This window comes from Erpetoichthys calabaricus, chromosome 1, assembly GCF_900747795.2.
Source record: "Erpetoichthys calabaricus chromosome 1, fErpCal1.3, whole genome shotgun sequence".
Classification (NCBI taxonomy): domain Eukaryota; kingdom Metazoa; phylum Chordata; class Cladistia; order Polypteriformes; family Polypteridae; genus Erpetoichthys; species Erpetoichthys calabaricus.
In genome coordinates, this window is record NC_041394.2 from 137,424,260 (window position 1) to 137,496,348 (window position 72,089).

The 72,089-nt window shown below is 38.7% G+C and overlaps 2 long non-coding RNA genes across 2 annotated transcripts; one reads left to right on the plus strand and one right to left on the minus strand.

Moving 5' to 3' along the window:
• The first annotated feature begins 34,337 nt into the window (after window positions 1-34,337).
• On the plus strand, window positions 34,338-38,794 carry LOC127526890 (uncharacterized). Its single transcript, XR_007934309.1, has 2 exons — window positions 34,338-34,389; window positions 38,703-38,794. It is a non-coding gene; the product is annotated as an uncharacterized LOC127526890 (long non-coding RNA).
• LOC127526887 (uncharacterized) lies at window positions 34,361-42,411 on the minus strand. The gene is made up of 3 exons (XR_007934306.1): window positions 41,471-42,411; window positions 38,711-38,873; window positions 34,361-34,421 (listed from the first exon to the last, which is right to left on the minus strand). It is a non-coding gene; the product is annotated as an uncharacterized LOC127526887 (long non-coding RNA).
• Window positions 42,412-72,089: the final 29,678 nt, after the last annotated feature.

The following is a 72,089-nucleotide window of genomic DNA, read 5'->3' on the forward strand; positions in this document are numbered from 1 at the left end:
CCTTTTTCAATTTATAAATTTTTGATTTACAATTCCACATTAGTTTCGAATTATTTAACACAATTCAGATAATTTCCTTTTTCTTTAGTAAAATTTCTTTTAAACTTCTTCATCCATCAGAACAATGCTGTACTATGGCCCTGTAAACCACTACTCTGGTGTCAGACAAACTTTTCTTCTAGTTTTTTACAGTGATATGTTTGTTCGGATTTACTTAAATATGTTTAGTTTATGAGAGTTGTTTCAAGAGATCTTTCCAGCTCATGTCTTCAATATCTTAAAAATTAGTCTTAACAATGCAGATTCCAAGATGGAAGCATTGTTATTTTAAAAAATCTTCTCAATTTTTGTAAGAATCAAGTATATTTGCAAGTCCTTTGTTAGCTGTGTAAATGAGAAGGTGACCATTAAGATTGGGCACATTCTGACTATTTATTTAAGTCTGTCTTAATTTAAAGCTTGACAAATTAACCGAGGTATATGGCTTACAAAATTGTTGGAATTTTTGCACATGCTATATATACTTCAATTCACTACTTTGTTGATATCACATTTAGATTAACATAACCCAAAGTTGCGGTATCTTCTTTTTGTACCCCCAAGTTTTGTATACAAGTCCACAAACATTAAAAATGTTATCTCTTTATTAGGATACATATATCCTTTCTCCTAATAATTTCTTAATCTACTATTCTAAGTAGTAAACATATGTGCATGTCATACATCCAATCAAATCTCATTCTTTCTATTGAAATTCTTTCAAAGGAAACTAGACTGTTTTAAATTAGACAAAAACATAATAATAATATGCCTTTTATCAAATCTATTAACATGTTTGCTTTTTTACTTGTCATTTGGGAATCCTAACATTAAGAAACAATCTGTGTATACAACATTGTCAAAACAAGCAGTAAAATTATTGGTTGACAGCAGCTCTATCATAAACAGGTTAGAAAGATGTCCGAATAAGATTATGTCAGATAGCAGCCATCCTCTGATTTCAATTGTTCCCATCAGGGTGGAGAATTAGGTTACCAAGGGTCAAAAGCAACATATAAGGAAAAATCATCTATCCCTTATTTTTTTTAGAAATCTTATACGTGTGGGTACTGAGTACTGATTATAACAATTGTGCTGTTTGCTGTCTCTTTATTTGTTTCTGTCTTCAGTATGTAACAATACCCTGTGATTTGCAATTTCCTGCTTCAAACAACCTAAACTAAATTGTCATAAAAATGGGATAAGTGGTTCCAACACCACATTCTACCTTAGAGATAGCAAATTATGATTCACTCATTAATACAGAAATACAGTAAATGCCATAGAGAAACATAATGTAAACTGTGTCCACTAATTCAAATTTAATTTTGTTACCCTATTTTTTTTAATTGTGGTTTAATGAGAACTTAACCCAAAGGATAATGCACAACTGCCTACACCAGTGGTTCCCAAACATTTTGCATCCAAGGACCACTTTTCCAGCTACATGTAAGTTGTGGACCACCAGCGTATATGTAACTAGGGGGCTCCGCCCCCTGCTCGCTTCGCTCGCCAACCCCTGGTGTTGGGTAATTACAAATAGAGTGATGTATGTATGAGATATAGCATAGTGTGAAGGTGTAGATGACGTATATAGGAAGCAAAGAATAAACTGCATGGCAGAGTGTAAAGATTTATTGGAAAATTTCCTTGTACACAACATTAGTAGTAAAGATGGTGTCTTGTCCTTGAATGATTTTTCGTTGGCATGGATCATCTATAACCTTAACTATAACGTCAGATGAACGTCGAACTCGTGAGAAGGCCACATAAAGTTGTCCATGTCCAAAAACGGGCTCAGAGAGGTAGATGCCAACCTTGTACATGGTTTGTCCTTGTGATTTGTTGATGGTCATGGCAAATGCAGGTCTAATGGGGAACTGTCGCCGTTTAAGTGTAAAAGGTAATTCTAGGTCAGAACTTGTAAGGTCAATTCTAGGAATCAGAACAGTATTGTTAGCATGTGATCCTGTAAGAACTTTTGCTTCAATAACATTGTGTGTCATGGTGTTGACGACTAAACGTGTACCATTGCATAAACCTTGTTTAGTGTTAAGGTTTCTTAATAGCATGATTATTGTTCCGATATTAAGGTTAAGATTGTGTTGTGGTAATCTGGCTGGGTTAATAGTGTTCAAATATTGTAAGGGGAAATTAAGATGGTCATTGTCGTCATCAGAGTCAACTTTGTCAGAGCTTAGAAAGAGCCGTGCCTCTCCAGGAAGTAATGCAATGACTTGGTTATTTATGTGATCAACATTAATATTTTTTGGACATAATATAGTCCGTTGTGTTGAAAGGGGTATTTGGTCTAATGAGATTGTTGTTCCAAATATCTCCGTAACTAAGTCGTCGCAGATAAAGGCTTGAGGAATTGTAATAATATCTGGGTGAAGTCCATTTGTATTGGTGAGTGTCCCATCTCCCAGTTGTAATAACCAATTGTTATATTCTGGATCTGGACATCGCATGTTTTGTACCAATTGTATCTTTTGAAAGCAATGCCAAATGTCCGCGTATTTTAAGGTGGACTGAACAATAGCTGAGCGCATGGTATGTGGAACAATAGCTAAGCACTGTCTAAAATCTCCTCCTAATAAAAGTACCTTTCCCCAAAGGGAATATTATTATTCATCAACGTTTGTAGAAGTTTATCAATGGTGTTGAGTAAGTGACTGGATGCCATTGTACATTCATCTATAATTAACAGTTTTGCAAGACGGATGTCACGTGCATTGTTACTGTTCATTTTCATAGTGGATACCGATGTTTCTGTGATTGGGACCGGTATTTTGAATAAGAAGTGACATGTGTTTTTGGAGCCGAGACATTTTTTCTTCCGCGGTTTCAGAAGCGCGTTGTAGGCGCCGACGTGTATTGTTTTTTTTCATGCGGGTTCGTGTTTGTGGTCCCGTTACTCGAGCCGTATCGTTTTGTACCCGTGATCGTGAATTCATGACTTGTTTGTTCTTTATCGTTAGTAATATGGATAAGTAATAAGGAGGATCGCACTCACTGTTAATATGGAGCCTTTTCTGTGGTTGTACGGTTAATAGTGCATCATTGTAATGAGATTCACCTATGCTGTATAGTTTGAACGTGTTTAGATGACGTATGTTTAATACGGACTGTTCGTTTCTTCGTATTATTACCCATCAGGTGTCGCGCCTGTATATGTATTGTAGTCCGGTCTGTTGTTGTTTATGTATGTATGCGTCTTTTTAGAAGTGCGTGGAATGTGCTGTATAGTCTGTACGTTGATTTCAGATGGGAGTTTTAGGCGAATGCTTCTATCGTAGTATCTGCCGTTTTCCGAAACACAAATCTCTTTCTGTAATATGTTGGGTTTGATGTGTGACCCTTTGAGGACTCCGTAGTCTGTTCCGTTTAACTGTGGTGTGGGGGTGTGAGTCCTCTTTTTCAGTATCATCTCGGGCTTGATTTGTGAAGTTTTGTGGACTCCTTAGACTGTCCCGTTTCACTGTTAGGCGGGGATAATCTGATTCAAATATGTTGTGTTGTCCGTATGTGTGGGGTTTTTGTATGATCTCGAGTGTTCGTTTTTGGTTGCTCTTCCGTTTTTGAGCCTCAATCTCGGGCTCGATGGGTGACTGTGTGTGGAGTCCGTAGTCTGTCCCATTTCACTTTGGGGTGTGTGTCTAACTCCTTTTTTGTGTGATATGGGCGCGTTGCCTCATTTCTTATTTATGTTAGTGTGTGAAATCCGTAGTCTGTCCCGTTTCGTGTGCTATGGGCTTTGTGTGGCGCTCGCGTCTGACTCCTTTTTTTTTGTGTGCTAGGGGCGTGTTGCCTCATTTTTTATTTCTGTTAGTGGAGGGGGGCTTTATGTGTCGTGGGTCTGAATCCTCTTTTTTGTGTGCGTACCGTTTTGTGTGCTATGTGGCACTTGCGTCTGACTCCTTTGTTTTTGGTGTGCTAGGGGCCCGTTGCCTCATTTCTTATTTCTGTTAGTGGAGGGGGGCTTTGTGTGTCATGGGTCTGAATCCTCTTTTTTGTGTGTGTCCTGTTTCGTGTGCTATGGGCTTCGTGTGGCGCTGTGTGCCATGGGTTTGTGTGGCGCCTGCGTCTGACTCCTTTTTTTTGTGTGCTATGGGCGCGGCACCTCATTTCTTATTTTCCCGTGCTTGGAGGGGGGCTTTGTGTGGCGCCTGCACACTACGTCTTTTGTGCCCACAGCCCATGTCCCTGCGTCCATATCCGGTTTACCATTCTCGTTTAGTAATATGGATATCTCAATGCCATATATCCTTGTTTCTATCCGATAAACCAGGGGTTCTTAAACTTTTCAGTCTAAAGACCCAAATAAGAAAATCAGTTCAAAACTGGGATAAAAGCAGACAGTTATTACCATAATGGCAATGGAGTCATACATCAACAAACAACAATGACTATATAATAATAATAAAAAAGTGAGTGGTTTTGGTCTGTTCAAACATATTTCCTCCATGAATATCACTAAAGTAGAAAATTGGAAAGCAAACATATTAATAAAAAATAATAATTATAATTCAAAGCAGGGAAGAGAGTCCTGAGGTATATAAGTGCTAGTGTAAAAGCATAGTGTTAAGCTTTATTAAAAGTGAGAAAGATAAATTCTTCATAACAGGTGCAGCTCCAGGATGTAATGATTTTTGATCGGTACAAATTGCTATTTAACTTAATCACTTGACTCAAGGCTGCAGGATAAGAAATAAAGTAGTACAAGTAATTGTTCCATGCTGTTTATTTACTTTGTCTGAAATAACTTTTTTTAAATAATGTTTTTCAAAGGAGCTCCACCATTACAATACACTTTTCTAAATAAGTCTGCAAATATTTCAATATCCCAGTTTTAATTTAACAATTCAATAAAGTGTAAAATGGGCGGCACAGTGGCACAGTGGTAGCGCTGCTGCCTCGCAGTAAGGAGTTCGCTTCCCAGGTCCTCCCTGCGTGGAGTTTGCATGTTCTCCCCGTGTCTGCGTGGGTTTCCTCCCATAATCTAAAAACATGCAGGTTAGGTGCATTGGTGATCCTAAATTGTACCTAGTGTGTGCTTGGTGTGTGTGTGTCCTGCGGTGGGCTGGTGCCATGCCTGGGGATTTGTTCCTGCCTTGCACCCTGTGTTGGCTGGGACTGGCTCCAGCAGAACCCCGTGACTCTGTGTTGGGATAATAACTGACTGACTAAACTGTAAAATTTGAGTCACACAGCAAAAATATTACAAACAAATTTGTGCTGGTTATTCAAATTTTATACAGTGACAGGGTAAATCTTAATAATTTAGCAAGCAGTCTAGTTTAAAATGGTTAATTCTGAATAGTTGAGGGCTCTGATCTACAATTTGGCTCACCCTCTTGATATTTTCCGATGATTTTACAGGTCTCAGTTGTCCAACAAGTGTGTCCTTCACACCACCAGTAGTTTGAGATATATGAAACCAGTTTAAAATTGTGTTATGTGATGCATGATCCAAGACTTCTTTGTACCTCTGTTAGAGATTTACATTGCAGCAATGAACATGTGATAGTTGTCCATGGCAACTAAGTGCATTTAATCTAGATAGATAGATAGATAGATAGATACTTTATTAATCCCAATGGGAAATTCACATTCTTCAGCAGCAGCATACTGATACAATAAATAATATTAAATTAAAGAATGATAATAATACAGGTGAAAAAAACAGACAATAACTATGTATAATGTTAAATATTAATGTTTACCCCCCCTGGTGGAATTAAAGAGTCACATAGTTTGGGGGAGGAACGATCTCCTCAATCTGTCTGTGGAGCAGGACAGTGACAGCAGTCTGTCGCTGAAGCTGCTCTTCTGTCTGGAGATGACATTATTTAATGGATGCAGTGGATTCTCCATAATTGATAGGAGCCTGCTGAGCGCCCTTCGCTCTGCCACAGATGTTAAACTGTCCAGCTCCATGCCAACAATAGAGCCTGCCTTCCTCACCAGTTTGTCCAGGCGTGAGGCGTCTTTCCTCTTAATGCTGCCTCCCCAGCACACCACTGCGTAGAAGAGGGCGCTCGCCACAACTGTTTGATAGAACATCTGCAGCATCTTATTGCAGATGTTGAAGGACGCCAGCCTTCTAAGGAAGTATAACCGGTACAACCTTGCTACCAAGACCGGATTTTTGCATTGGCTGACCTGGACAAAACTAATCAAGATGTATGAAAACTTTTAGTTTTGTTTTTTTTTTTCAATAAATATTCCTGCTATTATACTGACAGATCCAATCCTCTTTAACACTAGAATTACCAGAGCCTACGAAAAAACTCATAGATCCGGCCTACCTTAAATCGCTTCTTAAAACCTTTCTCACCTCTCCGCCAGTGTCTTTTGTCATCTAAATGTACTGATAAAGACAAGCTGCCAGCAGCCGGCTATTCCATCCCCCCAACGACTTAGAACGTAAACAAGCTTTTCCCAGCTAATGCCTTGATTGATTATCTGGGAGTGAAGTGGAGTTTTAGAGTAGAAATAATAAGATTGTTATTTGGAAAACACGCATTTCATATGTGTTGCATTTCTACAGTAATCTGTGTAAACACATTGTTAAAACAGAAACGGTTTACAATATTCTAGTAGCAAATGACAAAATGTAGGCATAAACTATATAATGTATGAAGCCTGAAGTCCAAATATCAAAGAAACACTTTCACAAAAGATACAAAAAAAAGCCACCGCCAAAAAAACCCGTCTTAGTGTGAGACATTGACATGACTTAACTATCACTGCTTCCGTGGTGTAACAGTATCAGTCGCTGACTGGAAATCAGAAGGTCATGAGTTCGATCCTGCACAACTCCCATTTGAGAAGTGTTCTTATTTTCACTATTTTAGAATAAAATGATACATTTGATTTCAGTCTGTAACAGCCGGTGTAATTTATGATATTTGTAAAGGTTAGCTTTATTTTTTTAAAATTCACTTTTCATTGTCTCAGTCGCGTTCAGGATCCATCCCTACCGCCCCCCACCTGACACTGCGGTTTTTACATAAAGACGCGCTATAGTTCTGCAGTGTATCACGATACATACGACCGCGTGTTTTTTTCCCCCAGTATTGCCAGTCCCCACGTGTTGCTGTATGCTGTTTCTTTTGTACTCCAGGACATGCAGAGGAAAGCATAGTAAACAGCAGTAACTTCAGCGCTATATGCAATCATCAGACACTCCCCATCTGATGCTGTTTTCACATAAAGACGCGCTAAAGCTCTGCAGTGTACTTGTGACTGCATTGTCGTACCAATGCTTGCGAACTGAAGTGTCTGCATGCACTTTTCGTGGCATTATACGTGTATTTTTTGAGCATGCCCATGTAGCTCAAACACAGGAACATATGTTGATGTAAAAGTATAACAAAACAAGTGCACTTTTATTCAAGACTATAACCGAAGAAAAAAGAAAGCAAGTTACAGTAGGTGGAATACTAAGAACTGCTGATTTCCATTCTGTGCTATATAACTTGTTAACATTTGAATCTGATGATTGCATATAGCGCTGTCTGATTTAGTGTGCGCAAGAACATGCAGGTGGCCAGTTGCTGAGTGCTACAACGCACATTTTAAAAAAAGAAAGAGACAAATATATGTGACGCTTTGAAGAAATCATTTTATGACGCGAATAGTACCAATCAGAAAACATCGTCGAAGTAATGCAATATTATTTGAAAACGAACAGCGTCAGGTTGGGTGTGAAGTTATACTGGCGCTGTTTGAGTCAGATCAGAAGCTGAATATTAACAAAAAGAGCAGCTTACTACTGAAAACGGCAAATATAGGAGTGAGTGGGGATCGAACCAGGACTCTTGATTACACTTGGTTTGCGTCTGTACTTGCGCTGTTACTTAGAGAGTCAGATCGGGGGAGGGGTGATGTTAGAGCGGGTGAGCTCATTCAGTGCTGCAGAAACAACGCACGTTGATTTTTTTTTTCTTTCAGTACATGTGCCTTCCCTGTTTGTTTGTATATCTCTGCCTGTCTGTCTCTGTATTACTCAGTGCTCTGTCTGTCTGTGTGTTATGGATCTTGAAAAAAATAAGTTATAAGGACAGTTGTTCATGTTAATTGCAGTCACAATTGTTAAAAAAATATTTTAAAAGGAGCATCCCACATGAAAATATAACGATCTCATTAACTGACAGTGCATACCAATTTACAAATTTTATGTCCGTTTGAGGTTAAAAAGAAAAAAAAGAAGTAACACTTTATCCCCAGCGGGGAATTGAACTCATGTTTGTGAGAAAGAGAAAAGCTACTCGGTCTGAGAGGCAAATCTTAGCACGCTACACCACGAAAGCTGTTATATGGTGTGTGAAGCTTTTGTGGAAGTGTTTATTTGCTCTTAGGAACTCGGGCTTTACACATTCTATAGTTTATGCCTACATTGTGTAACATTTATTACTAAAATATGAAAAAGTTTCTGTTTTAGCAATGTGTTTACACAGATTACTGTAGAAACGGTACACACATGAATTCGAAATAGCGATCTATTATTTCTATTCTAAAACTCCAGCAGTTCAGTCACTCCCAGGTAATCAAACAAGGCATGAGCTGGGAAAACTTAGTGAACGTTCTGCGACGGTGGGGGATGGAATAGCCGGCTGCTCGCTGCTCCTCTTAATCGGCACATTTAGAAGACAAAAGAGAGGTGACAACGGTTTTAAGGTGGGCCGGATCTACGAGTTTTTTCGTAGACTCTGGTAATTCTAGTGTTAATGTATTCACCATTATTTCTTAGAAAACTTGTCCACTGCTAGTCTCACATACCGTGTTGCTCCCAAATTCAGGCATTTCCAGTGAATCACAGGTAGTGATGGAGGGTTGTTTTTGGACAGCATTTGCAGCAGCAGGATAGCTAAATATGGGCTGTTGGAATATAAAGTGCTACAACACTTGTGCTGACCCATCACTAACATGTCCTGGGCTGTGACTCATACTTCAAGAAACTCTGCCATAAGGCCGTTTATCTTTATATATAATACACTACCGTGGCTATTCGTTTGTCTGTCCAGGATTTTAAATCACCTGTAGCTCGCAAACCGTTTGACCTATCACATATACTACGTGACATTTACTATCTGCTTTCAGGGTGATGATTGACCTCCAAGGTTATTCCTCTTTTTATTTTCATTTTATTTTATTGTAGAATCAACTCTCAGCAGTGGCCACGACACATGTGTACGGGATCCATTCTCATCCCTACCACCTTCACCGTCACTTCCCCTACCTCTTCATATCTTAAATCATTCTTGAGGCAGATTGAAGACTTAAATGCCTGCCTAAGTGAAAAATGAAAGAAAATGTGCTAATTGCAACACAAACACTGACTTAATCAGTTTTAACGTGAAAAGAAACAGATGAAAGAAGAGAAATAGCGGACCGCTAGGGTGGAAAAAAGAAGAGCTGCTCAGGAAGCAGCAAGTGCGTCAACCTTTGAGCAAACAAATGCTAAACAGAGAAAGAGTATGAAAACTAGGAATGCTCAAGTGAAGTAACGTGCAGTGTGCCATTACTGGTCACATATAATATTTGATCACTAAAAACACAAAAGGGATCACTGCAAAATCGAAGCACTAAATACCAAATCAATAATGCATCTGCCGACCACATAACAATGTGCTGCGAACCACAGTTTGGGAACCACTGGCCTACGCAATAAGAATATAAATGTTTTTTTTTTTTTAGTGTGTGTAAAATGGCTGCATCATAAAGCGCCATACACACAACATTTACAGTAACAGGTAACTAGCTCTTAACAGTCCTAAAGAAATGTGCTAAGGGTTAACAGAAACGCAGCTGACATGCTTTTCTCTTCAGATTCTCAGTCGTCCACATTCATCTTTTCTTGGTTGTTGATAAAACCTATTCCCTCTCACTTGTTGTTTTTTTTTTTTGCCTGACTAGGGAACTCCACCCCCTACTTGCTTCACTCGCCCACCCCCGGGTTTAGTTTACCACATATACAATTTAAAGAGATTGTTATTTTCATGGGAATTGTTACATATGCATTATTTTCACTTTTACTTTCAAACTTTTGTAAAAACAATACTTGTCCTTTATTTTTGGCCCCGGGTGTGGTTAAATCTCTTTCTCGCAGTACATATAACGCTGTTCTTATTGTGAATTTGGCTGAACGCACGCTAAGGAGAAGTGGTCGGATCATCTGCTGGCTTGTTGCTGCTGCTGCTGGCGAGCTGCATGTTCAGCTTGTCACACTGCGAGTCGATCATTTAAAAGCTTGTACAGCAGCTGTCCTTATGCCACTTCACATCTCTGCCACTCGTGTTGTGAAGGGTGGGGAGGGGGGGGGGGGCACTGCTGCTGGCAAGCTGCATGTTCTGCTTGTCGCTTGTCATTGTTTTAAGAGCTGGGAGCACATGAAATGCGTCTGTCAAAAGCATTCCAACAACTGCTAGGTTAGATGTCCGTGAACTTGTTTTAAATGTTGTCTCACTGCCTTGTCTTGTGTGACGTTAAAGTATCTCTCGTGGGACGTCAAATTGTCTTCTGAGAAGATCATGTCTCATCTCCCTAGTCTGCCTCCCAAGATTTTTTTTTAGAATAGAGAGATATCTCCCACTTCACAGCAGGTCTTCAAGACACTGTGTGTTCCTTACATTAGTAGAGCAGGCCTTATGGATGCCCTTCAAATATTCAGTCAGTGCCATCTTCTGCCTGCACCAGCACTTACAACTACTTTATTGTGTCTTTCAGCAATTGCTAAGGCCAAATAAATTAATGAGCTGCAATTCTGGACATTAATGTGATGTCCCTTTATTTTCTCCTTGCATGATCCTTCCTCCTTTTTTTAATTTTTGCTCTTACAGTACAAGATTTCTGTCATGCTCTGTAAGCACCTTAGTGTGCCCCATGGTATGGATGTTAGTTGCAAATGTATGTTTTGGCTATTTTTTGTAGATATTTGAATCTTGTTTCTTGATAGTATGCTAATGTGCTGGTGGCATTGCCCACATGTACAACAAGTGCACATGTATGCTGATGCATGAAGTCATGAGGGCTATTTATATTAACACATGGGGGGCTGAGAATGCTTAATGGATCTTTGTGTAAGCATGAGGAGTGTGCACATGTATGGGCATATCTGGAAAATGGGCAAAGAAAAAGGAAAAAAATCAAAAATAGAAGACTGGCAAGAGCAATAGAGCTCTAGCTCCATACTGCAAAAATAAATCTAAGTAACTCAAAAATTTTAGCATCTTGTTTTCCTTATTTTATCATTTTATTGACATATCAAGAAATATTGTATTTAAGTTGCTTTGCTTTTACCTAGGTAAAAAAATCTGCTAATGGGTTAATCAAAATTTCTTACTATATCTTACAATAAGGAAAAAAGTTTTAATGGCTTGATATAAAAACTTTTTCACTTGCTAAGATTTCATTTTTTGTAATGCATGAGTTGGAAACAGACTAGCAGTGCCCAGCATGAAGATAATTTCACATTCTACAAAGAGCAGTATTTTCCTATATAAGAAATTTGAGCATATGATGGAAAATTGGAAAAACAAATATGACAAAGTTGAGGATTGTTATAAACATTTTAATAATAAGTTAAATTATTGAGAGTAGCTCCATTGACTTCATGTGCCACTGGTCCTTAATGCAGTAATGCAACTAGTCATAACAATATTAACACAATATGAAGACAAAGTGCTCTAACATGGGAAGAATAAAATTGGAAGCTTGTAACTAAATGTGATTTTTGATTTAAACTCAGATATAGTTCAGTGCTCCAATGAGAGAGTCATCAACCCAAAAATCTAAAATTGTTGGATTTACTCCTTATCTGTCAAAAAATAAAACCACTGAAACAGATGAAATAAAAATAATTGGCTTGCCGGCTTAATGTGCTTGTTTAGTGACAGTCACTTTATAAGCCACATTAAGGTCATTAAGAATTAATCAGTTGTTGCTATAACTACACTAATACAGGCAACAATTGAACAGTTAAGCTTTAATCAACTATTATGTTTGAAAAGTGGGGGGACCTTGTGGCAATCTTCGGTACCTGGATAATGACATGGAGCTCAGAGAGCATGAGAATAGTTCATTTATTATATTAGCGTACATGAGAGATATTTAAAGTAACACAGTAAAAAGCAGTAAAAACCCACATTTCTACTGCCATTTTATATCTTTACACATGTGTCTTGCCCACTCCTCAAATACTACTAAAGCCCGTCTTTCTCTCACCCTCTGTTTCTCATTTATGGCCTTTCTCATATATGCCAGTGCAGCCTTTCGCCCAACATCTATTAAGTTTAAAGAACACTTTGCAGTAAAGTAGCTTTAATTTCCCACACACCTCTCCCCTCAGGGTCTCTTTCAGTAAAGTCTAAAAACCTCCACATATTACTGTGTTGGTTCCTGAGATGATTGCTTCCCAGATCCCTCCATATTATTTTAAGTGCCAAGTCCCTTAAGATGATTATAGACTGCCTTTCTTAAAAGAGCCACAGGTCTCTTACTCCTTTGCTCAAAAACTATGTACTACCACCTAGAAACCTATGAAGATAATGATCAGGCTCTTGCGGCTTTCATCTTTAAGAGGATAACATGCGGCTACAGCTCCTGACCTGGGACCAGGCATTGGTCAGTTACCTTTTCTAACCATTTTTTTTGCCTTATTCTTTCTCTGTGTAGGGGGTAACGTATCTCTGACACCTTCTGTGCCCACTATTAAGTACTAGGTGCAGTATTAGCTGTATGCCATACATCCCCATCTTGCATTGACATTTCAACTCCTATCTTTTTCTATCTTCTCTTAAAGAACACTAAAGTACTCTAGATGAGGTTTGTAAATCTATTTGCAATCAATCAGCTTTTTTAAAAGGTAGTAAACGGAATGATCGTAAATTTATTGATAGTCCAATAGTTCAAATTAGTAGAAAAAAACTATCATAATGAATTACCAAAACATAAAAAGAAATCATAAATTACAGTAAAAAAATAACAGTTTTTCTGATTTCAGTTGAAGAGGCATCACCAATTAAATTAAGAAGATAATTCACAAGGATATTTATTAAATTTATTAGTTAAAAGAAAAAGGTGAAATGGATTTTACCACTTGTGATAAAGTTGAGCCACAGACATCATAAAGATTTGGGGCAGCCACTCATATATTGTTCCACGGCTGCTAAATAGGTTTTAGGTTTACAGAAATGTGTACTGTCCTGAGTCCAAAACAGAACTGACTCTGTGTAAAAAAGATGGCGGTTTAAAGGCCCGTGTAGGAAGTAATGTCATCTCTGGGGCAAAACCGGAAGGGATGTCATTGGGACTGGAAGTGACATCACCTCTGGGCCCGGAATTAGAAGTGATGTCATCGGGACCGGAAGTGACATTACCTTTGGTGCCGGAACCAGAAGAGATGTCATCGAGGGCGGAGGAAACTGGCAGGATTTCCCAAGAATGGTCGGCAAGGACCTGAGAAAGACAGTCAGCACACCCCACCACCCTCTGGTCGGTTGTGTTATTACAATTACTCAGGCCCTTTGGCTGCCTCCTACTTGCACGTGTGTGATACACTCTTGTTAATAAAGCAAACAAGACCTCATATTTGGAGAAGGTAAAAAAGTTCAAATTAATAGCAACATTCTGAAAATGATTTGAAATTTGATAGGAATCCAGTTAAGTTAGCTAGCTGAGTTGAAAAAGGATTACAGGTTTTGATTTGAATTAAGACTCTAAAAGCAGCAGTTTGAACTTGTTGAGACTTCATGAAGGAATAACATTAAAAATGGAATTGCATTAAGCTGAAACTAAAGCAAGAAATGCATTACAAAAATGTCTGTCATTTATACCTGTGAGGTTTCAGCTGGACTGTAGACAATGTTTCATAAATTGCAGAAAGAAATGCCGCCTGTAGTTGAGATATGAGGTTAAAAGATTATGTAACTGACAAGTACGATTACAAAGGTCGGTAAAAAAGTAGTATGTTTGGCAGGACCCACAATGAGCGAGGAAGAGCCTACATTTATGAGCTAAGCTAGGTGTTTAGCAAGAAGCAATTTCAAATTTTGATCTACAGGAAATTTATAAGCATTAAAGTCACTGAATAGGACATCACTAAGGAAGTGAAGCTTGGTTTGTTAACCTCAGCCAAGATTTAGTCTTGGAACATGATGTCATAGTAGACAACTGGAAATTACAGTGTTAGTGTCTATTATTACAATTTGTACATAGCCTGGGGGACATTACAGGATACAAGCTAAATTCCACATGTAAGAGGATATATTTCATGTAGGGAGAAAGACATTAAGAAATAACTATTCCTTTTGTTTAGATATTTAAAAAGGGGATGAGATAAAGCAAGAGCAGTACAAATAAAATTCAATTATTAGCATTTTGAAGGAGTAACCTTGCCCAGTCGTTATTATTGTAGAGCTGTATGTTTTATGTGTCTGCATTAGTTTTCTTCCAGGTACTGCAGTTTTCTTAGCAGATCCATAAAGACATGCAGGTATGTTAACTAGTGATTCAAAGTTGGCCATGTGTGACTGTGTACGTGAGTGAACTCTGTGATGGACTGGCATCCTGTCCTTGGCTATTATCTGTTTTATGCCCAGTTTTACCAGGATAGGCTGAACAGTGAAAAAGGGACATGATCTTGTTGCAAAGTGGAATAAGAACATTTGGTAAAAATGCAAAACTCAATGTTTAGCAAGCTCTGTGTTTTGCTCTTGACTATCAGCACTCTTAACACTAGAATTACCAGAGCCTACGAGAAAAGTTGTAAATCCGGCCCACCTTAAATCCGTTCGCACCTCTCTGTCAGCTTCTGTAAATGTGCCGATTAAGACAAGCAGCAAGCAGTCTGCTATTCCATACCCCCACCGTAGCAGACCATGCACGATGTTCTCCCGGCTCATGCTTTGATTGATTATCTGGGAGTGAAGTGCTGGAGTTTTAGAGTGGAAATAATAGATCGTTATTTGGAACACATGCATTTCATGTGTGATCCGTTTCTACAGTAATCTGTGTAAACACACTGTTAAAACAGAAACTTTGTCATATTTTAGTAATAAATGTTACAAAATGTAGGCATAAACTATAGAATGTGTGAAGCCTGAAGTCCAAAGATCAAATAAACACTTTCACAAAAGGTTCAAGGATGATACAACAGCTTCTGTTGTGTAGCGGTAAGATTTGCTGATTTGTAATCAAGAGTCCCCGGTTCAATCCCAACTGCCTCCTAATTTTGCCGGTTTCAATAGTAAGCTGCTCTTATTGTTAATATTATACAGCACACACATACATTTGGTTTGTGTCTGTAACAGCTGCTGTACATTTATAGGACTTGTAAAAGTTACCGTTTTTTTTTTTCACTTTTACTCTCTCAGTCATGACCACGATGCATACTACCCCCCACACTCAGGGATCTGACGCTGTTACTTTTTATCTGAAACTGGGAATAACTGTAGATGTGAGTGGTGTTTTGAGGCAATGGAACTGGAAATTCTCTGATCTGGATGGATAAAAGACATAGGTATATACTGTATGATATTTGGAATAACTCATTTTATGACCTGTATAGTACATTTCGGAAAACATCGTGGCACTGATGTAACATTATTTATATTATTCATATTCATTCGCATAACATCTTGTGGTAGTAATCACTGACCGCATGTTTTTTTTTTCCCCCGATCTTGCCAGTCTCCACGTTGCTGTATGGTGATTTTTCCTTTGTACTCCAGGACATGCAGAGGAAAGAATAGTACAGAGGTCAGTTCAGCACCATATGCAATCATCAGATTGAAATGTTAACAGTTTACACACACGCAAGAACCGTCCTTCCTACATTTACGACATGTGTACCTGTTGCAATGTGCAAACTTCTCTCTGTGCTGTGGTTACTATTACACACCTGAAAGAAAAATACAATATATGTGACATTTTGAAGAAATCATTTTATGACCTGAATAGTACCAATCAGTAAACATCATCGCACTAGTGCAATATTATTTGAAAACGAACAGCATCAGATCGGGTGTGAATTTATGCTGGCGCTGTTACTTAGAGTCAGATCAGGGGCCTCATGTATAAGGCCGTGCATAGAACTCACACTATAACATGGCGTAAGCACAAAAGCGGGAATGTGCGTACGCACAGAAAAATCCAGATGCAGGAATCTATGCGTACGCAAACTTTCTCATTCTTCCACTACATAAATCCCAATCAGTGTTAAAAGTAACGCACGTGCACGCGCCTTCTGTCCCGCACCAACTCCTCCCAGAATTACGCCTCTTTGAATATGCAAATCAATATAAATAGCCTTCTGTGAAAAGACAATGGGAAAAGCACGGGAGAAAACATAAGAATTTCAGCGAATACCAAGTGGAGGCAAAGGAAAAACGTACTATTTGTTGGTTTAAACAGTGGTATAATCAACAAAAGAAAGTTGATCGAGTGACATAGCATCGGAGAAACTCGAAAGCTCAAGTTCACAAAGTCGCACAGTGCCCGAAATAAAAAAGAAGTTGTCACATATCAAAGTTGCCGTGAAAAGGCGACTCGTAGTGGACCATCTGAGTGTCATATGAAAACTTATTAGGGTACAGAGAAAAAAAATAGGCAAACAGTGGGAAAAAAGCACGAAATGTCAACTTTAATCTCGAAATTTCCACTTTAATCACGTAGTTTATTTTGTCATTAAAGTAGAACATCATAAACTTCATCTTAAAATCGTTAATTTTACTAGTTTCTCAAATCCCATCGTAACTAAAGTAGAACGTTAAATGCTTTGTTCTGTGTTTGATCTTCTATGTGCTCTATGTGTGTGAATCACTATGTGCTTCCGTTCTTTCTCTTTCTCCGACAGGACACAGAATCCATTACATTCGTGATATTACAGCTCTCTGAATAATTTAAAAACTGAGATGTATACGTGATATCTTTTTCAAGATGATAGGAATGAAAGCATGTTATTAAACATGGGAACACAGTGGTGCAGTGATTGTTCATATCTCACGTAAGAGGCTTGCTGCGCCAAACGTACTAACCTCCAATTCCTGTCCTTACTTTTCTTTCTCCAAATACCCAATCGCCACACAATCAGCTCTGTAATAGACGTTAAGCCATCTGTAAGCTTAGAACGCAGATTCTTCAAAACTTTTAAGGAACATTGAAATATCTTCGTAGTACATGTTTAATTATTCTATCCGTCTGTCCTTCCAGTGTCGCATCAGCACCAGCAATAATACAGCGCAAGGCAGGAGCTATCCGTGAACTAGCTAGCGCTGCGGCACCGTGTCCTCACATGTTTAATTATTAACAATACAGATTATTTAAATAAAGTTAGTTTTATCTGTATACTATAAGCAACATATTTTGCTGCATTTCATCTCAAAAATGATATCGTCATCATAAGTGCTTTATAAAGTGGTGCAGGTTGTGCAATATTATAACTGTAGTGCAAGTTTACAGTGGGGTAATTGTACTTATAAGCACAAACAGTTCTACAAGGAGCACTTGATTGAGTGCGTTTATAGTTCTTGGGATGAAACTGTTTCTGAAATGCGAGGTCCGTACAGGAAAGGCTTTGACGCGTTTTGCCGTGGCTGAGGCAGCGTGTACTTGAAACTGTATACTGATAATTCTCTTTCCGATCAGCTGCTGCTGTGATTCCCCACTCAGATACAGTGATATAAATACTCTGAGTGGTGCAGTGCGAGTAATATGGAAAAAGATGATCCGCTGTGGCAACCCTTAACGGGAGCAGCTGAAAGATGAAGAAGATGCAGTGAGAGTAACAACGCTAAAGCAGTTATGGTATTTGGAATACTATGGCTATTCCTTGGACCATTATATTGCTGCAGGTTAATTACAATCAGATGCATTACACTAATAAACAATATGCAGTTAATTTCAGTGTGTTTATAAAGCCGCGTCAGGAATGTGGGTCTAAGAAAGAAAGGGTAACCACGCAGGAACAGTAGCACTGCTTTGACGCTGGGTGCCGCCAGTCTGCAAAACCGAGCGGAGAAATTGTGTACGCCAGGGTATGAGGTAACGTGGAAATGTGCGTGGCTTTACGCCAAGTTTAGGTTTTATATATCGCGTTTTGAGCGTGGAAACGTTCGTACGCAACATTTCTGTGCGTATGCACTGTTTATACATGAGGCCCCAGGAGAGGTGGGGGCGGGGTGTGGGTGGCTGGTTTTAGAGCGTGATCGAGATTGAGAGAATAAAACTGAAAAAAGCTATCTTTTACAAGTGCCATAAATTTATACCCAATGTCCCATATATATGTCTTTCTTTTTTTCTCCGTGCTGCAAGAACCGTCCTTCCTACATTTACGACATGTGTACCTGTTGCAATGCGCACACTTCTCTCTATGCTGTGGTTTCTATTACATTGAAAGGGCACCTGACACTGACTCAGTTTACTTTCCTGGGGAAGCGGCTGTTTTGGAACAGAAGCTTGTCGATGTTGCATCCTCCTTTTCTTTTTCCATCGCCTTTACTAGTAAGGTGAGCCATGAACACTCTTCTTTTTCTCAGTGGCCTCCATGCATGCCTTGCGCAGCATGGAGCTTAACTTACTATGTCTTACACACTTCTCTCTTAGGTGGTGTCTTAACCCCTGGTCATTTGCTGATGAGCACTGTACAGAATTCCTGTTCAAGCAAACTGATTATTGTCTGGAGACTAATGCATTTCCTGAGGTCTCTGAAGGTATACTCTGGGAAACTCTGAAGGCATTTTTAAGAGGACAGATTATTTCATATCTTTCTCACAAACATAAACTGGAAACCAAGAAGGTGTTACCAACCTCAGGCCTAGGGGAACCTGGGCCAGGTACAAGCCACTATTGCTACAGGGTGTAGCCACAGGGGTATGGTGAAAAGCATAAAAGAAACAGGCAGCAGTCCCGAGTCCCAGACCATACTGTTTTTTTTATTCTCATTTACCCAGAAATATATAAATGCTTCAATCTCTGCATAGATCAACATGACAATCAGTGAAACAATGGTGCAAGCCAATTTCCTCTGCAGAACAAATAGTGTAAACACATTTACTTTAGTTCAACAATAGTATTGTGGCCAACTATCAAAAAGTACTTGATTAGAAACCAATTTTCAAAGGAAGCAGACAGTTCTGTATCCCCACATTGTGTGTAGATGACATACTAAATCAAAGCAGTCTGACTATTCAAAGCAGGTGACTCTTTAACAAGACAGGAAAATATTTATGTCCTATAGATAGCCATCAACAATAACCTATAGCAGAATTTTCCAGAAATTCTGCCTTTTCTTTTAAACACTGGTTTATAGCCCATTACACTAAGCAACACACAGAAATGTCATTTTCTTTAGAATACTGAATTCTAGCCTATTACAAAGGCATCTGACTTAATCAGCAAAATTACCAGAATAGATCTAGAATACGCCAGGTCTCCAAATTAGGCACTTTATAAGAAAAGACAGGTTTTGCAATCAGAATTTAATCTCTGGACTACTAAAGAAATGTAACAGCTCATCTTTAAATCACAAAATCATTATTATGAACATAGAGAGAAGGTCAATAAGATTTCAACTCAACAAATCCACAAGCAGGAAGTCCACAATGCAATAACAGGCAATTACCAACAGACAGAGATAAAATCATAGACCATAAAAATATAACCCACACATTTAGAGAGTACTACAAGTCCTTATATTCCACTCAGTCTAAAGAAGATAAGAGACATTCTAATGAGTTCTTTGACTCTATACAGATACCACAGCTAGATACTCTTAGTGCTGTGGACCAGGATAAACCTCTGACACTCACAGAATTACTAGATGTTATAAATTCACTTCAAAGAGGGTAAGCAGCCGGCCCTGTCAGCTACCCAATGGAATTTTATTAAAAATTTTCACATTACTTAGCTCCACTATTATTAGCAACATTTACAGAAAGTAAGGACAACAAAATTCTACCTTAGACTTTTTGCCAAACATTAATTCCCATCTTTCCTAAGAAAAATAAGGACTTACTACAATGTGCATCATACAGACCAATCTCACTCCTGAATAACAGCATTAAGATACTCCATATTTCTAGCTAGAAGGATTGAGAAAGTACTTCCTTCTGTAATATTACAAGACCAAATTGGATTTATTAAAGGCACTTAGTTTCTATTCTTCAATGTTTGTTTAATATAATATATTCACCCATTAAATCTGACATCCTAGAGATCTTACTATCTTTGGATGCAGAAAAAGCTTTTGACATAGTTGAATGGGACTACTTATTCACCACATTGCGCAAATTTGGGTTTGGCCTAAACATATGTGCATGGATCAAACTAGTCCAGAAGCCTCAGTTCGTATTATTGCCATTGACTGTTTACTTTCGAAAATGCATCAGAGATAAAGGGGATTTTCAGAAAATTACTTGAACAGAAGAAATCACTATATGCAGATTATATGGTACTGTATATATCTGACCCATAAAATTCTATGCTTACAGACCTAAAAGCAGATTTTCAAACGATATTTGGACTCAAAATTAATTTGAATAAAAGTGTACTTTTTCCAGTGAACTCTCTAGCATATAATACTGGACACCTTCACATTTATCTTATCAGATCAGTTTAAATATCTAGGGGTAAATATCACAAATAAATATAAAGCTCTTTTTCAACAAAATGTTACTGTCTGCATGGAAAAAACTGAACAAGTTGAGAATAGATGGTCTACCCTCCCATCTCACATTAGCAGGTACATCCTTCCCAAGCTTCTTTTCCTATTTTTTTTTTTTTATATTTTTTTTCTTTTCCTATTTCAGACCATCCCCATATACATTATCAATTTTTTTAAGAAATTAGATTCAGTCATAACCTCATTTATTTGGAAATCAAATCATCCACGCATCCAAAGGGCGACTCTACAATGACATAAAGCAGGAGGGGGCATGGCACTACCTAACTTTTAATTTTATTACTGGACAGCATATACAGAGCAATAAAGACCTGGACCTCAACACAAATCAATGAATATACACGAGCCTGGTCTGCAATAGAATTAAAATCTTGCAGCACTTCTTTATATTCCCTGCTCTGTGCCCCAGTAAATACAAAATATTGTCAATACAGTAATAATCCAATTATCCTTCATTCACTCAGAACATGGAATTAATATAGGTAGCTTTTCAAGACAGAGAAGCTTGTATCTGTTGCACCTACACATGACAACCACTCTTTTCCAGTCTGTTAAACATACACAGTATTTAATGCTTGGAAAATGTCTGGGATTAAAACATTTACTTGTACATGTTTTTGCATCCTATGAGCAATTAAGTTTCCAAATTATCTTCTCATCAATACAATTTTCCACTACTTTCAAGCTAGAAACTTTGCTAAATTGAACCTGTCCAAATTTCCTCACCTTCCACCTATTTCTATTCCAGAAGAAATATTGATTAGTCTTGAAGACTCAGATAATATCTCCACAAGTTATAAAAACATTTTAAAGTTCCTTCCTTTCAAAGATCCCTGAGCACAATGGGGAAAGGATCTTTCACTTAATATTTCAGAAAAGAAGTAGGAGGCAGCCATGCACAGAATCCACTCTAGATCAATATGCAGAAAGTACTCATTCAACTTTAAAATTTCTGTTGAGTGCATTTATCTTGATTAAAACTATCCAAAATGTTTCAAGAGCAAGATTCAATCTGTGTACAATGCAATCTGACTTCAGCCTAACTGGGCCACATGTTTAAGGCAGCACCAAATTAACATCATTTTGGACAAACATTTTCGAATGCCTATTAGATAGCCTTGGTGTCACAGCCACTCCTAACCCATTAAAAGCTGTGTTCAGTGTACTCCCAGAAGGGCTTAAAATGGAGATGGACAAACAAATCTTAATTGCCTTTACCTCATTACTAGTACATAGACTTATCTTGCTCAACTTGAAGAATCCTAACCCACCACCCTTTAGTCAGTGGGTAACGAATGTCCTATACTATCTGAAATTGGAAAAAATCTAATTCTCCCTAAAAGGATCTGTTCAAAACTTTTTAAAAATATGTCAGAATTTAATTAATAATATTTTAGAATAATCTTCTATATTGGGGAAAAGGATCCTCAAATATGTCAGAATTTAATTAATAATATTTTAGAATAATCTTCTATATTGGGGAAAAGGATCCTCTTCCTTCCTTATTGCTTCAAAGATTTGCTGTGTTAGGTGGCTCTCATCCCTTTCTTTTTTTGGGTTGAATTTTAGTTTTGTTAAGGTTGATTTGATTGTATGGATTGTTAAAAAAAATTAAGGGAGAATCCTCTTGTTCTTCGATTATGGTGCTGCAAACTCCAAGAGAGAAATGTGAACCTTAGAAAGTGGTGCTTAAATTTCTAATGGGGAAATGCTCTGTGCTCCTCACTGTTCATGTTAATACATCAGTGTAACACATAGGGTATTAGAACTTATGTATACCCACTTCATGCATTATGTTTTTTTTGCACTTTAAATGGGAACTGCATACAACTGACAAAAAAATGAAAACAAATACTGTACTTGAGTGAACAGTGTAAACAAATAATAATAATAATAATAACATATACTCAAATTTCACATTATTTCTACTAATTCCTGTTTCAATTCAAAAAATAAACTTTCCTGTAAAACTGTGTTTTGCAATGACCATCAACAAAAGCCAAGTTAAAAGAAGCAGAAACTGATCTAATGCAGGAATGTTTTACTAATGGATAATAATGTATAGCATGTTCTGTCGTGGCTAAGAATTATCACCAGAAGGCTTTTTACCTGAAATGAAGGCTATTAGGAGTCTCGGGATAGGCAAACAGAGTGTATAGTTCTATTGCAATAAAATAACCATAATAATAACAAGGACTCAACCCAATACGGCCAAATTGAGCTGAGCCCCGAACAGTTCAAAATCCAAAACCTATATATCATTTCTAATCACTTTGACCTCGTTCAATTAGCTCATTCTGCACCTGGCTTTACTATCCATTGTTTCTCTCTAGTTTCTGTTTTGCTTATTTTTTATTGGTCTACAGCTGGGCAGATGTCTTCCTTTTACCATCTTTGGGCTTTTCTTGTGTCATTTCCTTTCCTAAGCCTTTCAACCTATGTTATAATGGTGGCCAGAAGCTAAGCTTTAATTTAAAAAGAAATAGGGCCTGTGCCTTTATTTAATCATTTGCTTGATTTACATTTATTTTCTGTACTTAGGTTAAATGCTAGTATTACTAATTTTCTAAACTTATTTATGCTAGAATATATTTTGTTATTTTCCTTACATTACATCATCTGACCTTGGCAGCAAAGCCTTTTTGCCATTTTTGCTGATTCACTATTCCAGCTGGCTTCTCACGTGCCTACCAGGACCATTTGTCCTGCATTTTGTTACTGGTATTGCTCCTCGTTTTCTGGCCTCCATGAGAACAGATGTTCTTATGCGTTCTTATCTTGTCCTCGGTTAGTTTCTGTGCATCACTTTTGTCCTGTTCTCTTCTTGCTTTCTTAATACTGGTAACTTTCCTTCAAGCTTAAAAAATAATACAAAATAACTGATTTTTTAGTTAACCATTTGCTTGACTTATCTTATTTGCTTAACATTCTAATTTATGCTTAATCTTAATGTTTTAGAAGCAATTAATTACTTTTATGCCTATTTATGCTAATATGCTATTTATGCCTAATGTATAAAATTTTTTCCTTCTATAGTTCAAGAGTAAGCACCTCAAGTGATCTAATCTTATTATTATTATTACTAGACTCCAGCCTTTATCCAGGGCAACTTACACCATTTCAGATACAATCGGTTGCATCTCTTTTGTTTTTCCTGTTGGAGTATAGGTAGGTGAAGTGACTTGCTCATGGTCACACAGTGTCAGTAGGTAAAACTTTGAACCCCGAGGTTGTTGGCTGAAATATAAGTCAACAGTCTTAACCACTACAACACATAACATTAGCCTTTAGTTAAAAAAAGAAAATTACAAATATTGCATACAGAGAAGCATGTACACTAGTTAGTTACACAGTACTTCTGCTACACCTGATTAACTGACAGTACTATATGGCACTGTCTTACAAAATATTCCAGGTGAAGCCAGGTAAGACAGCTAGTTGTTAAATATTTTGGGGAGTTGGAACCTGCTTCTCCATCTGTTTTACTTTTAATAAACGGATAGTATCCCTTTCCTCATTGTGTACAGTATGTGTGTAATTGGTTTAATTGGTTTCAAGATTCATTGCTTCTGTTCAGCTGAAACATTCTGTTTCTCAAAGGCAGAGCCCTTCAAGCAAATCTCTATACAGGTGGCAAAAAAATGAAAGATTGCTCATGGTATGTAATTGCATGGGAAATTTTTTTATCCCTTGTCTTTACAAGAAAAAAAATATATCAGTCTACGCAGTGTAAGACATCTACATACAACAGTAATTTTCTTTTAGAACACCTTGGATTGTACGTCCATTTCAGAGTTTAATTGAGCTCAATTTTAAATATAAGAATTAGTACATAGGAGCTAACAACTAAATAATCAACAATGTCAGGCAATAGTCAGCACATAATCAAATATATATATATATATATATATATATATATATATATATATATATATATATATATATATATATATATACTGTATATAGAAAAACAGTAGCAAGAAAGCAGGTAAAGAAGGTAAAATAAAAAGGAGAATATAAAATGAATGTTAAAAAGCATAAGGCAAGTTAGTGCTCCATTTCATGATGAACATAATATGAGAAATGTCTCAGGTGAGAGTACCAACCTAGCCTATAAATACTTCTCCCAGAGGAAAGCAGGAAGTGGACTAGAGCAATAAAAATTAAAGAAATCAAATAGAGATTCCCAAGGTACAGTAAAAATCATTCAGTCATTTATTTGTTAATTGTCTGAACTTGCTTATTTCAATACAGAGCTGAGGTAGCCTATCCAAGCAATGAACATTCATCCATCCATCTTCTTAACTCACTCATTCAGGGCACGGTCGTGGGGCAGCTGAAGCCTATTTCAGCGATCATTGGGCACAAAGCAGGAACTACTCCTGAAAAAGTTATTAGACAATTTTAGGGGGAATACACACACACACACACACACACACACACGCACACACACACACCCACACACACACACATATGCAAATTTAGTAACTCCAATTCATCTAACACGCAATGGATTGTAAACTATGAATATTCACATTGTAATTAAGTTGCAGTTGTCTTAATGCAGTGATGTCTGAATAGTATTTTGTTAATCATGTATAATATCTTTGTTATGTGAGTAACCACTGATTAGGATGGCCTTTCTGCCCAAGTCAGAGCCAAAGCAGTGCACTTTCAGCATTGTAATTATTGTTTGATACTGTGTAAATCCTGCTACTGTTTTTTGGGCCAGTAGATTTGTAATATGATTTTATGTAGGTTCATTTCCCTCTTGCACAGTATGTTGCTAAGAAATGTAATTTTATCTTACTTAAGCATATAACCAACTGTCTCTTTGTTCTAGCTTCAGATAGCTTATTATAGCTCATAAGCATTACGTGTAGTTATAAATGAACTTCATTTTATTGTATTATTAAGAACCACCACTAAGACTACATACAATTTACTCCCCTGTTCCATAAAAGTGGCCAAAAATAAAAGTAATATTCGAAAGAAAAGAATTTATAAAAAAAATGCTGAACATAAAAAATAACACTTTCCAAAGAATCTATTCACAAGCAAACTCATGGATCATCCCTGCACATAAACAATTATCTATTTTAACAATAAATCAAATGATCTAATACTCTGCAGTTTATTCAAATGCAGGTATATGAAAAAATAATGCCAGCTGCTTAGTGGAGATTGTATATGATATAAAAAACTCCCAATGAATTCTAAATTGTAAACTTTCACACATGATCATGGGCTTGGCGAACAGTATGCTTCTGCAATGATAAATCTGCAGCAGCTTGAAACATTTTTTGAAGACAAACTGCAAGGTCTTTTTCTAATGCTTGGATGAATGATGCTGATGAATGACATGAAATTAGTATTTACATATAAAAATGGTTTTCTCCTGTTTCTCCATATTAAATTGTCAAACCATTTATTACACATTAAAAAAAATAAAAAGACATCTATTTCATTCATGTGGATAAGTGCATCAAATCACGTTGTGTGAGAAAATAGCATAGTTCAAAAAAAGTAACAACATGTTGAAGTGCCAGACAAATGAAACATCCAAACAGTTATAAAAAAGAGAAATTTAACACTGACAGCCAAAGTTAGGGCTGAGCAGTAACCCAATGGTCAGTTATTCTGTAAAGTCTGCCAACACATCATTGATTGGACCAGCAAGGACATGTGTAATGACAATTTTAGGTTTCAAGCACATCTCCACAACAAAGAACGTAGACATGGTCAGGTGTATTCTGCAGCTCATCAAACCACAATCACAACTGCACTAAGATATTTTTCTGTTTGTTTATGCTGATTCCAATATCCTGCTTGAGACAATTTTTAATTTAATATTGTAAGCATGCTGATGCATTACCAGAAAATGAGAGCAGCCTACATATTATGTCTGAAAGAGAGATACTGACAGCTCTTAAGTTCAACTCCTTTTTCTTTATTTTCCACAAAACCAACCAGGCTGAAGAAATCAAACTCATCTCATAAATGCAGACCTACACCACATGGCTGCATAATCAAATCCTATAATTCAGTTATGACACACTGCACATACATATCACTTTCCCCCAGGCACCAAAAGAAATGCAAATAAGTAACAGAACATTCAAACATGTCAGCCTTAGTGTCCAGGGTGAGAACGCACCTGAGTGAATCATGGTGATGGCCCTTCTTCATTTTGCGATGTGTCAGGCTGGACAACAGGAGTATCCAGGTATACCTTTGCAATGATCATGGAATTTGCATTGCATTTGTCATTAGAGTGCGATTCTACATTGGAATGATTATTGTGAAACCTTTTGAAGTCGTGTTATCCCACCTAGAAACAATAAGCAAGACCAAATGTGGCTAGGTCAAGCTGACAGGTGACTTGTATAGGAGAGGACCAGAAACAGGACATTTTGTTACTGCAATGACAGTTTCACAATCTGACCTAATTCAAGACTGCAATGTTGACCTCCTTGACCCATCTTGCTTGGTCAAATCTTTGTTTCATTCTCTTTGCTGTCTGGTGACAGAGGGCTTCACATGAGGTATTGAAGGTAAGGAACAGGCCATATTATGACTGAAGAAGGGTATGGTGTCCTAGATGCAGGGTGAGCTCACAGCCTAGCATGAGGAATGTGGCTGAGACTCCAGTCATGGTATGCTGTGATAATTTGTAGTACAAGAGGGTCTGATGTGTTTCAAGGCCATGTTTTAATGTCTCCTCCATTGGCCTGCAGATAGTAATACACACATGTGCTAAATGCCTTTTTAAATCCAGAAATTAAGAAAATTGGTTACTGGTGAGCTGAGGCTGATTATCTGCAGTAAAGGTCTTTGGGAGCCCCCATCATGAAAAGAGTGGTTCCAGAATGTTAATGATGACCCAGGATGTGACTGTACCAGTTGCAGTAACGTGTGGTCATTTCAAGTGTAGGTCATAGACAACAACCATCAACAACTGCTGGTGGTGAAGGGCACACATTTCTCCAGAGACTCCCATCTGTATATCCACATTACTAACCGAGAATGCTAAACCGGATGGACGCAGGGACATCCGGCCATGGGCCGTAGCTGCAAAAAGACGTACTGCGCAGGTGCCCCAAGAAATGAGGCGCCGTGAGAGGCGGCCGCGACCACAGAAAAGCCGCGACCACAGAAAAAAGGATTGAGCACAGAAAAAAGGAGTCAAACGCAGGCGACGCACACAGCGCCGCACGAGCAAGCCCCGCCCCCCCCCAACCCAAGCACACAAAAAGAAAGAAGACACAAAGCCCATTGGACACGAAACGGGACAGACTACGGACATAGCACACGAAACGTACACAAAAACGACGATTCAGACCCACGACCACAGTAACATAAATAACAAATGACACACAAAGCCCCATTTCTAAATGAACCGTCCGTATTAAACATACGTCATCTCAACACGTTCACACTATGCAGCATAGGTAGATCTCATTACAATGAGGCACTATTAACCGTTCAACCGCAGAAAAGGCTCCATATTAACAGTGAGTGCGATCCTCCTTATTACTTATCCATATTTCTCACGCTCAAGAACAAACAAGTCATGAATTCATGATCACGGGTACAAAACGATACCGCTCGGATAACGGGACCAAACACAATTCACACTATGCAGCATAGGTGGATCTCATTACAATAAGGCACTATTAACCGTTCAACCGCAGAAAAGGCTCCATATTAACAGTGAGTGCGATCCTCCTTATTACTTATCCATATTTCTAGAAGAAAAAATGTCTTGGCTCCAAAAACGCAAAGCTCAACTAACACAGTTACAGAAACGAACCCAAATGGACAGACACACTGAACGTAGATGCATGCAGGGCGCGTCTCACAGTGCTGCATCGAAACAGGCATGAGTTCAAACCGAAAGACCTTGCGTCTCAGACATACAGAAACGGCAGCGAGGGGACAAAATAAATAAACGCAGAAGTCTACACCGCGCATCTCAAATGCCGGAAAACAAGCAGGCAAGGCTCCAAAAAGAGAAAGCTCAACTGACCGACATACAAAAACGGGCAAGGCTCAATACAAACAATGCACGCCGTACACTACAACGGGGTTCTCACACAGCACAAGCAAATCGATTACAGCTCCAAAACAACACGTCCCAAATACTGGACATACAACGACGTGCCTCTCAAACGGCACAAGCAAAACATACATGTCACGGACATCAACGCCAGACACCTGCTAAATGCTTGCGTTAGCTGACAACGCGTTCAATAATGAGTCCACTATTCAGGACAATTCATTAGGATTAATGAATGTCATTTGCAATCATTGTCATTCACTTAACTTCCCTAAAGAAACAACTAGCAATACAAGTAATGAATTTACACGTTGTTCTCAAATGGGTCAAATTAGACTGCCTCCTTTACATTCATATCCTGAATATCCACAGAAGCTTCTAACTAACGATGTACCTAAAAGTAAAAACTTTATGAACTGCATTAGATCCTACAATAGTTCATTTGCTTTTGCATCTACCGGAGTAAATATCAGGCCACCAAAAGGCAATGGCCCATACTGCTTTCGCATATGTGCACAAATACTGCATTGCATTGGAACAGTGCACCCTGAAACAAATCAACAACGCAAATATGCACAAATCTACATCCTAGATCCAGATGACGCAATCTATCAATCAAAGTGCTGCATCGCAACAGGCACGGATTCAAAACGAAACACCTCCCGTCTCAGACATACGTTAACGGCAGCGAAGGCTACAACGGGCTTCTCACACAGCACAGGCAAATCGATTACAGCTCCAAAACAACACGTCCCAAATACTACACATACAACAACGCGCCTCTCAAACGGCACAAGCAAAACATACACCAGGAAAATTCATTCGGATTAATGAATGTCATTTGCAATCATTGTCATTCAGTTCACTTCCCTGAAGAAACAACTGGCAATACAAGTAATACATTTACACGTTGTTGTCAAAAGGGTCAAATTGGACTGCCTCCTTTACATTCATATCCTGAATATCTACAGAAGCTTCTAACTAACGATGTACCTGAAAGTGAAATCTTTATGAACTGCATTAGATCCTACAAATCGGTATCCACTATGAACATTAACGGTGGCACTGCACGTGACATCCGTCTTGCAAAACTGTTAATTATTGATGAATGTACAATGGCATCCAGTCACTTACTCAACACCATTCATAAACTTCTACAAACATTTATGAATAATAATATTCCCTTTGGAGGAAAGGTACTTTTATTAGGAGGAGATTTTAGACAGTGCTTAGCTATTCTTCCACATGCCATGCGCTCAGCTATTGTTCAGTGCACCTTAAAATACGCAGACAATTGTCATTGCTTTCAAAAGATACAGTTAGTACAAAACATACGATGTCCAGAACCAGATCATAACAATTGCTTATTACAACTGGGAGATGGTACACTCACCAATACAGATGGACTTCACCCAGATATTATTACAATTCCTCAAGCCTTTATCTGCGACGACTTAGTTACAGACAGATTTGGAACAGCAATCTCATTAGACCAAATGCCCCTTTTAACACAACGCACTATATTATGTCCAAAAAATATTAATGTGGAAAACATAAATACCCAAGTCATTCCATTACTTCCTGCAGAGACACCACTCTTTCTAAGCTCTGACAAACTTGACTCTGATCACGACAATAACCATCTTCATTGACATTACAAGTTCTCACCTGGAATTACCTTTTACACTTAAACGGCGTGTACAAAGAAATTTTCCAATAAACCTTTACACTGTGCCACACACTTTATTGTTTGCTTTCTGTTTGCATCATCTACACCTTCTCACTATTCTATATCTCATTCATACATCACGCTCTTTGTCATTCCCAACACCAGGGGTTGGCGAGCGAAGCGAGCAGGGGGCGGAGCCCCCTAGTGTTTTCAGGATTGGGTGGGCAAGGCAATTGGTTGCAGTGGGGTTGAGAAGGAGCCTGGTGACCCATCTTGCCACTTATAAGGCAGGCCACACAATCTTTAACTTCATTGTACTTGGGGTTTAGGAGAGAAAATAGAGCAAAAGGGATCATTAAAGGCCCATAGAAAATAATTTATGGGAAGTGATATACAGGCGATACACAACTTTGAATTGTGTACTGATGATTGAGATTTCTAGAGGAAAAAGTGAGAAGTCAAGCAAAATGACTTCTAACTAAAAAGATTACAATATTCAAGCTTTCAATGTAACTCAGGCCCTTCTTCAGGTAAGATGATTACATCTGTAATGGTTGAAATATTATTGAATTAGTGAGAATGACTGCGAAGGGTGATTAATAAAGTGTTATGATCATATTACTGTAACCTGTGCCAAAACCCATCTGATGCAAAACTTTTCAGAGAAACGTCCAACTCATGCAATCAAACACATTTTTGGCATCTAAAGAAAGCAGAGCAGAAGTCTTTGGAAGATTAGGAGCAGCAGCAATAATGTGCCCGAGGTGTCTTACATTGTCTGCCCCTTGACAAGAACGAATGAACCTGTCTGATCTGGGTGAATCAATATGGGGATTACTAGTTAATACACTGTAAATGCTACTAGTGGAGACATACACATTTTTGTTTCACTAGTTTGAGTATTGTGCTATACCCTTTTAATTACCATAGTCATATAGTAATATCTAGTTAAATTTGTAGTGATGCAAGTGCACAGAAAGGTGAAGCTGTTGACCAGTTCTGGGGTAGCCTCCCTAACATACATGGTAAGAGGAATCAACTGCCTGCTTCTTGAAGTCAGCAGATACTTCATTGATTTTGCTGTCATTAAGATGTTATTTTCATCATGCTTTACTGCCATGTTTTTAACCTTTTCCTTTTGGGCCATATCATTTTTTGCTAACAAATCTAAAATGGAAGTATTATCAGTGAACTTGAAGATGAAATCTGAGCTGATTCCAGCCATAAAGTCATGGTTAAATATTCAGTGAAACCATGGGGCTAAGCACAATAGGAGGCGCAGTGATCTGGACTATGAACTCAGTGATCAGTTTAGAGGCAGATTGTATGTAATATGAAATGCTGGCCCATCATTTCTGGGCAATTGGTATGAATTCTAAGTGTTCATTCATTTTTATATTGTTTCTATTTTTTTTTTCTTTTTTTAACAGTTGTCACACACTTGCAAATGGTAAACAGCTAAAGGGCCTGAATAATAGTAATTCCACAGCAGACCAGGGGGCGGCAAAGAGCACTGACTTTCTTTCTCAATCCCTTGCAGACCATCCATGGGAAATCCTGCAAGGTTCCAGTGCCTCTGATGACGTTACTTCCATTTCTGGTGCCTCTGATGATGTCACTTCTGGGTGTGGGCCCTTTCATGACGTCACTTCCGGTCTTGGCACGTAAAGCAGCCATCTTTGTTAACCAGCATCACTTCTATTTTGGACTCTGATTTGTGAACATCCGTCCATCCATCCATTTTCCAACCCGTTGAATCCGAACACAGGGTCACGGGGGTCTGAACATCTCACAGATATTTACCCATTTGCAGCCAGGGCATATTATATGGGTGGCTGCCCCAAACCTTTTGATGTTTTTTTGTCATTCTTGTAACACAGTATAAAAGTTACTTTCCATTATAGGTTTTCTGAGCTGATGAATTTGATTATTGCACTATTTTCCTCTATAAATCTGTTTTAATTTAGTTTAAAATAATGTGTTTCATTTTTTTCACTGGCATCTTGTGTTCTCCTGGGAAGCCACTCTTTTGAGACACCTTTGCCATGACACATGTTCTGTTGCTGAAAAGCAAGGTCTGGGAAATCACAAATTTGACATCACCAGCATGATACTTTAAAAGCTGGCACTACGGATTTGTCATCATTTGAGTTTAGCAATTAATAAAGAAAAAAATTTGTGTATGTTTGTGTTTAATTAATATTCTTTAATCTCTCAGGTTTTCTAACTTCAGAATTTGTGTTTAAAGACTATGATTTTGGGTTACTATTTAGGTATTGATGATATGAAGGATGCAGTGTCAGTTTCTTCTCTTGGACACATCCATCACTTATTGCCTTTCCCTGTGTAAACCTGGCATATAGGTATAAGGTAGCTAACCAGTAAAAAAATTTTTTTACTTTTTAAACTCTTGACTTTTCCCAGGTTTATTGATTTATTTTTTAAAATTTCAATGTATAACCTAAATTTGCCACAAATAGAAAAGATCTTGTTTTACTTTAATGGGTGGACAACTGACCAGTACCTACAACATACTGTGCATTATAAAAGTAGCATCTTTGGACACATTGATGTTTAAAACATAAATCAATTCATACTAATAATAAACAATATTAATTACAAATATAAATGTTTAAAACATCTTCTAAAACTGCACAGAATTCAAGTGCCTGTGTAACATAACAGAACCATTTTAGTATTAGTAGCTAGAACATGATACTGTACTTGGATCTCCGAATTTGATAAAGAAACCAGACATGCTTTTAATTATGATGCTGTATATTGCTGAACAATAGCCACTGAGGCAGGCCAAATCATTTTTCTTGTACAATGAAGTATCAGTAGATTAGCGCACTGAAAAATGAATTGTCTATTCTGGATCTGGAACTCCATCCAGACTGACAGTTTGTGATTATTCACGTGATTAAAACTTACCCTTGATTAAAGTTTGTGAGTAATCTGCCTTCTTATGTATGGTCATCCATATACTTCATGCCAAGGTTGGTGGAAGATGTTGCGTTCTCATTCAAGCTTGACCATGAGTCATTTCACAGGCTCAAAACATACTTCTTTTTTTTAATTGAAAAAATGCTTACAGAAAAATTACCTGACTGGTCAAAATGAAGGTGAGGGATTAAAGGACAAAAGATCTTTAATATTAGTTAAACATTGTAATATTTTGGTTATATTCTCATAAAAGAGGACTGATTTGAGTCCCAGAGAATAGTACACCCTCAATAACAATAAACAATGTTTCCAAGTAATTACTTTCTTAAGTGACTACAGTACATTACATAATTTATTCAGTTCTGTGTTGATGTCTGTGTGTCTGTGTGGGATGCAATAAAACTGCCAATCATGACAACAGGTGAAAACTCCCTTGTTAGGTTGATGTACAGCCCTTTCCAAGTTAACAGTGTAGATGTTCTTTGCATCCTAATAGTATTATTACTGATGTACAACAAAAAAATATATTAACAGCTTTTTTCCCTTGCCGGAGGATCCCATTTGTTCCATAAATCTATATACTGTATATATAATGCAAAGTTGACTGACTGACTAACTCAGATAGATAGATAGATAGATAGATAGATAGATAGATAGATAGATAGATAGATAGATAGATAGATAGATAGATAGATAGATAGATAGATAGATAGATAGATAGATAGATAGATAGATAGATGGAGATTTTTTACCCAAAATGACACAAACAAAAGCCAAGTGTATAGTTTCCAGAAGTTGTGAAAAACAATATTATAGCGGTCAAATTAGAGTCCATACAAGTAAGGAGATGAAACGTAAGAAAGAACAGGTATGACCTGGGCCAGTTCTAGACAGGCATATATGAGGGGGCAGACAGAAATGTGAAGGGGGCACATAGTGGTGACGGAGGCGGGAAAGGGGTGGGGTGCTCTGGATAACTGTTTTTGTCATGTAATTGGATTGCACTTTGTCAGGCCTCTACCCTAAGACCTGTCCAACTTGGGTGTCCCACCTGAAGGCTAAGCTTCTGCTGGTGTAGCTCTTAGGGTCACTGAGGCAACTCCATTTATCCCCTGGGAGACATTTGGCAATTTACTCACACACTTATAAAAAAAAAACTATATTTCCCATGTAGTTAAAAATCTGAAATTTGATAGGATTGTACATCTCTGGCAGTAAGTATCCACTAAGAAAGGATATTTTAATATCTGAGTATTTATGGATAAAAACAACCACTACAACAGAAAACCCCAAAATCTAAAATATGCGTCGACATATTTGACTAAAATTTGGTGATTTTATAGTAAAAGACAAATTAGCCAACCTGTGTTTTTTATATGTCAATAATACCACTACAGTGATTAGGCTATTAGAAAATGATGTGTCTTTTTTTCAGCTGAGTGCTGAGAAGGAATCCCGCAGAGAAATACATTTTATGTAAATGAAGGCCATCAGCAGGAGCAAAGTGGAAAGACAAAGTTCAGCAAAGGTCAAAGAAGACATGCTTAGCAAGTTGTGCCAATGGGTACATGCTGTACTCCTAGTTCTTTTAGCTTCTTCTTACTCATCTTGATGCAGTGTAAAATACATACAAATTCAATGTAGGAGGGGGGTTGTCCCCATTGGATTGTCAATCACACTTATATACGGTACATAGACTTTGAAGAATGAGATGGGGCACGAGGGGCCCATCGGGATGAAATACATGCAGTATTGTGGAGAACTGGGCTGTCCCATTGGAGTTCAGACTGCAAAGCAAAAACAGGAAAGTGACGGTACTTCAGGCCCTGGGTACAACACAAGCTAAGAGTGACAACATGTCTTGGTAAGTTTAAATGCTTGTGAAGCTCAGTAAAAGAGTTTCCCATGGACAGACCATACAGAAGGTGGACATTACAGGTATGATAGAAATCCTGAAATTTTCAGCTTGGAGCTCAGCAAATAAGTTTACACTGAACACCACAAAAACAAAGGGAATCATCTTTGATTTCAAGAAAAACAGGACAGATCTAGCCCCAGTCTAGACTGACAGTGATTGTATGGAGAGGGTCCTAGCCTTCAAATTCTTGGGTACCTTCATCTCTGCTGACCAGCCTTGGACTACAAACACCAAATTGGTCATTAAAAAGGCACAGCAGTGACTTCACTTTCTGAGACTACTTAGGAAGAATAATCTGGGTCAAAAGCTGCTAGTGAACATTTACTGCCCCTGTATAGAGAACATGCTGAAACAGTATGGTACAGAAGTTGCATTGTAGCAGACAGGATGGGGCTTCAGCATGTAATCAATGCAGCTCACAAGATTGTCATCTGTTCCTTGCCCTCCTTACAAGACTTGTATACTTCCCGCTGCCTTGTCAGGGCAGAAAATATTTTGAAGAACCCCTCACATCCTGGTAAGTGCTACAGGTCCATCAAATCAAGGATGACCAGACTTAGGGATACTTCTTTTCTGGAGTCATAACAACATTGAATCTCAATATGCACTGACCATCTCTCTCTGTGTCTCTGTCTTTGTGCCTCTGTCTTTTTTTCACCCCCCCACCACTATGTGTAGTACTTTTGTAATTACTGTGTAAACAGTTCATTGTTTCTCATTGCATCTGAAGAAGTAGTTGCTCCGTAATTTCATTATACATGGTATAATGACAATGAAATCTTTAAATCACATCAAATCAAATAAAATGTTCTGTTCATTGCACATCCCACGTAAATGTGCAGCCTGTAAACATCAATGCTATAAGTAATAAGTTCAACTAAGCCCTGATTTATTGTATATTGCTTTTGATCTAAACCCTCCAAAATCTTATTATGGTACAACATTATAGATGAAAGCATTCATTTTTAAATCTGATTGAAGTCACTATTTTTACAGGATGTGCTACTGGGTGAAATTATATTTATACCCAAAATCCCCATTACACTTATTAATTAGAAGTTTGAAATCAAAAGAATACAATTTCCCGTAAAATTTTGTTCAATGGTTATCAACATAAGCCAAGGTCAGTCACAAGGAAAAGTAAAAATTGATCATTGGCACAAAAGTTTTACACATGGGAAATTGTATGTAGCATATCCAAGAGTAAGGAACTGCAGTGAACTAATAATATTAGCCCCTGGTAAAAAATAAATAAATATCATATATAGAAAAGGTTATTTCTACTACTTCTGAGAAACAGCACTATAACCAAGGCCCACTGTCTTTGGGAATTTCCTGGGTGAACCAAGTTAACCCAATTGCTGGAAAATACATTTTAATTTTACAGTGATTATGCGTCTGGGAAGAGTCATGTCACAGTTGAACAAAATACACATCAGTCCCTGATGCCCATTGATGGGATTACACTCCTTCTGAATTCACCTAATATATTATCCAGCAATTGGTTATTGCCTAGTGTTTTACTAGATTATCACATTACCCGTGACATGCACCTAACATGTTACCAACTACCCTCTTAGGTTCTTTTTTTAACAAGGACATGAAGAAATGCCATAATCAGCTATGTAACTGTTATCTATAACCTCTTACCTGTCGCACTCTCTTTATTGCACCACATGCAATCAACTCTAGGGACTACTATATCAGCAGGTCGCTTTGCTGACCAGAACTTTTTTTACTTTCAATCCTTTACTTCAACCCAGATTATCGCTAGTAAAGATCCACCTAAAAGTGTCCTTAAGGGACCACAACTAGACAAGGAGTGATCAATCTTAGCACTTAACTGGCTAGTAACAAGAGAGAGACTGGCTTCAAGCTGTTCTTAAAAACTGTATTTGCGTAATAACCAATAGCAGAACATATATACAGTCCCTTACATATTACAAACAGGGGATGTTTATTTAATTCCATTAAATTTTTTGTGTAAAATATATTCATTTAGTGGAGGAAAAAAGCCACAATTAATCTCAAGCAATTGCATGCAAAATTCAATAAGCCATGTTTGTATATTTTTATTGTCATGGTAAATCGTGGCTCCAAGCACAATAAATTAATAAACTGGCCTTTGAAGGAGAGTGACATTGTTGTTTGTGTTCTTTACATAAACTATTTAAAGATAATTCATTGTTTTTTTCATTGCATAATGTTAAATGAGCAGCGTACTCAGAGATTTGCAAGTAGTCAGAGTGCAGGCAGCTTGATAAAACCCGCACCTGTCTTTTCTTAGTTTAAATATTTAGACTCAGCAGCTTTTAAAAGATGTAAAAATAGAAGTATATTGGAATAATTCAGGAAACATTCTGTATAAATACATTTTAACTTAAAATAACCATGTCTCAGTCTTAATGTGGTCTTGTGAACTTCTAAAATGTAAAATAATTTACTATAATTCTCTGAACACTTTCTAGTGCTTTCAGTAAAGCTTCATTTGCTTTGTTATTGTGATTTATTATTTATAGGAATTGTTTTTTATATCAAAGCCTAAAATATAAACATTTTAACTTTTAAATTTCACAGGAGGCCAAGCTGCTTTGGCGCCATGGAGAAAGTGGTATGATTCACAAAGTTGTTGTATGTATCTTTGCAGTCTGATATGGTGCAAAGATTGGCAGCACAATGGATAATGCTGCTGCCTCACAGTTTTAGAGTCCCTCTTTCAAATCCCCAAACAGAACGGACATTCTGTCAACATGCATTTTCCTCAGCGTACCCCAGTTTTTCCTCCACACTCCCAAGCATGCACGTTAAATTAATCATAATACAATTATAATTTATCCAGTATGAGTTAAGGTGTGTGTAAATGTAACCTCTGATGTTATATTCCTAGTTTCTAGCATTGTTAGAATATGTACTGATTCCTCACACCCTTAAAGTGTAAGCATATTAGAAAATGAATGACATGTATACAAAGATGCTTAAAAGGTTTTTCTGAGGCTTTCACTTAAATTTATTGAGGTTGATTTAGATAGATAGATAGATAGATAGATAGATAGATAGATAGATAGATAGATAGATAGATAGATAGATAGATAGATAGATAGATATTTTTTTACCCAAAATGACACAGACAAAAGCCAAGTGTATAGTTTCCAGAAGTTGTGAAAAACAATATTATAGCAGTCAAATTAGAGTCCATACAAGTAAAGAGATGAAATTTCAGAATGAACAGGTGTGACCTGGGCCGGTTCTAGACAGGCATATATGAGGGGGCAGACGGAAATGTGAAGGGGGCACATAGTGGCGACAGAGGCGGGAAAGGGGTGGGGTGGTGGTGGGGTGCTCTGGATAACTGTTTTTGTCATGTAATTGGATTGCACTTTGTCAGGCCTCTACCCTAAGACCTGTCCAACTTGGGTGTCCCACCTGAAGGCTAAGCTTCTGCTGGTGTAGCTCTTAGGGTTACTGAGGCACGCAAACCATCTGACCACGATAAGGTGGCAATCCCTCAGGAGGAAAACTGAAAAATAAAACAAAAAAAAAATAAAATAAATTATTCCTCGTCAGATTATAAAAAACACTAGGGGGCTCCGCCCCCTGCTCGCTTCGCTCGCCAACCCCTGGTGTTGGGAATGACAAAGAGCGTGATGTATGAATGAGATATAGAATAGTGTGACGGTGTAGATGATGCAAATAGAAAGCAAACAATAAAGTGTGTGGCACAGTGTAAAGGTTTATTTTAAAATTTCTTTGTACACGCCGTTTAAGTGTAAAAGGTAATTCCAGCTCAGAACTTGTAAGGTCATTTAAGATGGTTATTGTTGTGATCAGAGTCAAGTTTGTCAGAGCTTAGAAAGAGTTGTGTCTCTCCAGGAAGTAATGGAATGACTTGGGTATTAATGTTTTCCATATTAATATTTTTTGGACATAATATAGTGCGTTGTGTTAAAAGGGGCATTCGGTCTAATGAGATTGCTGTTCGAAATGTCTCTGTAACTAAGTTGTCGCAGATAAAGGCTTGAGGAATTGTAATAATATGTGCCTGAAGTCCAGCTGTATTGGTGAGTGTACCATCTCTCAGTTGTAATAAGTTATGATAATAATTGTTATGATCTGGTTCTGGACATCGTATCTTTTTTACTAACTGTATCTTTTGAAAGCAATGCCAATTGTCTGCGTATTTTAAGGTGCACTGAACAATAGCTGAGTGCATGGCATCTGGAAGAATAGCTAATCACTGTCTAAAATCTCCTCCTAATAAAAGTACCTTTCCTTCAAATCGAATATTATTATTCATAAACGTTTGTAGAAGTTTATGAATGGTGTTGAGTAAGTGACTTCATGCCATTGAACATTCATCAATAAACAACATTTTTTCAAGACGGATGTCACGTGCAGTTCCACCGTTAATGTTCATAGTGGATACCGATTTGTAGGATCTAATGTAGTTGATAAAGATTTCACTTTCAGGTACATCGTCAGTTATAAGCCTCTGTAGATATTCAGTATATGAATGTAAAGAAGGCAGTCTAATTTGACCCTTTTGACAACAATGTGTAAATGTATAACTTGTATTTCCAGTTGTTTCTTCAGGGAAGTGAACTGAATGACAATGATTGCAAATGACATTCATTAATCCGAATGAATTTTACTGGTGTATGTTTTTCTTGTGCCGTTTGAGAGGCGCGTTGTTGCATGTGTAGTATTTGGGACGTGTTGTTTTGGAGCTGTAATCGATTTGCCTGTGCTGTGTGAGAAGCCCGTTGTAGCCTTCGCTGCCATTAACGTATGTCTGAGACGGGAGGTGTTTCGTTTTGAATCCGTGCCTGTTGCGATGCAGCACTTTGATTGATAGTTTGGGTCATGTGGATCTAGGATGTAGATTTGTGCATATTTGCGTTGTTGATTTGTTTCAGGGTGCACTGTTCCAATGCGATGCAGTATTTGTGCACATATGCGAAAGTAGTATGGGCCATTGCCTTTTGGTGGCCTGATATTTACTCCGGTATATGCAAAAGCAAATGAACCATTGTAGGATCTAATGCAGTTCATAAAGTTTTTACTTTTAGGTACATCGTTAGTTAGAAGCTTTAGTTGAGCTTTGCGTTTTTGGAGTCGAGACATTTTTTCTTTTAGAAATATGGATAAGTAATAAGGAGAATTGCACTCACTGTTAATATGGAGCCTTTTCTGCGGTTGAACGGTTAATAGTGCCTTATTGTAATGAGATCCACCTATGCTGCATAGCCGTCTATTTTGTTGTTTCTTTCGTTTTCGTGTGTTTGTTCCTGTTATCCTTTCCTTTTCGTTTTGTACCCGTGACCGTGTATTCATGACTTGTTTCTTTCTCAGCATGCGAAATATGGATAAGTAATAAGAAGGATCGCAGTCACTGTTAATATGTTTCTTTTTCTGCAGTTGAACGGTTAATAGTGCTTTATTGTAAGGAGATCCACCAATGCTGACACCTATGCTGTCTAGTGTGAAGGTGTTGATGTTCACTTTAGAATATGTGGCTTTGGGTGTGACTTCTTATGGATGTGTGTGTGTGTTTGGGGGGGCGGGGGCGGGTGTTGAGGATTGTTGTCGCGCGAGCGTCTTCTTTCTTTTTGTGTTCCTGTGTCTTGTTGAATCCCCCTCTTTGTGTGTGTCCCGTCCCTTGCTTGTAGGGTCTGTGGGGTGGTTTTGTGTTCTTTTTTTTGTGTTCCATGGGCTTGTTGAATCCCCCTCTTGGTGTGTGTCCCGTCCGGTGCCTGTAGGGGGGGGGGGTGCCTTGCTGTTGTGCGCGAGCCTCTTTTTTTTTTTTTTTTTTTTTTTTTTTTTTTGGGTCTAGTTTCGTGTGCAATGTGTTTCGTGCTTTGCTTGCGTTTGAATACTTTTTTATGTGCCGTTTCCTTTTTTCGGTGCTCTTTGTGCCTCATTTCTCAATTTTTCCTGTGCTCACTCCTTTTTTCTGTGGTCTTGTCCGCCTCTCGCGGCCCCTCATCCGCCTCTCTCGCCCTCTTCTATCCGCCTTTCTCGGCTCCTCAGCCGACCCTCGCGGACTCTTTTTGCGCCTGCGCAGTACGTCTTTTTGCAGCTACGGCCCATTGCCGGATGTGCCTGCGTCCATCATCCGGTTTAGCATTCTCGGTTAGTAATATGGATGACATTTACCTTAATTGGATGGCCTATATCAAATATATTTGAACCCAACAATAACACTTCTCACTATTGCCAATATTAACAAAACTAAAAAGGGTAGGCCAAGTTATAAAAAAAAAAATCAATTCACCAAGTCTTGAAAAATAAAACTGAAAAATAGAATAAAAAAATAAAATAAAATAAAGAATAAAATAAAATATCCATCCAGATCTTTACAACTAACAACATAAAATTTATCTTAATTGGATGGCCTAATTCTCAAATAAATTTGCAAAATAAAGTAAGAATAAAATAAGACCTCTCAATATAGCCAATATTTACAAAACTAAAAAGGGTTGGCATAGTAATTAAAAAAAAACAATTCACCATATCTTTTCCTACAATTCTCAAACTAATTTGTAGAACACAACAGATTTAGAACAGAACATTTTAACTTTTTTCTTCTTTTTTTGTCTTTTTGTCTTGTTTTAAGCTTGTTTGTTTTGCAAGCAACTGAACTCTCTGTTTGCAACTGAACAGCTCCACTCACCTTTCTCCTCAATCCACTCTACAACAACAGTCTCCTGTTTCCCTTTGCAAAAACTCTTACAAATTCATCCATATCCAAGTTATTTGTTATGGACCTCTCATGGGCCAAGATCACCAAATTCCTCTTTCTTTTATGTAACATGGTGCGACGATAGGGGGTTATGACCTGTGACAAAGTGGAGAAGGAACTCTCACACGATGCTGAAGACACATGAATTACCAGGGCTGTTACATACAATTTATGCAACTCAGGAAAAGCTTCCTTGTACTCCTGCAGGAGTTTACACACAGTGGACAGGTCTGTTTCCTTTGAACATTTTTTGAGCAGCATCTGTTTTGCCACAAGAACTTCATTTTTCAGACTTACAACATCTGCTACAATGCCAGCCATCACAGCCAGAGGGTGCAACAGGGTGGGATCTAGAAATGCGCTAGATTTGGGTGTGTGGACGAAAAAGGCATACTGAAAAGCAGACAGATAATATTTTCTCAATTCACTTTATTTATTCATTCGGAGTCGCAGTAAGTAGAGATTCAAAAGAGTATAACTTATTGCCGCAAAGCTCAATTGAACCCTGATCAAAAGCCAGGAGGGGTTTTTTATACTTCAGCATCTCATGATTAATAAGACAGAAAGAACATCCTTATCAAAACAGTAAAGTTAAACAATATGTCTGTTGAGCTAAGCATTATTTGTGTTTTGGAAGCTAAGCACAGGAGAGACGCCTTTGCATAAACTACATGTACAGTTCTGCAGCCTTGTGACCTTGTCCCTGAAACATTCACTCTGAGAAAGGGAAAACAAGAAACAGCTTACATTTTATTCATGTGGACACTATTTCTCCTGAACCCTGGAATAACATATTTTTGTTAGTTCATAAGCCAAAGCGTCTCTCACTGGCAAGTTACAAAATAGTTATTATAAAGATTCTAATTTACTAAACACACAAAATACATGGTGCTGAGGAGAACATTCTTCTTCTACATTACCCCCTTTTTTGAACCAACAAAAATATGGGTTACACAGGAGTAACAAGGGAGAGAGTAGGAGAAGGGGAAGGAGTGGAAGGAAAGGAGGAAGAAATGGGAAGCATGCATTCTTCGTGTAACATATAAGCCTTGGCCACGGAGGCAGTGAAATACTGGGACACAAGATATCTAATTAGGGGGACTACACAGCAGGCCACAAGTAACAGAATGATAAAAGCAACGGCCAGTGAAATAAAAACTGACCTGAGCCATCAGCCCCAGGGGCTAGAAATGCCAGAAGTGGTAGCTAATTCATTTGAAAGGGCAGTTAAACCTGGCAAAGCACGGGTGATTGATACATCGGGAGCCATATTATTAGGGATGTAAGTGCAGCACGCATCACCAAACATAGTACATACACCCCCCTTTTCAGCAAGGAGCATATCTAATGCTAATCGATTTTGCCAAGTCATAAGGGATGTTCGACCGTGTCCCTCGGGGAATCCTGTGGTGGGTGCTCCGGGTGTATGGGGTACTGGACACCCTGATAAGGGCTGTTCGGTCTCTGTACAACCGGTGACAGAGCTTGGTCCGCATTGCCGGCAGTAAGTCGAACCCGTTTCCAGTGAGAGTTGGACTCCGCCAGGGATGCCCTTTGTCACCAATTCTGTTCATAACTTTTATGGACAGAATTTCTAGGTGCAGCCAGGGTGTTGAGGGGGTCTGGTTTGGTGGACTCAGGATTGGGTCACTGCTTTTTGCAGATGATGTTGTCCTGTTTGCTTCATCAGGCTGTGATCTTCAGCTCTCTCTGGATCGGTTCGCAGCTGAGTGTGAAGCGGCTGGGATGGGAATCAGCACCTCCAAATCCGAGACCATGGTCCTCAGCTGAAAAAGGGTGGAGTGCCCTCTCAGGGTTGGTAGCGAGATCCTGCCCCAAGTGGAGGAGTTCAAGTATCTCAGGGCCTTGTTCACGAGTGAGGGAAGAATGGAGCGTGAGATCGACAGGCGGATCGGTGCGGTGTCCGCAGTGATGCTGGCTCTGCATCGGTCTGTCGTGGTGAAAAAGGAGCTAAGCCACAAAGCAAAGCTCTCAATTTACCAGTCGATCTATGTTCCTACTCTCACCTATGGTCATGAGCTATGGGTAGTGACCGAAAGAACGAGATCGCGAATACAAGCGGCTGAAATGAGTTTCCTCCGCAGGGTGTCTGGGCTTTCCCTTAAAGATAGGGTGAGAAGCTCAGTCATCTGGGGGGGGCTCGGAGTAGAGCCACTGCTCCTCCGCATCGAGAGGAGTCAGATGAGGTGGCTCGGGCATCTGATCAGGATGCCTCCTGGATGCCTCCCTGGTGAGGTGTTCCGGGCACGTCCAACTGGGAGAAGGCACCGGGGAAGACCCAGGACACACTGGAGGGACTATGTCTCCCGGCTGGCCTGGGAACGCCTCGGGATTCTCCCAGAAGAGCTAGAAGAAGTGGCCGGGGAGAGGGAAGTCTGGGCATCTCTGCTCAAGCTGCTGCCCCAGCGACTCGACCTCGGATAAGCGGAAGAGGATGGATGGATGGATGGATGGATGGATATTTGCACTTCATGTTGTTACACTGTGGACCCTGAGCTTCACAATTTTGTCTATCCGTATACTTGTATATGGTTGAGATGACAATAAAGTTCACTTTGACTTTGACTTTTTTTAATAGAGAACATAAATATTCTATGTGTTCTGTTCTATATGTCTGGTTATGCAGGAGCTTGGAGTAAAAAAAATTTAAAGGTTAAAGAAAAAAATCAGATTTGGTATTGGAAATCGCCAGTTCTAGTGAATTTCCCCTTGGATGTGAATTTCCCCTTGGGGATTAATAAAGTATCTATCTATCTATCTATCTATCTATCTATCTATCTATCTATCTATCTATCTATCTATCTATCTATCTATCTATCTATCTATCTATCTATCTATCTATCTATCTATCTATCTAGTAACATGAAATCCATTATGGGTATTGGTCCTAAAAAGCATGTTTGGAGCATCCCTAATTAGTACATTACACACATTAAAATTCAATTGAAGAAATAATGGTTATTCCCGTTCTCCATCTAACAATCATTTAAATCCCCTTTACTCAATCAAGCTGAAGAGAAACATGAGTGTAAGAGGGAATGGAAAGTTAGATGATCTTAGACTACGCTCTGTTTTCCCACGTTTTTACTAATGCATATCCTGCCCTTCCAAAATGTATTATCAATACTGTTTATTGATCAAATTACGCTGATGTTCTTTCGATGGCACTGAACAGAAGGCCTCACGCCAAACTCTCCAGCTCCGTGAAAAAAAGTTCCTTGCTGCAAATCATCCACAACAAAGAACATACTGTATATAAGAGATATAAGAATATATATGATGGACCATCCTACTGTACATCCATGACAAATTCATTTTGAAAGGAAATTGTGTTAATCACAATCATGAACTATGAAGAAGAGCAGAAAATTGATTATCAAACATATGAAACTTTAGTCTGCGGTGGGTTGGCACCCTGCCCAGGATTGGTTCCTGCCTTGTGCCTTGTGTTGGCTGGGATTGGCTCCAGCAGACCCCCGTGACCCTGTGTTCGGATTCAGCGGGTTGGAAAATGGATGGATGGATGGATGAAACTTTAGTGAATTTAGTAAGCAAACATGATAATAAAATACAGATAATGCAGCAACAAGTCACCATCCTCTTATTTAAATTAATCTGACAAGCAGACAGGAATTAAAGAAATAATGTCAGCCTTGAAGGTATTAAGTAGAGTTTTGATATCCTGAATGGTTCTTGAGAAATCTGCAGCCAGCTGTTTTACAATGTTATGAGACGTCTTCCCTGAAATTGAGTGATGTTATAGGATATATACCCTTAATGATACCTTGTGTCCAATGCCACTCATAATATGGCTTTTCAAATACATGTACTGCAAAACAGAGCAAATCCTTTAACCTTACTTTTGTAGGCCAGGATTTTCATTTGTTTCCAAACTTCAGCTTTACTACGAGCAAACAAGTAAATCGATGAACTTTATTATGAAACAAAGCTTATGAAGTTGGTTTGCAATGACTTCATCTCATGTTTTCACAGTGCACTGGAAACATTATCTTTGATGACCTGAAACAAGCTACCTACCATATTAGTACTTTTCAGCCCCGGACCCCTTGTCCCGATATTGGCCATTACTGTCTTTTTCAATCCATTACATTTTTTTTCTTATTCTTTCTAACTAACTTCCAGGCAGATTCTGTTACCATGGCTGCTTTTATAAACCATCTTAGTCATAACCAATTCTGGTAATTCCATTTTCTTTCTCTTTCATTTGTACTTTGAAAATTAATTGCTGTTCAGGTATCCTGTTGTAGAAGGTGGCAGTCGATTATTCTTTGCGCAATTTGACATACTGCATAATGGATCAAACTTCCTGGAGCTATGTGTGGGAAATCTACTCTGCCCCCTGGCCTGAGCACATTTCAGACTTCTGTTACTGTATTTCTTTTTTTCAGTTTATTATTGAATTCTCCATCTTCCACTGAGGTTGAGGCTATTCTTACATTTGGGGCCAAAAGGGTGAAGGGATGAGAATTGTAGTTACATGATCGTAACAGCAAGTTTCATACATTTCACAGTCTTATGAGTTGGCAAGATAGGGAGAAAAAGGCCGGGGAAGGAGACAGTGTAAAGTCCTTTTTGTTTTGCTGTTGGATTTGGGTCATTAAGGGTTTGGATTGGAGTCATTGAGGGGTGGAAATGTATGCAGGATATCTGTTAGCAATCTTTGAAACTTGTCATGCCCTAGGAGAGGTGCATACAGTTGAGACATACCCATACCTGTCTTCTTTATTTACCATCATCTTATTTTTTTTGCTTCTCCACACTTTCTATGCCTGCTTCTTCTCCTTCCCTCTATTGACTAACCTGGCAGTTTAAATGGTAAAAGCGTTAGCATTCTTGATTTTCTCTGGCATAAAGGCACAAACATCACCTTTTCACTAGAGTCCACGCTTTTAGATAAGGATGTGTACTGTTTTAACAATAAAAACTACTGATATGTATCAGCATCATTCATCATATAAATTCACAAGTGTGATGTGGTCATTTTAGCAAAACAATTCAAGATGAATGAATCAGGATAAAATTCTAGAGATACATTTTGATAGCTCTTTGTAGAAACAAGTGAAAAAAAACAGTACAATGCTGCATGTATGCACTGATCCCACACCAACCACCATTCTGGATATCTGTAGCCGTTCAAATTTTAAAAAGTTACTATAACTGTACAAACTAATGCCCACATTATCATGAATCCTGTACTAGATAAATCTCCCGGCTTGATACATCATTGCATCCTCCAATCCACAAACACTGCCTGTAAATGTACCTGTGAATTCTCATTTGCAAAGAAAGCAGTATCCTTAAAGCAGAGTTTAGAACTAGTACAATGATGCATGTCTGCCGCCTTCTGTGAAGCGTGGTGGCAGGTCTACCATTTAGTGGATGTGATGGATCATGATGTCAATGAAAGGACCACTGCTGAGAAATATAAACAGAATTTGATTAATTATGCTCTACTTTTTAAGATACAACTTTCTGGCAAAATCTTCCCTTTTGAGAAAGATAATAACCCAAACGCTCTGCAGAAATACTGTAATTAAGACTTATTTGGAGTAGAAGTCTGAAGATTTAACATTAACAGCATTAGACTGGAGACCACAGAGCCCCATACTCAGCATAACTGAAGCTGTAAGGAATCATTTGGAAAAGGAAACAAAACAAAAAAAAAATCAGTCAAATCCTGCAAGAAGCTTGGAAGAATTTATTGCATTAAAGTGAATTGTGTTAGGCTTACTGTCTAAAGGGGTGGTGGGCTTGCGCCCTGCCCGGGGTTTCTTTCCTGCCTTGTGCCCTGTGTTGGCTGGGATTGGCTCCAGCAGACCCCCGTGACCCTGTAGTTAGGATATAGCTGGTTGGATAATGGATGGATGGATGGATTACTGTCTAAAGGAAGGCCAAAAAGAACACAACATTAATTTTAAAAACATAAATAAGTAACACTTAATCCCCAGATAGCTATATTAAAAATGTTTTTCTTGGGTAGTCAAAGACTTTTGCACAGTGTTGCATTTTGGTTAGTACACCTACACTGAAGTGAATGTTTTCCCTAACGCTACAGCAATGTTCTTTACTTTTTATGCAGCATTCTGCACAATATATTCCACCAGAGCTTTTGAAATTTTTAGAATATGCCTGATACTGATGTTTTTTTACCATGAGATTAAAGGATATGCCATAGCTTTAGCAAGTGAGGAACATCTGATCCTGCAACTTCATAATTTAAACTTCAACAATGAGAAAGAGTTATAATTTAACCTTTCTTAGTCTTTGAAAAATAATAGTACATGTCTTGGAAATTTTCATATTGACATAAGGGGGTTTTAGACTTTTTAAAGAACAAAAGTATTTTATTTTATTTTTTCCTACTCACCTTATATAATAGTTCAATAGTTCTATTTATTTAAAAACTTCCAAGACTTCATATTTGGCCTAATGATTTGTCAAGCTTTACTGCCTCCTTTTCAATGTTGCCTATCACTTCCTAGATTCATGTACTAAAAGCATTATCTAGAATTGTATTTTGTTTTACTGCCAAATACTCCTTCATGCACCCCATGCTATGCCATTCAAACTTCTACTACAACCCTGTTTATGTGCAATGCACAGTATAAAATGCTTGAATGTAATGTACATGTTCAGATAATATTTTTAATGACAAATATTTTACACTCAGTGCAATAGGGATTGGCTCTGGACCTGTGACCCAGAGCTGCACTACATGGTTTGATAGTGAATGAGCTCTGGATATCAAATGGATAGCCACCTTTATTTAACTTTCAGCTCGTGTTGATACACAGGCTGAAATTAAGACAAATCAGGTCATAGCTTTTTAAAACTTTAATCAGGTCTTGTAGCCAATATTATTTAATTAAAAGACAAATTGATAATTTTTCTTAAATCTGTTAAAAAATAAAACCTACAAAAATGTACACCTTGGCTGTTTATGAATGCCCTTATTATTAATGGTGGTCCTAACCAGGCTTAAATTCTATCACATTTCAAATCATGCACAGAGATAATTTGTACGGAAGTCAAGAGAAGACGTGCAATATTGTTATTTTTTTTAAATTGTTTTCTCAAGTTAACGGAATAATTTTATTGAGATCTTGATAAAACAAAAGATCTTGTTTGCCCGAAATTATGAAATAATTGTATCTAACGTTTAATGTTTAGCTTATTGAAGCCACGTCCTGTTTGAAATGGCAGAAGAGCAGAACTGTATTGATCAGCGCGTCACATTTTTGTTCAATCAAGGGCTGACGCAGGCTGAAATATGTTTATGGCTTAGTTTTGAAAATAATAACGTTAGTGTCCATCATTTAAGAAGATGGTTAGTAAGGCTTCAGCTGTATAGGGGTCGCAATCTAAGCAAGCCTGATGCCAGGAGCAAAGCTTAAGTTTCTTTTTCTTGACATCTCGATAAAATTATTCCGTTATCTCGAGAAAACAAAGTTTGAATCTCGAGATCTCAATAAAATTAGTCTGTTATCTCGAGGAGACAATTTAAAAAAGTACCGACATTGCACGGCCTCTCTCGGCTTCCGTAAATTTGACCTCAAATAACAACACTTAGGGCTGCCACTAATATTTTTAATAATAACATGCTTTAAAAAAGTTTTACAAACTGTAGATATTGCTGTATTTGAATATTTATGGTTTTAAAGCTACAAAAAGACATTTCTTGGTAAGATATTGGATCAACATTAAACACTTTTAGTGTGATTATTTTTTTTTTTTTGAAACATGGCTTAAATTCTGATCTTAATATTAATCCAAACATAAAACATACACTAATTAGGTTGGCCCATGGTGTAATTTTCAATCTGCATTTCTTTTACTATACCTGTGGGGAATGATATTTTGCAGAATGTGAGCTAAAGAAGTTTAAGTCAATGCAGTGGAACCTCGGTTTGCGAGTAACTTGGTTTACGAGTGCTTTGCAAGACAAGCAACAATTTTTAATAAATTTTGACTTAATAAACGAGCAAGGTCTTGCGGTACGAGTAGTATGTATACTCTTTGTCTGCTGAGCGTCATGTGATCACAACTGAGCTGATGGTTCTTCTCTCTCTCGCTCCGGGATTGTGGGCAATTGTCTCCTATTCTCCGTCTGAGTCGGCGTGCCTCACTCATAGTAAACATCCGTACAAGCGTATACTGTTTACCACAGCATTAGCATTGTGACTGTGTGCGTGCATGCTTGTGTGTGTACTCGCTCACGCACACGCGTATGTGTGTATGTGTGTGTGCACGTGCGCGCTCGTGTGTGTGTGCTCGCGCGTGCGTGTGTGCTGTGACGTGCGAGTCCCCGTCTTGCACACTAAAACACAAAGCTGAGTCTCAGTACTTTAGCAACATCAGCTTTATTCAGCTTGAAACAGCAACAGCAGTCAGGCAGGGCCCTGCGCATTTATAATGTTCCTTGTTCCTTGTATCACCCATCGACAGCAGGCGCTTATAGCATGTCCGCGATCTTTTCGGATTCGCTTTTACGGTGAACTGCTACAGCGCTGGGAGACTGCGATTGCTTTGGGACGCTCTTCCACGTGTCGTCCCGTTGGGTGGAATCCCACAAGAGTTTAGAAACTCACTCACACCAGCCATGATTCTTTTCAAAGGTAAAGTGCAGGTTAATTTGTTTTATGTATTTTTACTTTATATTTTGTATTAATCATTTTTATATGAATAGTTTTGGGTTGTGGAACAAATCATCTGAGCTTCCATTATTTCTTATGGGGAAATTCACTTTGATATACGAGTGCTTTGGACTACGAGCACGTTTCCGGAATGAATTATGCTCGCAAACCGAGGTTCCACTGTATTTAAATATAATGTTGATTTGTATGACTGTGTCTTGGAACTGTTACTGTTATCTTTATGGAGTGGTTAAAACATAACAGAAAGAACAGCTAGTTGAAATACATCAATAATTAATTCAATATACAGTACACCACACAAAGCTGCTCTTTATCCTAAGAGAGGAGTTTCATACATCATCTCAAGTTATATAAATCATTATACTTTTACAGTAATATGTACAGTAATCCCTCCTCCATCGCGGGGGTTGCGTTCCAGAGCCACCCGCGAAATAAGAAAATCCGCGAAGTAGAAACCATATGTTTATATGGTTATTTTTATATTGTCATGCTTGGGTCCCAGATTTGTGCAGAAACACAGGAGGTTGTAGAGAGACAGGAACGTTATTCAAACACTGCAAACAAACATTTGTCTCTTTTTCAAAAGTTTAAACTGTGCTCCATGACAAGACAGAGATGACAGTTCTGTCTCACAATTAAAAGAATGCAAACATATCTTCCTCTTCAAAGGAAGCAGAGAGGAAAGCAAACAAATCAATAGGGCTGTTTGGCTTTTAAGTATGCAAAGCACCGCCGGTACAAAGCTGTTGAAGGCAGCAGCTCACACCCCCTCCGTCATAAGCAGGGAGGGAGAGAGAGAGGGAGAGAGAGAGAGATAGAGAGAGAGAGAGAGAGAGAGAGAGAGAGAGACAGAGAAAAACAAACTGAAAAATCAATACGTGCCCTTTGAGCTTTTAAGTATGTGAAGCACCGTGCAGCATGGCGCTTCAGGAAGCAGCTGCACACAGAAGGTAGCAACGTGAAGATAATCTTTCAGCATTTTTAGACGAGCGTCCGTATCGTCTAGGTGTGCGAACAGCCCCCCTGCTCACACCCCCTACGTCAGGATCAGAGAAAGCGCAAGAGAGAGAAAGAGAAAGTAAGTTGGGTAGCTTCTCAGCCATCTGCTAATAGCGTCCCTTGTATGAAATCAACTGGGCAAACCAACTGAGGAAGCATGTACCAGAAATTAAAAGACCCATTGTCCTCAGAAATCCGCGAACCAGCAAAAAATCCGCGATATATATTTAAATATGCTTACATATAAAATCCGCGATAGAGTGAAGCCGCGAAAGGCAAAGCGCGATATAGCGAGGGATCACTGTACTTTCAGTTTGGCATCCAGTGCTAGGATTATCCCAGGGCCTTATTTTTTAATTAGTATGGAACTACTTCTTTGTATAAAGGATTTTCATCTTCAGTTAGATTTGGATACATTTCTCTTGAATGAGCCACTGTCATCAGGCCACTTTTATTACAGTAACAAGTATGTAATTTTCTTTCTAGAGCTAACCAAAATTCACAGTAAAAAGAACTATGAAAGTCTGAAGACAGTAATTTTAATCAGATGAAAATAGAGAAACAAATCAATGTGTCCATATAGAGACAATATGATCTGAGGCAATCAGACAAGACAATAAGAGTGGAAAATAAGAGTATTATACTTGTGGTGCTGACTGTAAACGCACAATACATTAATCATTTAATTTGCCTTATTAACAGAACCAGCTGCAACAGGTAGTCAGTGATACTATCACTTCCACAACTTCTTCCATTCATCCATTTATCCATTTTCAACACCTACTTATCCTGTGCAGAGTCACACAGAGCTGGGAACTTTGTCTTCTCAGCTATTCCATTTTTGTCCCTTATGCATAATGCCATCTACTGAACACATTAGCAACACCACATATTCACTTACTAATATGTAATGCTTGCATGATTACATTTGTAAACTATCAAAACACAAACTGAATCATCCCTGAGGGTATTCAATTCTCAAACACCGCTGCATGTAAAAATTCAAGCACACTATTGTTCAGATGATTATAAATGTTATTATTCTTGTTTACATTTGGTAGTCATCTACCCAGAGAAGTATCTTCTAATCCTTTTTCTCAATATGACATGCACTAACAGGACAGTTTTGTTTTGCATAACATTAACAAGTAAAGATTCTTCTCCAGTCAGTTTTTCCAGATGATCTAAGCAACAGATACCAAATGAATAGCATTTCATATACAGTATCCCTATTCCAACAGCTTGTGACGATGCGGGTTCGGCTCCATGCTCCTCTTCTATTAGGGAGCCTTTGAACCCATCACCGTCGGTAATGTCACCGATGAGCTAGTCAGTGAGGCAATAAACAATTGAGCAAGAGGATGGTTAACAAGTGCAAAGTGCTTTTATTAAAATAAAATCAAAGTGCAAACAAAGTGCTGTGCAGTTCCTTCAATAAATAAATAATCCATAAAATGAAACGTGGAGGTTAAAAATAGAAAAATCTTCTAAAACAACGAGGTTAAAACGTCTACAGGAAACAGTCTTTAAAACAAATGACAAACCCGGCGCTTCTTTTCTCTGGCAACTCCCCTGCTATACCCGTATGGGCGCTCTACAGGAGAATCGCCCTCCTTGCAGCTGACCTTCTCTCTGCCTGCTTCCGCTGTTTGGATTGCCTCACCGACCCCTGGCTCCGGTAGGCTCTTCCAGCCAGCGACTTGGGTTCCACAGCAACCAGGGCGCTCATGCTGTGGAATACTCGCCCCAAGTCCAACTCCCGCTGCCTTCCGCGGCCTTATGCGGAGAGTCATCAATCTTCCTGTCACTCCTGCCCTTCAGAATGCTCTGCGGGAGCGAACACTGCTGCTACTCTTCGGGTGTCGGCCATACACCCAAGCTACCGGTACAGCTGCCCGTGAGCCTGCACTCACTCGTTCTCTCGCACTGACTTTCTCCTCCTCCTCCTACTGTTTCTTGCCCTCTCCTGCAACTTCCGTTTCTTTCTTTCCTTCCTTTTACTTTTTGTCTTTTTCTTTCATCCTCCCTTAACCGGCTCACGCTTCGCTAAATATGCGGGGAGGACATAGCAGCTGCAGCCCATTAGCCACAGGAACAATCATGGATGTGGGCAGTTTCCCACCTGTGCACTTAGGTGAAAACCGCCCACACCACAGATCGCCCTGCGGCTTGCTACAGCCACCACGGCCCCTCGCTAAGCCGTGAGCGCGCCGATTATTTATTTAAATAACGAACTGGCCTTTGATGGAGAGCTGTGGACCCATAACACCACACAGCTCATATACGTATCTGCTGCCCTTTCTTTCTCAATACTTGAAGTAGGGTAGTAAACTTAAAGATTGTCTTCACCAGCACAAAAGATATAGGATGATCGTCAACTCAGCTTTGCTTTAACCTTGCTTTTGTTTTGCTTGGAAGAGACAGGTGAAGGAATAGATCAGCCAGATACAGCATCTGCTCCAGCCACTGTGAGTGAGACAATCAATGAGAATTTGCCACTTTTGAGTGTATCTTAAGCAAGCATTGTCTCTCTAACCCTGCTGTCAACTACTACCAACACCACCTGTGAGTCAACAGTATCAACTCTAATGGCATATGAAACTCCACCTTCTGTGCACTAAGAAGATAGAAACAAGCTGTGTGAGCTGAAGGTATTGATTACCACACTCAGGTCATAAGTAAGTAAGTAAATTTATTTATAAAGTGCTTTTCTCAGAGAAGCATCACAAAGTGCTGTGAGAGTTTAGCTTTAAGTTATTGGCTAAGAGCTATTTATTAATCTTCGTCAGACAATCAACAAGAAAACCAAACTTGTATAGTTGTTGGCTCATAAAAGAACAATATGGCTGGATGTCATTGGCATAGAAATGATAAGAAGTATTCTGAAAATAATTGATAATATGAGCTAACGGTATCACATATAACAAAAAAATAATAGGCCCAAGGACAGAACCCTGAGGCACCCTACATGTCAGCGAAGCACTGACTGACGTGCCCACACAAACTGAAAAACTGAAAATTAGGCTAAAGATGAGCCAGTGATACCTACAGAGTGGGAAAACCTGTCTAAAAGATTCCTGTGGTCAACAATATCAAAAGCTGAACTAAGATCAAGCAATACCAGTACAGAGCACTTGCCAAGGTCTGCAGCTATTAGTAAGTCATTTGAAACCCTGATTGAAAAGGGTCCAAGAACTTGTTTGTCTCAGGAAACGTGGCCAGTTGTTGCTCAACATCCTTTTCTAAAATTATTGAGAAGTACAGCAATTTTGAGATGGGCCTATAGTATTTTAAAATGGAGGGATCTAAATTAGGTTTTTTCAACAGTGGATGAACAACAGCATGTTTAAAATAACTGGGGACACAACCAGAATGCAGACAGCAATTAATAACAGATACCAAGCTAGGAACAATAGAGTGTAGAACTTTTAAAAACATCGAAGTTGGTAAAACATCTAAGGAGCTAGAAGATGGTTTTGTTTTCTTAATTAGAGAAAATAAATCCTCAAGAGAAAGTGGATTAAAAGAGTCAAAAATGGAGGTACTTGAGGGACTGATGCCTAAATAGCAGGCAGAGAGTTGGAGCTGCCAACAATGGCTTTGTTAACAAAATAATTAAGAATATCATCACAATCACTGTTTGCGGAGAGAAGATATTAGAAGGAGCAGGTGAAACAATATTGGAAATTGTATCAGATAAAACTCTAGGGTTCCGCTTACTGTTAGAAATAGGATTGGAAAAATACACAGCTCTAGCTTCCCTCACCATGTTGTTATATGTAAAAAGCAGATCTTTAACATAGAGACGGTGCTCCTCCAAATTAGTGGCCTTTCATAAACGGTCAACCTGCCGGCAATTATGAAACTATGGATGCTCTAATTCATCCAGTGAGATATGTTAACAGCAGACTTAGATCCTAATTTAACAGGGGCAACAATGTTTAGAATGTTAGTACAGTGATCATTAAAAGACTAAATCAAAGGGTCAACATTGTCGCTCACATCAGCAATATTTCCAAATATATCAGAGAATTGTGAAATCACAGTTTTATTGATAATGCAAGCACGTCTCACTAGTTTGGGTTGAACAAAATCAGAAATGAAGGACAAATTAAAATTGATCCATTTGTGATCGCTAAAAGTTACATCCTTAGATATGATAGCTGAAATATTTACACCATGAGAAAAAAATGAGGTCTAATATGTGCCCTCCTATATGAGTGGGGCTTAAAAACATGTTGTGTGAAATTAAAAACCTCAGTAATGCTCATAAAATCAGAGGCTGCACTGCAGGCGGTGTCATCAAATTAGAGATTAAAATCACCAAACAGTATCACCTTATCCAGCATGATAATGGAAGTTAAGAAATCAGAAATTTCAGATAAAAATAAGATGACCGGGCCAGGAGGACGATAGATTAGAGCACAGTACAAGGCCTTCTGCTGACCAACTTTCATCACCTGTAGTTCAAAGGACTTGTATGTAACAGTGCTGACCAGCTGAAAGGTGAACTTGGTCCTATAGTCTACTGTGAGGCCACCAGCCACGCCGTGCTGACATATGATCAATAAAGTCCACGTCCTGCTGCCAGGTCTCAGTCACAAACATAAAATCCAAAGATTCACTGCAAAGCAAATCTTTGAGGATAAAAGCCTTGTTTGAGACAGATCACGCATTAACCAGAGTCATCCTGACTTAAGACAAGGCGAGATCAGTGTTGGTCACTGCTGGAGCCTGGGGAATGTCTCGCAGTACAGCAGTGTTTCAGCCTCCCTGATCCCGGTGGAGATTCACCCAGAGCTGTGAATAGGAAGGCAATGTGATAAAAAAAGCAGCAACAACAGGTCTAAGACATTGTGGCCTCACTAAGCTCACAGTGAATCTCGCTGCACTGAAGTGAACATCCACAGGGAGGTGAAAGAATAGCACCAAGTCGCTTTGCTGGAGCTTCACCTGTATGCCTTATCCTGTGCTGCTTATGGCAGTTTTTGGGCTGAAAGCTGTTCACAGGCAGCAGTGGGAAAACCCCGAGCATGGCTGAGTGCTCCAGCGGAGGTTGAAAAAAGTTATAATTACTAGTTTTTCTGACTTTGAAAAGTTGTCATCACAATCCTAATATAGAGTAGCAAAAATCGGTCATATACAATAGCAGAAGAAACACCATGTCCAAACATTAAAACTCACAAGGTAGCGGAAAGAATAAATGTGAAACAACGAGCAAACTATGCTGAAGTGAAGGCACAGCCAGACACAGACGCCATCAAGTCTGTAGAGCAGTGAGAGTTTGGCTTGGATAAATGATGCAAAGGATAGTTAGGTAAGACCTCAGTATTGCATTTTTCCAGGATATTCCTTCTATACTGGCAGTTAGTAGTGTGCCTTTGAGGATTCTGTTAAATCTGTCAGTGTCACCAATTGCTTTTGTATTGTACAATGAAGATTTCCAATGTACTGTACTATATTCTATTGCAAAGTTAGGAAAAGGTAATAACTGGATACCAGCTTTCTCATGGTCTTGATATGTTATACATGGAGGAATGACTGGTTCCACTTAGACCTCCATTCCAGGGCACCAGTGTAGATCTTACAATCTTTAATTTCACCCTTAAAATTCCTTGATGACTTTTGTGTGCAATATGTACAAGTCTCTCCTACAGACTCTCTGGCAATAAGGAATAAGATCCATGAATGATAACAGCCCTCTACTAAAGACCATTCATGCCTCATTCTGAAAAAAACTGGAAGATATCTATTCATTGTTTTTTTGAAAATGTTGATGCCATCACTTTCCTCTGAAGTTGAGAGATTTTTACTGCTTTGAAGACATTAAACACTTGCTTGCAATCCAGCATGGCAAACCACAGGCTAAACAATACTGATTAATGTCCATCAGAAGAAGCATGATAATGTGGACAAAAGAAATTAATTTCTGGCAAAGATGTTCATAGTCGGGAAGGAAGAGAACACATCTGTACACATACACACACAAGTTGTATAGTATATTGGCTTCTAAGAAATCTTACACCAGCTGAGTACTGTTATACTGTATACCTCTCAATAATTAGCATAAAGAAAAATTCCTGCTTGTTGGCCCGCCGTAGGTAAATGATTGAAATGTTGGTCAGTCTCTGAAAATGAGCCAAGGCTCAGAGGGTTATGGTGTTAGGAGCAGTGTTCCATGGACGTCAGTGCTAGGGCTGCTGGTATTTTTAATATATAAATGATTTGGATAGGCATATAAGTAACAAGCTGGTTAAATTTGCAGATGATATCAAGATAGTGGATTGGAAGATAATCTAGGATCGGTTGAATCATTACAAAGGGAATTGGACAGCAAACTGGCATGGGCAAACTCGTGGCAGATAAAATTTAATGTAAATAAATGCAAAGTATTACATGTAGGAAGTAAACATGTTAGGTTTGAATGCACAATGGGTGGTCTGAAAACTGAAAGTACACCTTATGAGAAGGATTTAGGAGTCATAGTGGATTTGTCACTATCAACTGCCAGACAGTGCTCAAAAGCCATTAAGAAAGTTATCAGAATATTAGTACAATGTGTAGAGCACAAGTCCAAGATGGTTATGCTCAAGCTTTATAATACAGTGGTTAGGTGGGTTTATACTTGACACTCAGAATGCTTATGTGAACACATCATGGTTGCCACGTGTTCCCAGCGCTCTTTTGACATGTCTTCTCAGCACATCGTCAGAAGTAAATGCAACATGTGCACAAGTTGCAGTATCAGCAAAACTACCAACATCTCTATGGTGACAGACAAGCCCGTCACAATAGCTGGCATCAAATTGCCAGCTCTTTGAAAGTAGAGGTGGAAACGTGCAAGATGAAATGGAAACAAACTGGAAAATCTCCTAGAAAAGAAGTGGGGATTTGGTAGTTGCAAGATGACGTAGTGTGATGACAAGCTGCATTGCAGCTTCAACAGGATCAATATGCTTTCTTCGATGTTTGATGAATGTATTGATGTGGTGAAGCAAATCATCAAACTTAAATGATGACATATGAAAGTATTCATGGTGTCTTTCTTCATCCATTTTTTGCATAGGCAATACAAACTTTGCATATTCCCCATTGTAATGACACGATACATTCAAAGGGCTCACATACCATCTTTTGTGTTGCTTTTACCATCTTTTTTTGCACCTTTGCAACAGCGTCAAAATGCAAAGAATTTTATTCTTCAACATCTTTTTTCTCTCATCTTTCAACACAGCAAAACCAGATGTTGTTTTCTCACAGTGATGGTGTCTCACACTGCCACATGATGGAATCCACCAGATTAACAAAAAGTACTCACTCAAGTATAGACAGTACACTGCTTAAGTAGCAGCAGTGTCCACAAGTGTACACGTGACATAACGTTAAGTATATCCGGGACCCTAGACCTCATCTGTAGTACCGTGTGCAGTTTTGGTCTCCAGGCCATAAAAAGGATAAGAGCGAGTAGGCTGATTCCAGGGTGATGGGTGATGAATTATGAGAAAAGATTAAAAGAGCTGAGCCTTTTCGATTTGAGCAAAGTAAGTTTAAGAGGAGGCATGACTGAAGTGTTAAAATTATGAAGGGAATTTGTACAGTGGTTACAGTGTTACTTTAAAATGAGTTCTTCAAGAACATGGGGATACAGTTGGAAACTTTTTAAGGGTAAATTTCACACAAACATTAGAAAGTTTTTCATTACACAGAGAACAATAGAAACACAGAATAAGCTGCCAAGTAGTGTGATAGGCAGTTGGACTTTAGGGACTTTCAAAACTAGACTAGTAGATAGGACTGGTTAGTTTTGTTGGGCTGAACAGCCTGTTCTTGTCAAGGTTCTTGTAATGTTCTAATATTTATTTTCCACCTTAGCTCATATACATATGAAACCAATAATCTTAGCCAATCTTTCATGATGTTTGTGACACTGGATGAAGTTTGGAGCATTTTTTACCCATTTTTGCATTTTTTCTTTATTGTTTTAGGGTGTTTGTTATCAGTCTATTGTTTTGTTTCTGTTTTGTCCTTGCAGTGTTACACTATAACGTTCATTAGGAGTAACTTAGATAAAATGTCGTGCCATGTGTCCTGTTGTGCGATGCCATGAGAGAAAGAAGGTTCCTCTCATCAAAGCAAGAACTTTTTGTTACATGAATCAAATTAATAAAGAAAAACAAATCAAGAAGTGTGTTTTGTTTGTAGGAAAACTGTTGTGTAGAGAATATTTCTAAAAGGTGACCTAAGGTCTAAGAGAGCATTAGATAATTCCTCACTTATAAAGTTCAGAGAGAAAATAAACAAACAAATACTTTTACATTTTCCAGAATAAAAGAAATAGAGGAAACCCCCATGGTGTGCAGAGAGAAACAGTGAAAGAACAAGAAGAAGTGAAACATTTAAATGCTTAGTCACAAGATGAAACAACGAAAAATTGGTGGCATTTTGTGGAGAAAAGAGACAAAGAAATCAGGGGTTATATAAAGGGAACTTTGTTTAAATAACTTTCTCAATCTCGCTTTCTTCTGAAACTTTCCACTTTAATGAGTTTTTGATTTCACTTCACATTACCGCACTGATTAAGAAACATTCACTGAATTTTGATTATTTGATTTTTACCCATGCCTGCACCTACTAATTATTATGGATCTCAAGTAATTAATAGTTTTAAATGATTGTTTCTGACCACATCAATGAAACATTACTGGGGTAGGCTGTAGTTCTCGAGATTGGTTGCAAGATTTCTTTATTTTGGTTGGACTACTCTAATTGTCTTTTTAATGGTCTTCCTGCTCTAAATATCATCATCAAATTCTGATTTTTTTAATTCCTGATCAAATTGTCTGAGTGTCAGTAGAGGTACGTACAGCAAACTGAAGTTTGTGAATTAGCGTGCAACTTTCTGTTAGCAGTAAGGTGTGTTTTCTCCTAGATGAATTATAAAGGGACAATGATGAGCATGGGCTAATTTATTTTTTATTTGAGCTCAACACTGCAGAGTCTGATATTTTGTTGCACCTTAAAGATTTTTTTCTTTGGTAGGTATAATAATTACATTTGAAAGGCCCTTTAAAATGTTTTGTGCTTTCATTTTTCACTTTTATTCACAGTTTTTAAATCAATTTATCATTAGCTTTTAGCAAGGGGCACTTCTGTTTTAAATAATGGAGTTTTTAAAACAATAAAAGCACTTTTCTTTTGTAACTGCAGGTCATGTGTCTGCCTCCCTTACTGTTCTGCTAACCCTCATTCTCTATCTTAATGTTCCCAGGTCCTACTAAAAAGCTGAAGACACCGAGAGAATTCATAGCAAGATGAACTGTTAATTTGTGATGCCAAGAGCTCAGGAAGAATCATATTGTAGAAAAAAGATTTCCAACAGTCAACAGGAAAAGACCTGATATTTGTTTTTATAATGGCCAAAAACAAATGGAAGAATAGTGGAACAGTGGAATATGAGTCCAGGCAGAGAGGACATCTGTAATGTAATTAAAAAAATGGCAGAAATTGGAGATGACTATGCTATGCACCAAATTAGAAAGGTCAATCTTAAGATGTTTGAATGAATTTGTCAGGGTAACAGAAGAACTATGACAGGATTGTTGTCAAAGGATGTTTACAATAATAAAATAATAATTAGTTACATTTATATAACACTTTTCTAGCTACTCAAAGTGCTTGACATAAATGATGTGCAGGATCCATCTGGATGATGCGATGGCAGCCATTATTTTGCCAGTACACTCACCACACATTAGCTATTAGGTGGTGAATGGGAAAGAGAGATAGCCAATTAGAGACAGGGGTTCATTAGTGGGCCAGAATGGATGAGGCCGTGATGAACAGTTAAGCTCAGACATTGGGGTATAACCTATTCTTTTCAAACGGTACCCAGGGATCTTTTAGGAATACAGAGAAACAGAACCTCAGTTTTATATCTCATCCAAAGGACAGCACCAGTTTTTTACAGCATGATGTCCCTGTCACTGCACTGGGGCTTTGGGATGAGCATGCTAACCACAGGATAAGCATCTCCTCCTGGTCTCAACAAAACATCTTCCAGCAGCAACTCAAGTTTTCCTGGCTGTCTCTTATCCAAGTGGTGGCCAGGCCCAGATTTGCTTAGCTTCAGGTGGATTACTTATTCTAAAATACAGGTGGTATGGTGGCGGAGTTGGACCTATTCATTTTGTCTCCTTAAGCAACTTTATAAGCAATGAACAAATTGAGTATATTAGGTATGTCTGAGAGCTTATTACCTAGAAAAAGCAGGATGTCATCAGTATATGAAGAATTTTCAGGGGGATGTCACATATATTAGAAAAGGTAAGGAGACCTGGGTTCGCTTCCCGGGTCCTCCCTGCGTGGAGTTTGCATGTTCTCCCCATGTCTGCGTGGGTTTCCTCTGGGTGCTCTGGTTTCCTCCCACAGTCCAAAGACATACAGGTTAGGAGCATTTGTGATCCTAAATTATCCCTATTGTGTGCTTGGTGTGTGTGTGCTGGCACCCTGCCTGAGGTTTGTTTCTTGTCTTGCGCGCTGTGTTGGCTGGGATTGGCTCGAGCAGACCCCCGTCACCCTGTAGTTAGGATATAGTGGGTTGGAATGGATGGATGGATAGAAGTTTGCATTACAAAGAGGGTTAACCAAGGCTCAAAAGAAAAAGACAGAAAAGGAGAAGAGATAGATTAGTAAAAATTACTGCTGGTGACAGATGAATAAAGGGTTTTAATCATACTGTTCCAGATGATATCAGGCTTAAAATCTGCAAAAAATAAATCCAGTCCATACATTAAAACCCTTCTTCAGGGTCTAAAGAAATAGGAAAAACTTGCAAAGATAAAGTTAAGGGTCCAATAACTATTTAGTTGACAACAGATGTTGTCAGCCATATAATAACTGCCTCATAGTTTGCAAGTGCTGGGCAAGACACTTGGCAAGATGTTTGGCCAGCAGCTTGATATCAGAGTTCAGAAAAAATGGGAGGTAACTAGAGCAGTTTGAAGGTCTTTATCCTGTTTTGGCAGGAGACATGTCAGTGCCTTACTGACTAATAAAATAATTTTAGTAGAGGAAAGAAAATTAGATTAGATAATTGTGTCCAGAAAGTAGATAAGACCTCTACGGAATCGCCATCTGGACCTGGCCAGTTCCTTTTGCTTGTAGGAGTCCGATTCTTTAAGTTCTGACAATAATAAAGGGAAATCAAAAAAAGAACCCTCCATGTTGGTTAGACTAGTGTCAATGACATTGCAGGTTGGCTGGCATCCAGGCCAGAATGCATGGTTCCTTATTAGGCCAGGAAGCCTTGATATTGGAAGGATGTGGATGAACGGGCATCCTGCCTGGTTGGCTGCTGGTGTCTTTCCCGGACAGGAAGCCTTTATAACAGAATTACAGTGGGTACACTGTACACTAGGTGTAAGCATCCCCCAGGTGGAACTTTTCAGCTTGGGAATGCAGCCCTAGTGGGCAGCCCAGTACTTGGATGCCACCAGGGGGCGCTTCCTCAGTTGAGTCAGAGTCAGGGGTAGAGTCAGGCAAAGCTCATCTGGGAGGAGTGGAGGAGAAAAGAGAAAGTGAGAAAGAAGGAAGAAGAATTGTGGGAAGAACCTAAAAGAAGGTATTTTTTTAATGAAATACTTTATATGAACTCAAGACTGTGTGCTTTAGTTGTGTCTGATGACTGAGGCTCTGCTACAACATCTACAGGTCACACTAGGAAGAGCCAGGCCTTTTAGAAAGGCATTAATGTCAAACAGAGGTCTTTGAATTTTTAGAGTAAGTCAGGATACAGTTCGAAAAAGCTTTTATGAAGCTTACAGGGTTTATTTGTGGAAAGTCCTACTTTATTTTTGATGGATGGGATGGCAGCAAAAAATATGTGTCTCCAAAACCCTGTGGTAGGTTCTATTCAATAAGGGCGCGCACAAAAAGGCGACCTTCAAAAGGGCGACCTCAATTGGGCGCGGAGAATAAAAGCGCACATAAATAAAAGCGATCTTCAAAAGGGCGACCTCAATTGAGCGCCGAATAAAGGCGCACGTAAATAAAGGCGAGCTTCAAAAGGACGACCTCAATTGAGCGCCGAATAAATGCGCACGCAAATAAAGGAGCGCTTCAAAAGGATGACCTTCGGAGCGAATTAAATTAATTGTCCTTGATTATGCTAATAGACCACATCTCGAATATCTACGTGGCATTGCACATAATCTACAGCTTCAAGTGTAACTTGCTTTCACCTTTTTATACATTCAGTCATTGCCTTAATCTAATTTTCTGTAATTTTGAAAACAACGAAATATGTTCAGTCATTGCCTTAGTCGAATTTTCTGTAATTTTGAAAACAACAAAATATAGAGAGCTTTAGAAATAGTTCGTTAGAAGTAGTTCGTTAGAAGTTCATGCATTAATTGGATGTTTTAATATTCTTGCTTTCACCTTTTTATACGTTCAATCATTGCCTTTATCTAATAAATTTTCTGTAATTTTGTTGCGTTTGCCTTTATTCGCTGCGCCCAAATGACGTCACCCTTTTGAAGCACTCCTTTATTTGCGCGCGCCTTTATTCGGCGCTCAATTGAGGTCGCCCTTTTGAAGATCGCTTTTATTTATGTGTGCTTTTATTCGCCGCGCCCAATTGGGGTCGCCCTTTTGAAGGTCGCCTTTATGTGCGCGCCCTTATTGACGGATACCCTGTGGTAACGCGCAAGTCCATGCATTACCAATTTAAGTTACAAATAACATTAAATAGAAAACTATTGACTACAAGTGTAAAAAGTACACCCGTGTAAAGAAAGGGCGCTTACCATTTGTGTGTTAAAGGAGCTGCTGTGGCAATGCTGGGTCATCTTAGCGGGTGCTCACTGTGAGTGAGGCATGGCGTGTCTGAGCACATGTGGATCCAGTATAATGGCCAGTATGGGCTCCTCCACAGATTGTTCAGTTTCACACACTAAGGTGTGGTGCACCTGGACAAAAACCAGCCAGCATTTGCCTTTGTAACCCAGGTTGAGTCAAAGATGGAGATGCCGTATGCTAAATAAATGAGATTTACTTACTGGCAAGTCGGTACCTGGTGTGCTTAAGCTTAGCATAGCCACTGGCCGTCCTTTGCGCTTACATGCGCATGACCGGCAGGGGTTCAGTTTTAAATAGGAACATGCCAGCATCTACCTGGACAGGCGCGGGGTAGATAGGGATGGCAGATTGGCTGGATAATCTTGCTGGTTATATTTAAGGAGTTGCCAGCCAACAGGGGTCATCAGTGGACCTAAAGATGAGGTTGGGTAAAGTACTGCTGAGCTATTGAAGGAGTGGTTGTGTTACTTGACGTCTTTGTAAATTTTTTTTTTAATTGTACGTATATATCTCTGAGGGCGGCACGGTGGCGCAGTGGGTAGCGCTGCTGCCTCGCAGTTGGGTGATCTGGGGACCCGGGTTCGCTTCCCGGGTCCTCCCTGCGTGGAGTTTGCATGTTCTCCCCGTGTCTGCGTGGGTTTCCTCCGGGCGCTCCGGTTTCCTCCCACAGTCCAAAGACATGCAGGTTAGGTGGATTGGCGATTCTAAATTGGCCCTAGTGTGTGCTTGGTGTGTGGATGTGTTTGTGTGTGTCCCTGCGGTGGGTTGGCACCCTGCCCAGGATTGTTTCCTGCCTTGTGCCCTGTGTTGGCTGGGATTGGCTCCAGCAGACCCCCGTGACCCTGTGTTTGGATTCAGCGGGTTGGAAAATGGATGGATGGATATATCTCTGATTGATAATTTTGGTGGAGATATATATACTTATTTGGTGTTGGGATAATTTTACTTTCAGGATTGGTGAAATAGTGTTTTTTTCAGTTTGTATATGCACACATTTGTTTTTTTTATGTGTATTTTTTTTTACTTTATTTTTCTCCCTCTTTTGAGGAGCTTCCTGAGCCAGGGATAAGGAAGGAAGACTACCTTGATTTCTGGAGAGGGTGTGTATAGATTTTGTATAGAGAACTGTGGAAGTGCACTGGATGTATTGTAAATACACATTTTTTTTTCCTTTCCATTGTGTTTTTGTTTTTCTTTTGATGGAGTGTCAGTGCTTAAGGACTCTGACACAAAGCCTGCTTGACATTGCTGTGTTTTTGATGTACAGCACTTTCTGTAAATAAAATCGCACCTTTTCAGCATCAGTTTTGTTCTGTGTGTCTTCTCTCTGCTGATCCTGTTTGGCGCTTGATCTATCAAATGCCCAGAGTGTAGACTGGGGTAATTTTCCCAGTACACGGGATATTACAAACCCGAGCAGTAATTATTTACTCTGTTTAGCCCTGGATACATTATTTCTTGCCCTTGTACTTTGGATTTCAAGTTCAGCCTTTAGTAAAAGCAAGGACTTTAATTCTTGATTGATCCAAACTATTTGTAATTCATGTTGAGAATAAACCACAATAGAGTACTTACAGCATGCTCTAAGAATGAGGGATATGATTAAAACTCTGCAATCTTCTGTCATTTACAACAGGCCAGGCTGATTGTGAAAGAAATAGTGAAATCATGAATAGCCCTTTTAACAAGTAACCATACATAAGCAAGTTCATCCACAGAGCTAGTAGTTAAAGAAATACATTCCTTAAAGCTAGCAGTGAGTTTCTGACAGAATCCAAACTTCTGGTGTAAACAGAAGTTAAAATGCCAACAAGGTATCCGAGAATAATCTGAGCAAGAGGTCTGAGGAAGAAACTGAGAAAGAGAATGCATTTGTGATCAATTATAGTATTAGAGGAAAATACAGTATTAGCATTCATAACAGCAGAGGAAGCAGTAAGCTGACTGACAAATGAAATTGTAATCAAGTCAAGAGATAGAATAATAGTAAGAGGAATAAGATGAATGTTCTTTGGAATTAGGGTTGATTAAACAAAAATAATCACGTAAATCAGGTGAACTTCCCCATTTTATGGGAGGACTGGTGTAGGTGACAGTGAAAGGGAGCAGGAGTTTTGTCTAAAAGAAGATTGATTAAAGCATTCATGCCACTTCCCATAATTACATCAATACCTTTAAACTTAATTTATTTAGGAAGAGATAAGGTGGAAAACAGTGGCAAAGATTTCCCAAAGAATCCGAAACTGCATTGTAAGAGCCAGTCTTAGAAAGTTAAAGCTTTGAGTTAAACTCATATTAGTGCTTGTTTAGTTTGAATAGAATATAATTTTCTTTCATAGTCCTAGACAATGGTATGGCCTATAAGTTAATAAGAGATGGAACTTTCTTGCTATAACTAAGATACAGTGTGTTAACACTACAATTACCAGAGCCTACGAAAAAAACCAGTAGATCCGGCCCACCTTAAATCCGTTCGCACCTCTCCCTCAGCGTCTTTTGTCCTGTAAATGTGCCGATTAAGACAAGCAGCAAGCAGCCTGCTATTTCATCCCCACACCGACTTAGAATGAGCACAAACTTCTCGCAACTCATGCCTTGATTGATTATCTGGGAGGGAAGTGCTGGAGTTTTAGAGTGAAATAGATCGTTATTTGGAACACATGCATTTCATGTGTGTTCCGTTTCTACAATAATCTGTGTAAACACATTGTTAAAACAGAAACGTTGCTTTCTTTATTTGGGACGGTGTATGTGCCCAAAAAAGAAGTTTTACTGCATTCTTGCACCATTGCTCGTGTACTGTGTCAGCGTGCACTTTTCGTAGCATTACACATGTACTTTTTGAGCATGCCTGTGTTGATCAAACACAGGAAGCTCTGCAGTCTACTTGTGACTTTATGCTGTAGGAAGTAAGTAACTAAATCCAAATAAATAACATTCGATTTGGCTTTTATATAACTAACACCCATCCATCCATTTTCCAACCCGCTGAATCCGAACACAGGGTCATGGGGGTCTGCTGGAGCCAATCCCAGCCAACACAGGGCACAAGGCAGGAACCAATCCTGGGCAGGGTGCCAATCCACCACAGGACACACACAAACACACCCACACACCAAACACACACTAGGGCCAATTTAGAATCACCAATCCACCTAACCTGCATGTCTTTGGACAGTGGGAGGAAACCGGAGCGCCCGGAGGAAACCCACACAGACACGGGGAGAACATGCAAACTCCACGCAGGGTGGACCCGGGAAGCGAACCCAGGTCTCCTAACTGCGAGGCAGCAGCACTACCACTGCGCCACCGTGCCGCCTATAACTAACATATAAATGTTAATGTTTTGGGCACAAGCAGGAGATGCAGAAGACAGAATAGTACAAGTGCACTTTTATTCAAGACTATAATGAAGAAAAATGAAAGCAAGTTACAGTAGGCAGTTGATACGACAGCTTGCGTGGTGCAATGCTAAGAACGCTTGCGTACTGAAGAGTCTATAGCTGCAGGTGAAAGCTGCCGTCACTGTACTTTGTATATAAGAGCCAGATCGGTGGAATCGTGAACGCAACTGAGAGAATAAAACTGAATAAAAAAAAACAAAGCTAAGCTTTACAAGTTTCATAAATTTACACCGGTTGTTACAGCAGCTTACTTCTCAAAACGGACTTGTCTGGTCTCAAACGCGTGAAGTTTTGATTATCAGTCAACAGTTGATACCGCTGCGCCACCGAAGCGGTCGTAGCAAATGTGTACCTTTTGTGAAAGTGTTTATTTGATCTTTGGACTTCAGGCTTCACACATTATATAGTTTATGCCAACATTTTGTCATTTACTACTAGAATATGAAAAACGTTTCTGTTTTAACAATGTGTTTACACAGATTATTGTAGAAACGGAACACACATGAAATTCATGTGTTCCAAATAACGATCTATTCCACTCTAAAACTCCACAAAGTTAGAATGATAGAAGATATGTGCTGACACCTTTTTTAGAGAGAGAAAGATGCCATAACATGTCACATGCATTTGTTTTCAAGTGACCAGCTATTGAATGCAGCAACAATAGACAAAATGTCAATGACCATTAAAAAGCAACACAAAATGGCAGTGTCAATGTTAAACAGAATAACAATAATAATTAGTGCTGTCAAGTTTAATCGTGATTCATTGCATGACTTTGTGTAATTAATCGCGATTAATCTCAAATTTATTTATTTTTTTATGTTGAAATTTTACCACAAAGATTTTTAAGCACAATCAGACTATATTAAGAAAAATGGACACAATATAATGGCATACAAATGTACTTCACATATTCAGGTAATTGGAACAAGAGGAAATAAAGACAAAACTTCAACTGTGAGGAGGCTTTATTCACTCATACTCTAGGGCAGTGGTTCCCAAAGTTGACTGGGCTCTGACCCACCTAACAAAAACTGCCAAATTCGGGACCCACCTCTTAGCCGTCTTAAAAAGGGGGCATAAAATATTGGTAACACTCAGATTCCCTAGTAACGAGTCGCGGAACTACTTAATGGTGTCTTATTTGTTCGGGCTGTTTATTTTGTTTAAAGTATTTTTTTCATTTGACATTAATTTGTTATCATCACAGACAACATATATTGTACTTTAGCTCACAAACAGTCACTATGGAAATTTAAGCGTCACCAATATGAATGAAGGACTTTTCAAATAAGAAAAAAAACAACTTTAAAGTTACAATTTTTTATTACTTAAATACCTACAAGGACTGTTATTTCAATGAGAAGGGTGTATTTGTTTCCTATTTTTTGTCATTACAGCTTTAGCATCAACTTCAATTTTAGTTACTTTTAATCGCAGTGAGTTTGATATGTTCAATTTATTTCGGTATTTAGTTTTAATGCTGATCATAGCCGAAAATCCGGCCTCACATAGATATGAGGTACTGAAGGGGAGGAGGACCTTTATAGCTTCATCAAACAGGCAAGGATAGTTCCCAGCAACTGAGAGCCAGAATTTCGTTAACTGCTTGCGATTGAAACTATTTTTCAGTGACGTATCTTCTGATAAATCAATGAGTTCTTCACTTGCTTTTGTTGACATACTAATTGGTAGGCGGTCTTGAAATGGGTTACAAATCCAATTCAACGAGTCGAGCTTTTTCATCTCTTCCCCGAAATAGGCATCAAAGTTATTTTTTAACAATGATAAATGAGTGGAAATTGCAGACAGTACGTTCCTCTTTGGCTGCACTTGGTTTTCTATAATAAAAGTTTCAAGAGTTTCAAAACAATCATACTTGCCATCCTCAATACAACTTTTCCACAACATAAGCTTTTTCATAAACGCTTGAATTCTATCGTGAACTGCAAAAATGTCTGATTCGTTTGAACCTTGCAAATACAAATTGAGTTCGTTTAATTTCGAAAAAATATCCAAGTATGTGAGCTTGAGAATGAATTCGTTGTCCAGTAGAGATTCAATATATTCAGTTTTTCCTTCCAAGTAAATTGTAACTTCATTGTGTAATTCCACTAATCGTGTCAGTACTTTCCCCCTGGATAACCAACGTACCTCCGTATGCAGAAGAAGAGATGTATGAAGACTACCCATTTCTTCACACAGCTTTTGAAATAAACGTGCTTGTAAGGGTTTTGTTTTAATATAATTTACAATTTTCACAGCTGTATTTAGTACTGTTTTGAAATCATTAGGTAATGCTTTTGAAACCAGTGCTTCTCTGTGAAGGCTACAGTGTGCCCACAAAGCACAGGGGCTTTGTTTAAGAACTCTTGTAACGACACTGCTATTTTTCCCGCACATAGCCCGCGCACCGTCAGTGCATATACTGAAACAGTTCTTCCACTGTAAACCTTTCTCTTTTATATAGGTATCAATTGCATTGAAAATTTCCTCGGCCGTTCCACGACTAATTGGCTTGCAGAACAAGATATCTTCATGCGCGTCATTTTGCCATATATAACGCACAAAAACAAGTAGTTGAGATAGGCCTTGCACGTCAGTAGACTCATCTAGTTGTAGCGTATAATATTTACTACAAACTACCCTCCGGATTAATTCGTCCTCTGCCCATTCAGCCATTTCGTCGATTCGTCGTGCAACAGTATTATTGGACAGTGGTATGCGCTCGATTTCCTTTACTTCTTTTTCTCCAAACATCGCTCCAACAGCATCTTTAATCGATGGTAACACTAAATCTTCGCCAATGGTATGAGGCTTTCCTGCTCTGGCGATCCTTAAGCTAATGAGGTACGAGGCATATACAGCATTTTTATTAATATTAATGAAATGTGAAACAATATTTTTTGAAGATTTCATATCCAACAATTTTCTTTGAAAAAAATCTACTGGCTTATTCGTAAAATGGGAATGCTTCGTTTCTATATGACGCGTCGACTTACTTGGGCGCATACTTTCGTACGCTAATATTTCGTAGCAAATCACGCATTGAGGACGCAGATCTATCGTATCATGATTCCAAGTGATTCCTAGTTTTAGATATTCAGGGTCATATTTTCTTACAACTTTCCGTCGTTTCGATTCATGCAAACTCATTGAGGGAGCTTGGAAGTCAGCCTCAGTGCCACTTTTGTCATTTATAAGAACATCTTCTGTCTTTTCATCACAATCAACCGGCGGCGGCGACGTAGTTTTTGCTATCCGTTTCAACCACTTTTCCATTATTATACTCAAACGTTAATTGTTTTTAAAAAGATTATAAGGGCGTACGCTAACGAACACAACACAACGCGATAAAGAATGTCACAAAAACAAAAGACGTCCGGCTGTTAGCCCGATCGGTCGGAATATCGTCTTATGTTTCAGGGCCCACTCAATATTTGCTTGCGACCCACCAGTGGGTCGCGACCCATAGTTTGGGAAATGCTGCTCTAGGGCTGTGCAATGCTGAACATAGAAAACATACAATTGGGCTTATATTGTGATGACATATTTAAGACATGTAGTCTCATACTGCAGTCTCCATGTATTTCCCAATAATCTATACTAATAAAAGGCAAAGCCCTCACTGACTCACTGACTGACTGACTGACTCACTCACTCACTCATCACTAATTCTCCAACTTCCCGTGTAGGTAGAAGTCTGAAATTTGGCAGGCTCATTCCTTACAGCTTACTTACAAAAGTTAGGCATGTTTTATTTCGAAATTCTACGCGTAATGGTCATAACTGGAACCTGTTTGACTGACTCACTCATCACTAATTCTCCAACTTCCCGTGTAGGTAGAAGTCTGAAATTTGGCAGGCTCATTCCTTACAGCTTACTTACAAAAGTTAGGCAGGTTTTATTTCGAAATTCTACGCGTAATGGTCATAACTGGAACATGTTTGACTGACTCACTCATAACTAATTCTCCAACTTCCCGTGTAGGTAGAAGTCTGAAATTTGGCAGGCTCATTCCTTACAGCTTACTTACAAAAGTTAGGCAGGTTTCATTTCGAAATTCTACGTG